Source organism: Metopolophium dirhodum, chromosome 1 (genome assembly GCF_019925205.1).
Source record: "Metopolophium dirhodum isolate CAU chromosome 1, ASM1992520v1, whole genome shotgun sequence".
Lineage (NCBI taxonomy): Eukaryota > Metazoa > Arthropoda > Insecta > Hemiptera > Aphididae > Metopolophium > Metopolophium dirhodum.
In genome coordinates, this window is record NC_083560.1 from 148,535,069 (window position 1) to 148,607,157 (window position 72,089).

Sequence of the window (72,089 nt, forward strand, 5' to 3'; positions counted from 1 at the left end):
GGTATTGGTGTTAAATAAGTAACACGTAGATTACGTATACTAAGATTACCAATTTATTAAATTAGACACTTGTTGTAATAATGTATATAATGCTTTTATAAATTGATATTAATACTAAATATTTCAATTGAACACAAAATAATTAATGTATATATAATTTAGGTAATGAATCTATATAAATACTGACACTGAGAGAGGTTCTGATTAAAACTATATGAGGCTCTGTAATAAACTATAAAAGATGCTCTGACCAGTAACACGGGTGTTACTCCCTGTTTCGACCTTACACGACTGCCGTCCGCCGGGCGAAGCCCACCGCAACGGTCCGTCCAGGCCTATAAGAATGTGCTGACCCAGCCCTTTCGGTCACGTAGACCATCGTGAGAACCGAATCGGTCACACACTCGTCTTACCCCGAGTCAACACATTTATCCCTATATATGTATTACATACATACATATATATACATATTACATACATACATATTTATACATAGTACATACATACATACATACATACATGCATACATACATACATACACGTGCATGCATATACAACAATAATATAATTAATATAGTTAAATAAATTTTTAAAATAAGCTAAAATAAATATTATTTAAATAAAATAATACTTTTTTTTTTTTATTTTTTAATACATTTTGCAATCCTTTAAATAAAGTATTAATATTATATTATTATTAATATAATTAAATAATTCGGAATTAAACTAAAATAAATTTTTAAAACATTTAAATAAAATAAAATATTATTATTGAAACATCATTGCTATAGTTAAATAATTTTTTAAAATAAACTAAAATAAATTTTCAGTCAATTAACTAAAATAAAATAATAAATTATTTTTAAATTCAATCATTTTAAATAAATAAATTAATAATAGTTTTAAATAAAATAAATAAATAAATATTCAGAACTTGAACTAATATTACGTAAATAAATAATAATTTTTAAAAAAAAAATACATCGCGTAATTAAATAAATTAATAGTTATTTTAAATAAAAATAAGTTATTGAAATAAATATAAAATTGAATTAATTATTTTAGAAATTTAAATAAAACTTTTACGATTGATTAATAAATAAATTAAAATTATTTAGGTTGAACAAAAATCCAGATTTTACGTAACAATTAATTGAATTAAACCGTGCTTATTATTTGATATTTTAATTATTGAAAGGCAGTTAAGTCCTTATTGTTGAATATAGCCACAATCTATTATAAAAAAAATATATAAAAAAATTAGGAATTTATTTTGAAACAATATTTTATGAAGGCCGGGAAGTAAGTCCTTACGTTTTGTGAATTATTTTAGGACATTGTTGTCCATATTGGGGGAATTTATTAAGGCTGTGTAGTAAGTCCTTACGTTTTGTGAATTTATTTGAGAATTTTATTAAGGCCGTGTAGTAAGTCCTTACGTTTTGTGAATTATTTTGGAACATTGTTGTCCATATTGGGGGAATTTATTAAGGCTGTGTAGTAAGTCCTTACGTTTTGTGAATTTATTTGAGAATTTTATTAAGGCCGTGTAGTAAGTCCTTACGTTTTGTGAATTATTTTGGAACATTGTTGTCCATATTGGGGGAATTTATTAAGGCTGTGTAGTAAGTCCTTACGTTTTGTAAATTTATTTGAGAATTTTATTAAGGCCGTGTAGTAAGTCCTTACGTTTTGTGAATTATTTTGGAACATAGTTGTCCATATTGGGGGAATTTATTTGAAGGCCGTGAAGTAAGTCCTTATGTTTTTGTGAATTATTACGACAATTATTGAAGTCGTGTTTTATTGAATTTTATAGGCCGTGTAGTAAGTCCTTTCGTTTATGTGAATTTTTACGACAATTGAGGTCGAGTTATATTGAATTTTACGACAATTGGGGTCGAGTTATATTGAATTTTGAATTTTTACGACAGTTGAGGTCGAGTTATATTGATTTTTACGACAATTGGGGTCGAGTTATATTGAATTTTGAATTTTTACGACAATTGAAGTCGAGTTATATTGAATTTTGAATTTTTACGACAATTGGGGTCGAGTTTTATTGAATTTTATAGGCCAAGTTGTAAGTCCTGATATTTGTGAATTTATTTGAAGACAGTGAGTCTATATTTTGAGATTAATTTTATTAAGGCCGGGATAAGTCCTTAAGTGTTGAGTTGATTATAAAATTGAATTAATTTAATTAATACAATTGGTAGGAGTCACTATTTAAGTATAGATGTCCTAGGATTGATTAATTAAGTTAGAAAAAAAAAAAAAAAAAAAAAAAAAAAGAGGGGTTTTTAATAGGGAATATAATAACGGTGTTATTATTTAATTGTCCATTCGTTAGTTATACGAATTTAATATTTTGTTTAGTATTTATTTATCGCTGCTATTAATTGTATATTTAATTATTATAAACGATTTAATTTATTTTACGCTAGTGTGTCACTTATATTTTGATTAAGTTTAAAATTATTATAAATTATTACTAATATTTTAACTAGAATCTTATATTTATTTTATTAGATTATTATGACTATTAATTAATGAGTCAAAAAGAAATTAATGTTAACCTAACTGAAAGCGAAACCGAAAGTGTTCAATTAGTAGATCAGGTTAAAGTTTCCGTAAGCACTGAAGTAACAAGTAATAGTGAATTAAACAAGGGAACTGACAAAGAAAACTTAGATACAACAAATAGCGATAATAAGGATTTATTAATCGACTTAAGTACAGACGAAGGGTATCAATATTCTGTAGACTTCGATAGGGAAAAATATTTAACCGCTATCAGAGAAAAGAATTTGTTGAATACTAGTATAAGACCGATATTAGTTAGTGAAACGGAATTACGAAAAATAGGTACCCGGACTCAGAAAGGGATAGTACATACTCAGTTGGAAGAAACTAAACGAGTTAGGAAACCCAAAATGACTAGCAAAATTCCATTAGACAAAGCCACCCTAATGATCCCCACCTGTACTGGTGAGAGAGATGTATACCAGTTCATTAAGGCATGCGACTTAGCATGTTCCGCCGTAGAAAAAGAAGATCTGCCTATATTAACCAAATACATTAACACTAAATTATTTGATCAGGCATTAACTGCGTGTCGATATAGGGACACTAGTGACTGGGAAGGAATAAAATTAATTTTATTAGACGCATTCGAACCACAACAGTCGACATCATCGTTGCAAGTAGCATTAAATTCCGTCCGAATGAGGAACAACGAAGACGCAGGTGCATATGCACGACGCGTAGAACAACTATTTTACAATTTATGCATAGCTAGTACAAAAAATAAGAGTACAGAGCAGGCAACTACCATTCGTGATCAGTTAAAAGAACAGACGTTAGTAGTATTTATTAAGGGATTGATACCTAATTTAAAGAATATAGTAAAACCTCAAAAACCACCCACCTTAGAATTAGCTATACAGGTTGCTAAGGATGAAGAGATCGAGCTCAAATCTGAATCGGAGGCATACCAGTACTACGGAGGTGATAACCCTCGTAGACAAGCTAATAATTCTAATCACAATAATTTCAATAGGCAGAATAATTATTCTAACAATAATAATCGTAACCGCAACAATAATTATAATCCACCAAACAATAATAATAGTAGACCGAGTACTAATACATTTAATAGGCTACAATACAATCAAAATCCGAATTTTAATAGACCACAGTATAATCGGAATCCGAATTTTAATAGACCCGATATAAATAACGGTAATAGAAACAATCAATACCAGCCTCGGAATAGTAACAATGGTTTTAATAACAATCAAGGTAGTAATTATCGAAGTAATGTCATACAGTGTTACCAGTGTGATGGTAACCACATTGCGCGGAATTGTAATCAAAATTCGCGTCCATCCAACAACAATTTTACGCGACAACCTACTAATTATAATGCACCGGTAAACCTTATGTGTACATGTTGTAAAATTCCTGGACACGACATCACCAAATGTTTTAGAAAGCAGAATAATGATAGGCGTAATAATAATTCGGGAAACTTGCCAAGATCGGACGACAGGAGTGGCGCTCGACCGATAAACTTAATAGCCACAGTAGAGGAGGGTTACCAAACCGATGTCTACACATCAAGTCAGTCATAAACAAAAACCATATTACTTGTCAGTCTGCCAATGTAAAAAAAGAATTCATGGAACTATTAATTGACACTGGAAGCGACGTTAATTTAATTAAATTTAGTACTTTAACTGGAGACACACTAGTGCAGGAAGATAAAAATATATATTTAAAGGGTATTAACGACAAGATCGTGCCAACAGTAGGATTAATAAAAATAACCATAAGTTTTAATGATGCTAATATAGAAACAGAATTTCAAGTAGTACGTGATTCGTTCCCTATACCTAAGGATGGTATTTTGGGACAACAATTTTTAATGGATAATAAGGCAGTAATAGATGTAGCAAACAACACTTTAGTAATAAATAATAAGATAGTTAATAAGATAATTAAGGATAAGTTATGTTTTAAGCTGGAACCAAGAACTGAAACAGTTGTGACCGTGCCAATTGCCGATCCGGCTATGGAAAATAAAGATGTTATAGTTCTTAAACAAGAATTAATTAGGGACGTATACTGTGCCAATGTGGTAGGAACAGTAAGGTCGGGAAAGGTTTTAGTCAGTATATTAAATGTTTCTGAAGTAACTAAAGAAATTAACGAAGGTATTATGAATCGAATATTGTATGATACCGCTACGACCTATAGTATACATGCGGTACATACTGAGATTAATGATGACAATCGAGTCAATAGAATTTTGAATTTAATACGAAGTGACCATATGAGTATTGATGAGAGACAGTCCATATTTGAAATATGTGAACAGTATGCGGAAATATTTCATTTAGAAGGCGATCGATTAACTTTTACAAATGCAGCCGAGCATGTTATAAATTTGAACGTTAACCAACAACCCATTTATCAAAGACCCTATAGGTTGCCACATTCGCAACAAGCCGAGATTAAACAGCAATTAGATAAGATGCAACAGGATGGAATTATAGAACCATCTACCCACATAACATCCTAACCTTGAATGAGCTTTAAATTAATATTGTAATTTGAATGTTCATGCTTAAATAAATGTTAGGTTTTGGTTGAATCGTGATCGTTTTAATATGAAATAAACCTTGCCTGAATATCATTTGAACCAAAAAAAAAGATCGAATCAACACTTAGTCCTCAATGTCGGTTAAGCGTTAAAAAATAAGGGTTTATTAAACCTAGAATCTTGGCTTAAATTTATATTTATACAAGACTTGTTAAACCTTAATATTATTAATTCTTAATCAATATTTGATACTCATTGAACCTCCTTAAATATCTTTTTTATCAATTTTATGTAAATTATTATACATATCAAAATATAGCTTAATTCAACTATAAATTAAATTCCATCCATTTAATCTGTTTGTTTTACCTTTAATTGAATATATAATTCAATAAATATTATTATCTATAATGATAAACAAAAGGTTTGGTAAACAAAAGACAACACGACCAACAAAAAACAAATAATAATACATGGACACATGGTAATAATAAATAATATTATAAATTATAATATATTTTCAAATTATATTATTACTTTGAAGTATTAGTTATACATTTTAGAAATAAAATTGTTGGAATTATAAACAAAACACCCTATATAATGTAGTGTATAAGTAATATATTCACACTGTAGTTCATCAGACGCTGACTATACATTTTTATATACTACAGCATATTATATGTCCTGCGTAGTGTAGCCGGGTATACATAGTTAGTCGTTGATTTATATTACGCCTCGTAACACTATTGTACATCGTATCATTATACTTATTATTATATTATATATATCCGATTATATTATTATTTACCTTTTAACTTCTGTATATCTGTGTACTTCAACAGGTTATGGGCCCAGAGTAAGGTCTTTATAATAAACTCGTGAATAATTAGTAAAATAATAATTGATTAACGAATTGCGTGTTTTTTGTGTACAGACAGTGTACAGCAATAATAATTCGCGAAGTAAGTGCAGTGTAGTGTGCGTGCGTTTCTTAGTGTGCAGATAGTGTACATCTACGTTTTGTTTAAATATGGAAAACGAACAATATAAAATCAACAAACTCAAAGATGCATCAAATTGGGACATGTGGAAATTTCAAATTAAGGTTATCATGAATGCAGCTGAAATATTTGATGTAGTAACAGGAAAATCAAAGAAACCAATTTTAGCAAAAATCGGTAATGAAACTGAAGATGAAGCGAGAAAAAGGCATAGTGTTGATTTTTCAATATGGAAAAGGGCAGATAATAAGGCTCAAAAATGTATCGTCACTTCGCTAGATGAACAACCTCTACAATACATTATGAACTGTGACACAGCAAATGGTATGTGGAACAAATTACTTAGTGTGTACGAACAAATGTCGGACACAAGCATAACAATAGTACAACAAAAATTCTATCGTTATACAATGGATCCTAAGGACAATATAGCCGTTCATATTTCGAAACTAGAAAATCTAAGTAGACAACTAAAACAATTGGGAGAACCTATCTCAGAATCAATGTTGATTACAAAAATTTTGATGACATTACCTGATAGCTATAGGCACTTCTACAGTGCATGGGACTCAATGAATAGTACAAATAGAACGCTAGAACAGTTAACCACTCGATTGATGGTGGAAGAAACACGACAAGTGCAAGGACAGGAGGTCCGTAACGATGGTGCTGAAAGTATTGCTTTGACTGCAAACAAAGGCAAGTATATTAAAAGTCAAAAATACGGGAACAAAAATGATAATACAAAACCAGGAAAATGCAACCACTGTAAAAAACCAGGACACTGGAAAAGGGACTGCAGGATATTCAAAAGGGAACAAGAAGAAAAGAAATCAACTTCCGGTTTGGCGCTTATTGGTGTACAAAGAAAAATTGAAGAAATCGACGACTCAGACAAATGGTATGTGGACTCAGGTGCGAGCGACCACATGACAAATCGGAAAGTGGTTCGTCAATTATAAAAATTTTGATGTGCATTCGCCTGTACGTATTGGAGATGGTAAGCACATTATGGCAGTCGGAAAAGGTAACATAAATATTCATACTTATGTTAACAATAAGTGGATAAAAGGCTACTTAAAAAATGTTTTATATGTACCTGATATAAAAGTAAATTTATTTTCTTGTGGGGCATGCCTTGATAAAGGAATTACAATGGTGACAGACAGTAAAGGTTGTACATTTAAAATGGATAATCGTGTAATTGCAGTCGGTGTTCGTGAGAATAAATTGTTTTCAATGCTAATCAAAACAGATATTTCACAGGAAATTGGACACTGTGCTAACGTTGCAGTTAAGAAATTAACATTAGAACACTGGCACAAAATACTATGTCATCAGAATGTCAAACATGTTCGTGAGTATTTAAAACACAATCAAATACAATTTACAGATATACAAGGACAGTTATTCTGTGAACCATGCATCTATGGCAAACAGCATAAGGAGACGTTCACTCAGAGCGAAACAATAACTATTGAACCAGGGCAAATAATACACAGCGACGTATGTGGACCCATGGAAGAGAATTCATTAGGAGGTAAAAGATATTTCATTATTTTTAAAGATGATTATTCTAAATATACTTATGTTTATTTTATGAAACATAAATCTGAGGTTAAAGAAAAACTTAATTGTTTTCTGAGTATGGTTAAAACTCAAACTAAAAATGTTATTAAAACTATTAGAAGTGACTGTGGATTAGAATATAAGAATTCTGAAGTTCAATCAATTCTAAATATTTTTGGAATAAAGCATGAAACAAGTGTACCTTATACTCCTGAACAAAATGGAAGAGCTGAACGTTCAATGAGGACTATTTGTGAGGCAGCTAGAACAATGATCTATGCCAAGAATTTTCCAAAATCACTGTGGGCAGAAGCAGTCAATACAGTAGTGTTCTCATTCAATTATACTGGTAATTCAGGGAAAGTATGTAAAACTCCATATGAGTTATGGTTTGATAAACTTCCTAAAATAGAAAAGTTTGTAGAATTTGGAATAAATGCATATAGTTTAGTTCCAAAACAACGACGAAAGAAGTGGGATGCAAAAAGTCGAAAAGGATACTTTGTTGGATATTCAGAAACTTCAAAAGGGTATCGTATTTGGTATAAAGAAAATAACGAGGTGTCACTTAGTAGAGACGTTATTTTCAAGGATGAAAGTGTTGTAAATGACCAACGTGTAGAATGTTCTAATAATTTAAATGATAGTAATAACATTGATGTTCTTAGCTTACACAAAGACGGCTCTTTAGAACACAGCAATACATCAGAAGGAGATGAAGTCATGGAAAATAAATTTGGGTCAATAAGTGTAGATGACAATGAAAAACAAGAACATGAACAAGAAAATGGATCAAATGTCAATGTGTACAACTTGCGAGACAGAAGTAATATTAAGAAACCATTACGTTATGATAATTCAGCCTTTTTCGTAGTCGAATCCGATCCAGTGAATTTCAAGGAAGCTGTGGAGTCACAAAATTCAGAAAAATGGATAGAAGCCATGAACAATGAAATGGAATCTCTTGAACAAAACGGAACATGGTCGCTCGTAAGTTTACCTAAGGACAGAACTATTGTAAATTGTGGTTGGGTGTATAAAACAAAATATAATGTTCATGGACATGTTGATCGATACAAGGCTAGGCTAGTAGCAAAAGGGTATAGTCAAATGTTCGGTATTGATTTTAATGAAACCTTTAGTCCTGTAGTAAAGTTCGATTCAATTCGGTCTATATTAGCTATATCAGCAGCAGAACAATTACAACTTCGACAATTCGACGTTCAAACAGCCTTTCTATATGGAGATTTGGACGAAGAAATTTACATGAGACAACCAGAAGGGTTCAACGATGGTACCGAAATGGTGTGCAGACTTCAACGCAGTTTATATGGCCTAAAGCAGTCACCACGATGTTGGAACATAAAGTTCAAAACATTTCTTCTTAACTTTAATCTATTAGAAACAAAAGCAGATCCCTGTGTTTTTGTTAATAGAGAAAATAACAAAGTATTAATCGTCGCTATATTTGTTGATGATGGTCTAGTTGCAGCTACATCGAGTCAAGATGTACATGCATTAATTGAATATTTGAGACAACATTTCAATATTACCGAAGGAGAATTGAATCAATTTTTAGGTACAGAAATTGAGCGAAAATCTGATGGATCAATTGTAATGCACCAAGGGTTGTATTGTAAAAGAGTATTGGAGAAGTTCAATATGACTGAAGCAAAATCAGTTCAAATACCAGCAGACCCTCAACATTCATTAGATGACAAGCAACAAAATACTAATTTAACTAGTAAAGTCCCATATCGTGAAGCAGTCGGAAGCTTATTATATCTCAGTCAGATTACAAGACCGGACATAACTTTTTCAGTAAATCTAGTTAGTAGATACATCGAGGATCCAAAGGAACAACACTGGACAGCAGTGAAACGAATTTTAAAATATTTAAAGGGAACTATTAATTTTGGATTGGTATTTAGTTCTAGACAAAAACTCATGTTAAAAGGATACAGTGATGCTGACTATGCAGGTGACTTGGATACAAGAAGATCAACATCAGGGTCAGTATTTACATTAGGATCTGGAAGTATAGCATGGAGTTCACGTCGTCAACAGTGTGTTAGCCTTAGCACAACTGAATCAGAGTACATAGCTTTAAGTCAAGCAGTACAAGAATTAACTTGGTTAAAATTGTTTTTAGGTGAATTGCTGGACCAGCCAAAAACGGTGCCAACAATGTATGGAGACAATCAAAGTGCGATTAAACTCGTAAAAAATCCAGAGTTTCATAGAAGAACGAAGCACATAGATGTTCGCTACCACTATATAAGAGAAATGTTCAATGAGGGATTGTTTTCATTGGAGTACATATCCAGCAAGGAGCAGATTGCGGACATTATGACAAAACCAACTCCACGAACGCGGTTCAATGAGCTAAGGGAGATGTTAGGAGTTATAAATATTGATGTATAAGGGTATATTGTTTAAGGGAAAGTGTTGGAATTATAAACAAAACACCCTATATAATGTAGTGTATAAGTAATATATTCACACTGTAGTTCATCAGACGCTGACTATACATTTTTATATACTACAGCATATTATATGTCCTGCGTAGTGTAGCCGGGTATACATAGTTAGTCGTTGATTTATATTACGCCTCGTAACACTATTGTACATCGTATCATTATACTTATTATTATATTATATATATCCGATTATATTATTATTTACCTTTTAAATTCTGTATATCTGTGTACTTCAACAAAAATATTATAATTATTTTTTATACAAATAACTAAAAAATCAATGTAAATGATAAAATTAAATCTAGCATCCAGCTAACAAAAAATGTTTGATTATACATATTACATAATATATAATTTATGTAGGTATTATATAAAATATTAAAATGAAAAATAAACAAAATAATAAACTTGTATCATTAACAAAAAAAAAAAAAGAAAATTATATTAAACAAAAGATAATAGTACCAATATAATTATACAATATATTTTGTATCATTTACAAAAAAAAAAATATATATTTAAACAAATGTTAATAGTCCCTATATTATGGATGTATTATACAGGGTGATTCTTTTATCAAACAACACTTATTATTTGAAAAAGTATTGACTTTTTTCAAAATTTTTTTTTTTCAAAATTGTAGATTTACGCTGTTCTAGAATTGAATATTTTTTTTATATTTTTCACCCTTATATTTATTAGGTAAACCACCATCAACTTTTGATTTTCAAATGGTAACCTATACTTAAAATTTCATAATTGAATAAAACTATTTTTTTCATTAATTATTACGTTCAAATTTTCATTTTTCGTTAATCCGTTGATGAGATATTGTTCCTCAAAGTTGGGTGGTTTTGGGAGGTAGTTATTGTGTGTAAATGTGTTATACCTCGTCAGTAGATATTATCTCTACTAGGATTTTTATTTCCCAGGGTTAAAAGATATTACACTTTTCAAATCAGTTCATAAAGTACTTAGAGCCCCTAAATGTATTTTATTATGCCGATTTTTCAGGGAGTCACACAGTTTTACCCCACGAAGGTGATTGCGGCACTGGTCATTGGTCGTAATAATTATTATCAATTATAAAGACCAGAAGTTATAAGTAATAAATTCGATATCGTTCGACCCAAGATATAGCGGTGATTATCTTTGTACCTGATAGCTGGTAATACCTACATACAATAACAGACGATCATATTATTGGGTATACGTATACCTAGCTAATTGGACTGCTTCTGTTTGTAGATTTGATCACGATTTAATCTCTATTCTATGCCGACTACAACACACCATAGAGTAACATACGGAAATACAGAATTATTTTAGTCCATAAGTTGTCCATGGTTTATTACTCTTATAATCTAAGACCGTGATCATTACAACTGTCTATCATAAAGAAAATACAGTGTTACCAGTATGTGTATTTACAAAATAAATAGTAGCAGTAACTTTATGTCACAAATAAAATCCTGTTTTTGTTACTCAATAGACAGTCTGTACTACAGTTGCAACAACTAGATTACTGATAATAAAACTTCTAAAATTATTAAAAATCTGTATTTCAATGATAAATGTATACAATAACAATTAATAATAAATGTACAAATTATAATATAATGGACCATAATATTAACAATAAATTAACTTAATTTTTTTTTTATACATATTTTAATAATATACATATAACTGTGTATAGCTTTGGTAGATTTAACTAATACAAAATAATGTGTTAATTATTATTATACATTTAATATTTATATTTTCTACTGTTTACCATATGGATACTATAAACATGTAAATACCAGAATACCTATGAGGATTTAATATTTTTAATAATAATTTTTTTTTTTTTGAACAAATCAAATATTGTACCTCTTCTTATATAAAATATAATTTAGGCACATGCACATCGAATAAAGAAGTTTGACAAGTACATAACACTAGGGTCTGTGAGAATTTAACATTTTAACTTTTTTTATAGTCCCGAAGAATCAAGATAAAAATTAATTTTACACATAATATAACACTAATTGTACAGTGGTATTAAAATTACAATTTATTACAAATCTGGAAATACAATACCAACATAAATTTAAATAATATTTTCAACAAGTTAACATTATATAATACCTAATAAATATAACTCTGAACTAATTTAATATTAGGTATAAACAACTTTTTTTTATGTTTACAATTTCAATTTAATGCATTTACAATTCCAAATCAAATATTAGTATAATATAAATAATTCGCCATAGGTCACTTCAATAATTGTAATATACTTGGTAGGACTAGGTCTTTTTGACCAATCACATGAATTTAATCAATAGGTAGGTATTTAAATAATAATGATATACATGCAAATACATAAGGCACTAATAAACTTAAATAATTATAAAAAAAATCATATTCTCAATGTCATGAACAGGGTTTGAGACCATTGTCACAGAAGGGTCTTTAGCACGCCAAGCTCTAATTTAGCACCCCTTGTTTTTTTAGATTTAACTATCATTATTATAGTGAAATGCCATCAATTTAATGTTTTTAAAATATGAAATATTATAGCACCCCACATTTTAGAGTGTTCTTTTTAACACATTTTAAATTTTTTAATGTATATTTTCTACTTTAATATGATGCAAGTGATAACCACTAACAAAAACTAGGGAGAGAATAACCATTTTTTAGATTGCTTAATTTTGATTATTTAAATGTTTGATTTGATGATTTTAGGTTCTGTTTAGCCCTGAACCCTGTTCACGACCGAATTTCTCACATTTTATACTGATATTATCGTGAACCATTAAACAATTTTACTTTAATAAGCCCAGGACTATGAAAAATCTATTTCAAAATGATGATACAGTTTAATCAAAATGTTCGTTTTGCAGTTATGCAAAATATGAGTAAAGATAAAACATGTATTCAAAAAATTAAAACAAACTTTTCAATCACCCCAGACTTAGTAAAATTTAAAAATGGTGTTAATAATATTCTTATTTGAATTTAGTACTAATTATTATTTAATGACAACACCAATCATTGACAAAAGTAATTAAGTATTTATCATTATACAATGTAATACTAATATCATTAAAAAAAAGGTGGGCAAGTGGATGTCGCTCTGCTGTACTGTAGGTTACAAGTGGGTCACTGTATAATGTATGGTATTAAATTTGAATTCAATGATATATCATTGTATAAGAAAAACGATTCTGAGTGGAGACGATATGTCAGTCTAGGTATAAGACATATTATACACTTATCTATGGTATTAAAAAAAAAATTGACCTATAATAAATTCCAAATTAATCATATCACAATATCCATTAGGTACATATAACGCGTTATACATCAACAACAAACCGTGATACTATCATCATAATATATCGATGAAAATATTACAAATTAGAAGTTTCAAGTGCCCACGAATAATATTATACAATCACAACAAAATAACTAAAATAGTTATTCTAGGTTTTTATGTAATTTCGTCCAAATATGAACTTAAAATGACTATACAAATAAACTGTGCTTGTGTATTTTTTAGATTTTTTGGTAACCGAATTATCTATTTACATGGAATCTTGTTTTAAATTTTCAATCCTTAGCTATAAAAACTGAACATTTTATAATTTATTAATTACAATGGTTGATAATTTTCGAGATTTTGATAAATTCTGTCCAAATTTGATCTTTAAATGCTTATAAAAAAAAACTGTGCCTATGTATTTTCAATATTTTTCAACTGCTATTGTAAAAATATATCAGGAGTCTTGTATTAAATTTTTACACTTTTTGGCCCAACAGATAAAACTTTATTGATATTTATAGAAAAAAAAACTAAAAAAATTGAAAACTGAAAATGCCCGTAAACAGCTCAAAAAGTGTCAAAATATTTTCAAAATTGTATGGTGTATAGGAAATGCTAATATAAACATTCAGTGAAATTTTCATGTATCAACAGTTATTCGTTTTTGAATTACAAGAAAATAAGGAAATCGGTACATGAGAAATCGAGTGAATATCTAATGTTGTAAAAATATGAATTTAAAACGCTCATAAAAATTTAATTTGACTTTCTTGTAGAAATTTTTTTTTTGATAAAGTTAGACAAACTTATGAGGAATCTTGTATTAGATTTTAAAATCTTAGATTTAAAAAGAAAATTTTTTATGAATTTCTAACTCAAAATAATTTGCAAATTTTCGTGATTTTTCCGTATTTTTTCAAGATTTGAACTTTAAACGTGTATAAAAAAAAACTGTGACTAAGGATTTTTAATTTTTTTCATCTGCCTTTGAAACAATAACCTAGGAGCCTTCTATTAAATTTTCAAGCTTTTTTACCCAACAAATAAAATTTTATTGATATTTATAGAAAAAAAATTTAAAAAAACTGAAAACTGACAATGTCCGTAAACAGTTCAAAAAAAGTCAAATTATTTTCAAAATTGTATTGTGTATAGAAAATGCAAATATAAACAACCAGTGAAAATTTCATGCATCTACGGTCATTTGTTTTAGAGTTACACCAATAACCAAAATCGATTTTGTTAAAAATCGATTTTGCGTAAAAATTCCCGTTTTTCCTTAATTTTTCTTTTGTTTTTCACATCGCTTTTGAAAACTACTGGGAAATTAAAATTTTGACCTCCCCAATGCACCAACGATATTCACTTTCCCATCGAACAAGATACTGAAGTCGAAAATCGAAGCATTATTTCGACTACTTATCGTGTACACAGACACAAAAATAAAAAAATAAAAAAAAAAATAAAAAAAAAAACACACATCATTGTAAAATCAATACATTCATCGTTTCACTCAGAATCTAAAATATATGTATATTAATAATAATACATTTATATTTTTTTAAATACTTTACATTGAGCATTTATACTGTTGTTAAAGTAATAACTGAAAAATAATTATAAATCACATACCTATTTTATTTTTTTTTAAATTCTTTATTTGATTTACACAATCTACATATTATATTGTGTGTATTAAACACAACATACATTATTTTATCTTTTGATTTGTAATGATTGATGTTGTCACCTCATTTAAATTAATTAAAATATCATACAAAGTACAAAACATTAACATTCACAACATTTTTAGTTTCAATACACATCATTTGTAATATGTATGCACTTAGTCCAGCTACATTTTTCCCACTTCTTTGCAATTGTCTTGAATATCTAAAAAATTGAATTTTCAATATAATAATTTAATAATATTACAATTAAAAATATTTATACATACTTTATTTTGTTCTGTAGTCTGTTGAAATACTTAAATCCAATATGTGAAAAATTATTTTTATTTTTCACAGTTACCATTTTAAAATGTAATTAAACATAGCAGTATGAATATAATTTTAACATACAGGATCTTCTGAATTGTGTGTCATGGGTAGCTGATTCCATTATGGCATATTTAAATTAGGTAAAATGACCTATGTGAAACTGATTTTGAATCATCACATATTATGTAGATAAATAATTTTCTATTCACTTTTAGTTTAGGAACTAAAAAGTGGAGATTTTGATATAACATTTGTAGAGTAGGTATAGACTTTCATGAAAAACCCAGTGTCCAGCTGAGTATTGTAATGACTAATTTTAAATAATATGGAAATATTATCGCAATATTTCTGTGTTGTCATATTATGCCACTTCATTGTATAATAACTCATATATTATCCAGTAAGTACCAGTGTTCCTTGGTTAGGTATACATTTGAACAAAAATAGTGTATTATGTATAAATGATTAAACTGAAATCAGAATGTCTAAAGTTAATGACATACTCATTGTATTATTTATTTTAATTTTGGCCACTACCAACTAGTAAAACTTAGTACTTACCAATAAATTGTACAAATGTAATCACCAAGCATCTAATTCAAGTGTAATAAGTAAATTTAGGTACTTATATGATTGATAAAGTATTAAATTATTAAATAAAATACGTAAAATACAATATGTGGTGAATAATTATATTATATTATACAAGAACTAATAGGTATTTCAAAAATAAAATACCTACGACCACGAGTCACGATTAAATTAGTTCCGAGTTATTATCTTAACCATTAATTGTCTACAACTAACGGATTGTTATGTGATTAACGCTAACCCAGTATAAGGTATACTTCCATATCATGTAACCACGGAACCACGATATCAGCGCAGAGCACGATAAACATAGTAGATGATAGTAGGTACTATCTAGTATCTGTTATTACCTAATCGCAAATCCACCATAGATATTATAAGATATATGCGCATATCAGTCTAATCACTAATCAGACAACAATCACGTATCGTTGTGTCCGTTGTCACAAATTGTCGGTACTCCATACTTAATAGGTATTTAATGGGGTCGACGGAATTACACGCGAGTATGCGCAAGTGACACTAATGGTCCAATTACTTAAAATATGACATTATGACAATAAGTTATCAATTATCATTACCTTGGGTTCGAATGATATAGGATTTAAAACTTTTAACTTCTGGTTTTTATAATCGATAAGAATTATTATGACCAGTGACGAAATCACCTTTAGTGGGGCGAACGGCGGACACCCAGCCAAATGGATATTATACAATACATTTAGGGGCACAACTCAACCTTACTGCACCTACTTGAATTGATTTTAAAATGTAATATCTTTAGCCCCGGGGCATACAAATCCTAATAACTGCGGTATCTACTGACGAGGTATAACACATTTACTGTACACACACCCAACTACCTCCCAAAACCACCTAACTTTGAGGAGCAATATCTCATCAACGGATTAACGAAAAATGAAAATTTGAACGTAATAATTAATGAAAAAAATAGTTTTATTCAACTATGAAATTTTAAGTATAGGTTACCATTTGAAAATCAAAAGTTGATAGTGGTTTACCTAATAAATATAAGGGTGAAAAATATAAAAAAAATATTCAATTCTAGAACAGCATAAATCTACAATTTTGAAAAAAAAAAATTTTGAAAAAAGTCAATACTTTTTCAAATAATGAGTGTTGTTTGATAAAAGAATCACCCTGTATAGTAAATTAAAATTGTCTGTTACTTTATAAAATATAAAATAAAATCTTAAAATGTAAAATTAATACATTTGTATTAATTACATAAAAGAAAAAGAAAATTATATTTGAAAAATTAATGATAAGTACCTTTTATCAGTATTATATATTATAGTAGTAAATTGTAAATTTAATTTTTCATTACTTAATAATACATAATATAAAATCTTAAAATGTAAAATAAATATAATTATACATTTGTATTAATTACATAAAAAAAAAAAGAAAATTTTATTGGAACAATTATAATGGTAAGTACCTAATATCAGTATTATATATTGTAATTTTCTGTACTTTAATATGAAAAAATTATTGAACTGTCTTATCTCTAATTTTAAATGGCGTTTGAATTAGCACATATTTTATAACCTGTTCAATTTCGTTGGTTGAATTATCGGATGCAGCAAATTTTTTAATAGTTTTCACAGATTCTAAAAAATAAATAATAAATTTAATAAATTTAGTTTAAATTATAGTATAGTTTATATTATATTATACATTACCAAAAATAATTTTATTCACAAGTAATTTTTCAAACGAGCATTTTTTATTTCCGCGTCCGTTGTATGAAAATTTGCAAAGCAATTCAGGTGTAAACATTAGAGTCATTATTCGTTTTACCATAATTTTAATGGATTTTCCACCAACAGATGATAAACGTTTGACCTAAATCAATAATAGTTTAACTTTTGTATATATAAGTACATACAAATAATGTGCTTAAACAAATTACATACCAACTGATGCCGATAATTTTTATCAATATATAACTCATTTTCAAATTCTTGTAGATTTTCCTGGCTTTTAATAGGCAATTTATCATCTATAAGACAAGTGTCGTATAAGAGTTGAGATTCTCTAGTTTTTGTCAAAGTATTTTCTTCGTCTCTCTGAATAATTATATCTAATTTCTCATGTATTGATTTAATTTCATATTTAATTGTTAGCATATAATTCAATAACCTCGCATATTGATCATCTGTAAAAATACGTTAAAATAATAAATATTCTTCATAGATAAACAGTGTTCAGTGGGCAAATCGGGAATTATTAAGATATCCAATAAAAACAAAAATTATGGAATATGTAAATCAAAATTATCAGTTAAATAATATTATGTATTCGACAATATTATGATTGGAATAATGTTATAGTTGAGGGTACATATTATATACTTATTATTTCTAATAATTACCTTTATGAGGAGTTTTTTGTTTATATTTTGATGTAGGTCCTTCTGTGGATTTAATGGATATACTATTGTTGACTAAAATCAAAATAATTGCATACAGGAAATTAAATTCAATAATCATTCGACAATATAATAACTAATACGGGTACATTCTGTCATTCTAATGCATTAATAATAGTTTCAGGAAAATAATGCATTTAAATATGAATTAAAAGCAATACACACCAGATAATCCAGGTCTTGGAGAAATCTTTATTGGACTGTTTGAAAATAAACTTGTCTTAGCTCCTTAAAAAAAAATAATATAACAAACTACGTAAATATAAGTTTAAAACATTTTCAAAGAAATAAAAAAATTTGTATATGTATAATGTAGTGTTAACTGTCCAAAAACTGTTGTGGAGACAAAGTTTTTTTTTCAGCCATTGAACAAGTGTTATCTGTTTATAGTTAATTAATAATGTTAATACTTTATACTCCAGACTAGAATATTAAATAATAATTAATTAATAATAGAAGATTCTAAGAAAATGTCATCATTTTTTAAATTTGATATGACACTGGAAGCTGCTATCAAAAATAACAAATAAATACTTGCTGCTAGTACATGCCTATTTAGATTTTATGCGTTTTACGTAGTACCGCGGAAACAATTGTAGGTGCTGGATAAAGGTGTACACAAATTAGACAAAAAATGACAACCTTATAATAATTGATAAAGATGACAAAGCTATTTGAATTACACAAGTATTAATTTTGTTTGTTGAATGTATAAAAATTAAAAGGAATAAAATGAATGGATATATTAGTATTATTTTAAACTTTGTTCATCATTTTTTTATTTAATGCATAATTTAAAAATGTTAGGACATATTTTCGAACTTATTATTAGTGCATATTATAATGCATATTTTGCCAATTTTTAGTGCATGAATGCATGCTTATTTATGCATTTTTTAGTGCATGAACTTATGAGCCCTAATTATTACTATTACTAGGTTATGATCACTATTATTATTACTATTATTTCTCACTTATGTTAGAGGTTAAATTTTTATTTTTCTGTTATACTGTGAACTTGAAACGTCATCTTTCTATTTAATGTTATGTTATGTTGCAAGTTATTGAAAGTAATTATATTAAAAGCTGAAAGTGATTATACTGAGAGACAAAGTTATTTCTTACAAACAAATAAAACTATATTTGTGAATACTAAAAATTAAAATTATAATTACCATTAATAATAGAATTGTTTGGCGTACAGGCAGTTAAACTTGAATCACTCCTATTTGGACTTTTATTAATATCATCAAATAGGCTCCTTTTTACACCTTAAATTGTAGATATTTGATTATAAAACATGAAATATAGTCTAATGCAAATTAAACTTTTATTTTACATTACCGTGTGACTGAGATGAAGATGTATATTTGGATGTTTTTAATGGAGACATAATAACACTGCCGTTATCAGACTTGTTTCCTAAAAAAAATAAAAATTACATGATATAAATTAAATTAAGTTATAGTAACAAATTATAATTATAATTTTGAATTTATTAATAGAAATTTTAAATACCACTTATCAGCATTTTTGGAATCGACTTGTTCATAGTTTTTAAAGGTGTGACATTATAAATATGAGTTACTGCTTTAGAGGATGTAGTAATATCATCATTCAATGTAGCTGCAGGGCTCATTTTGTCTATAATATATAAAATATTTAACTTTATCAATGTTATTTATGGATAAAATGTAATTTATTTACCAACCTGGTACAATATTATTATTTTTAGAGACTTTTAATGGCGACCAACCATCAGGTCGACGTTCAAGAACAATATCCTGTCTTAAAAATTTTATGTTTTGGTTGTCGGCTACAATAATATTTTTATTAGGACTAGAATCTGAATAAAACATGAAAAAAAAAATGCTATAATAATACACTACGAATCTAAAAAATATAAAAAACTACTTGCCTGCAGAATGATAACATGGTATTGAATTTTGGTTCATGTCAGATAATGTGTCAGATTGTTCACTATCTATAAACAAAAATACTTGATAAAACTATAATATACGATGGTAGCATTATAAATTAATATCGATAAATAAAGATTAAATACATATTATATTATAGAAATAAAATCGTTAAATATGCTTATTTTTTGAAAATTATACCAACTGTATCTAGACTAAACATACCAGATTGTAAACAAACTCTATTTTGTCTTCTAATTTTTTTCTTTTTTAATTTATCTTCTTCTGTCGAAGAAAGGTCAGATTTATCCTTTGCCATCTCACATTTTTTTTGGGCCTTTGAAAAACTGTCTAAAACATATAAAACAACAATGTTTGTTAAAATAATTTGTAATTCTATGCAATAAAATTATTAAATATTAATTTATGTAAACAAAGACATTGCATTCATCGTTTAGACCCTAATAAAATATTAAATATAAAAATACCTATAAAATATTCATTGAGTTATTATAAACATTATATTTAGAACAAACAGTGTAATTTAAAAACGGCCTTAATTATGAAAGGGTTTTATCAAATAATTATATTAATGAATCAATGTATTAAATAAAGAAATTATAAATTGATATACGTTAAACTAACCAAAAAATTGAAAATAAACTACCCACTTCATTCGCTCAAAATTATTTTTTCAATTTCAATGATTTATCATTAATTCAAATTGAATACATTATAGTTATATCTAATCCTCACTTACTGCACAACAGAGTAACTAACTTACCTACATTTTGTAAATAAAATTGTTAAATTTTAATAAAAATTGGTGATTATAGAAACAATGATTATAGAAAAAAATTGATGTAATAAATTCAGCGTGACAAAACACAATGTACTTAGAAAATAAACTTTTAGATTATGTTTAATATGTCTAACTGAAAGAACGAAATTAAATTTTCAAAATTGCATTTATTTTAATGAGTTAAACAAATATGACATTTAAACAATGAAACAAGACAAGACTATAAAAATGGGTACTTGTTTGTTATCGCCCCTCCAGTACATCGCATAAAATTTATCGCTATTGCTAATCGTTTGTGATCTATTTTAGAAAATGAGTAAACTACATTTTATCATTTTTATGATATAGGATATTAGTTCGTTGCTGGCTTTCGTTTACTATTTAATTTACTTATTACCTACTATAATGAAAAATTCGATTTATACGTTAAAATGAATTTTACTAAATTACTTACAATTGTTTCAAACAGGAATTAGCTTTTTACAACAACATAATATAATCAAAGTTAGTGAAGTGTTTGAAAATGGCCATATAATGTCCATCAAGGGATCGCGATGGCGATGTCAGAAAAGAAGTTGCCGAAAGGAAAAAGGTTTGAGAATTAATAATTGGCTAACTGGTTCTAGACTACCAATACACACAATTGTCCATTTCATATACTACTGGGCCCGAGAAATGTCTTCAGTAACATTTTGTAAACGTGAACTAAATATGGGACAAAATGCTGTGGTTGATTGGAGTAATTATCTACGTGAGGTATGTGTATGGAAGCTTGAAAATAATCAAAATAAAGAAATTGGTGGTCCCGGTCTTTTTGTTGAAATAGATGAAAGTTTATTTGTGCGTAGAAAAAATAATGCTGGGCGTATTCTACCACAGCAATGGATTTTTGGTGGAATATGTCGGGACACTAAAGCGTGTTTTATAATCAGTGTACCAGATTGATCGGAGAAAACATTGTTACCTATAATACAAAAATATATAAGACCAGGCTCAATAATTTTGTCAGATTGTTGGAAAGCTTACAATAATTTGCAGCAAGTGGGATTCAAACATAATACTGTAAACCACACCTACAATTTTGTCGATCCAGACACAGGGGCTCACACCCAACATATTGAGAGGTTGTGGGGTTCTGCTAAATGGGGCAATAAAAAGCGTCGTGGAACTAACAGAAATTTTCTAGAATCATATTTGGCAGAGTTTATGTGGAGAACACGTCTCGGAGAACAAGACGCATTTGAAACTATCCTCAAAGATATTTCCGAATTCTGGCCTCCATTATAACTATACATTTTTTAATTTAAACTTTATACTATACATTTATATATTTAAAACTATTAAAATAAAATAAAATAATATTATACATTGAAATATTTTTTTTTATTTATGGAGGGGCGATAACAAACAAGAGTGGCGGGGCGATAAATTTTATACGGTGTACTGGCGGGGCGATAACAAACAAGTACCTAAAAATGTTAGACACATTATAGCTACTGTAAGTAGAGTAATGTTTTCTATAATTCTATAATATATGGAACAGTAATGTATAAGTATAGATACTTACATAAAATGTTATATTATTACAGCCTGTTTTATTAAAAACAACTTCCTACGTGTAATAATCAAAAATAAAATTTTTCTAAAATAGGAAACGAATATATTTGATTAGTGACGAGGGGAAACATTTTATCATATACAGATACTTATTATATTTAATTTAAAATACAAAATATACTTATAGTTTTCCATAATGCTTACCGATATTACTGCTCAAACAACGTGCTTCAAAAAACGAAAAATCAAGCTTATTTGGTCGTACTTGATTGAATATTGCTTTTTTTATGTCTTTAGTTTTGGACGATCTTGGCCAAGCACAATTCCCTTTTGCATACCAGAATCCAGGAACTACTTCCACAGTGTTGTCCAAAACAAAATGTACAACACACCACACCATTTTATGTATTTGTATTTTCGTAAAGAATAAAACCGTTCAAGAAACGCGTGCGAAGGACGGACGCCGTCGCCGAACACGATTATAATATAGACGTGATAGCGAAGGCGCGAGGTGAGTCGTGAGGCGAAGTGAGTCGTGACCGTTGATCGTTGACGAATGACAAGCTTATTATCGTATTATTATATCGTCGCACTCACACATCGTCGCCGTAGTATTAAAATATTGATAAACTTATGGAATTCCCAATGATTACTATATTTCCATCATTAAATTATTTATTTTAGTCTTAGAATTAGAACGACTTTATTTACATCTCATAAAATACGCTGTAATCGTAATGAACTATGAAATGTTGGTACTTCGGGGATATAACTAAATAATAATAAATATATTAAACAAGCCAGCTTTATCAAGTAAAATCAAAATAATGCTGACAATATGGTTTTTCGACATACCTAGTGTTGATCACCAGACTTAACATTTTGAATATAGCTCACTTGATTTAAAAGGTTGGCAACCCCTTCCGATGAGAATAATACATTGAGTAATTTTACTTTATGGAATAATATAATCATAGAACAATCGACCATATAATATGTGCTAATAGACCATTTCAACACACGCTAATATAGTACATAGTCGTAAAAAAATAGTTTCGAGTAGTTTTGACATGGTTACATTTATTTAATAAATCCCTACGCGGCTTCCATAATATAAACTCAAATGAGTCAAATTTGTATACGACTAGTCAAAGACATGCGTATACAAATTTTTTGATGTTACCTACAATAAAATATGCATTGTTTTTATTTATATTAAACTATTCTTTTATACTTATACCTTACTAATTATTTCTATAAATTATAATATAGTATTGATAATACTGTATTAGATATTTTATTTTATCCATAATATACATATATGTATGATACACCTACCTACCAGTATAATTAAATCAAGAATTGGATTTATTATGGTACCTACACTTTTAATACCTACATTTATTAATTATTATGGTATATTTTTAATACAAGTGAATGATTTCTTATCTCATGACTCATAGCAATGTTTTATGAGTTTATGACCAATGGCAGTATAATATAGACTAACCTATAAAATAAGCTATACTTACAATATTACAATAATATCAAAGAATAGACTAAATTGACTATATTATTATGAAATATCTTGTTGTCTGTAGAATGAAGATTATTGTAAATTACCTATGTCACTTGATGGACACATAAATTACCTAGCTATAATATTATGTTATTATATGTGTATAAACTGAGGTACACATTACTTTTATTAAAACTCAATTAATGTTTGCTGTTTAACAGGGCAATAATATTACTCCCAGAGTGATAACGACATAACGTGATTACTTTAGTTTTCGTCATAAAACGTATTACAATTTTTAAAAAGCTGAGATTCGAATAGATTGTACCTAATCAGAAAGTTTATTATTTACAAGTCACAAATTAGTTAATGAGCATTATTATAATACAATTAAAATTATAAAATATAATAATAAATCATGATAAATATTAAATTATTATTCGTGTTCGGAGTAATTACCACAATGACGTAGGTATATACCGTATACGTATCCATACACTTGCATAAATATCAGGGCCTGCTATACGGATTACGGATATAATCAATGGCGTATTCAGAATTTTTTTAGGGTGGGGCACACACGCGACTGTCTGAAATTTAGAAAAATAGCCAAAAATTAAAATAATATATATAAAACACTGCAATAAAAAGCAAATACCTACGGCCAATGAGGAGGGGGGCATGTCCCCTGTGCCCCTCCTGGATACGCCACTGGATATAATATATGAAAGGGATATATTATATTCTTGCGATGAAGCATTTTTAAAAACAATTTTTTAATTGTTATTTTAATTGTTGTATTACACAAGTGCGTATATTGTTTTATAACATAGAGACCAGTGCAGTGTGCATCATTCATAATCATTTATTTTTTGGCAACGCGTCGTCGCCCGTCGGCCACGACGTTCTTATCTTATTTCCGTGGTAGCTGACCTTTATAAGATCATAATATCATAGACATATAAATTAAATTATATGTCTATGGATCATATACTAGTAATTAGTATAATATAATCTAAACTCTAAAGGTCTATCCTAACCTGGAAGTTCGTACAATAAAGAGTTGTAAATTAGCGACGATTATACAATGGTGTGTTGTTTCAATAAAGTTAATTTTTATAATGTATAATATTCCGACTAGTTAATGCGGAAATTAAATAGCTTATGTTGCTTTATGAGAGCATGTTAAAACGTACCGAAAACCATACGGAGCGCGACATGTAATGAGTTCACATCAGGGACAACCAAAAATTTTTTTTGCGCTTTTTTAATTGTTTTTATGATAACTGATACAACAGTTAGTAACTTAGTAATTACCTGTGACCTACTTGAGGTGGTGTTGTATAGCAAGTCGAGGGATATATCCGATTAGCGGAGCGGAGCGACGGCGCCGAGGAGTGCATATCGACGAATGCCGCTTGCACAGCATCACTGACCACTGACGCATATCATGCGCATAAATCAGCCGGGTATCTAATATATACACGGATGGTTCCGTGAACGCTTTAACTACACGGGCACCCGGGTATCTTGACAGAGCGTATAATATATTATATTATTATAAAGGGCTCTGAAGTCTGAGTGATAATTGATTTATCAATGTATCATGCACGAATAAAAATATACCTACTAGATACGCATTACTCAATGAATAAATTATATTATTTAATTATTTATAGTAAAAAGCGACGCCCCCATGGCCCCATATGATATATATATATAAAATATACATAATTTAACGCTATTTATTTATACCGCAATAATAATGTGGACGAAATTGTATTAAGCATTCAATAAATACTTGAACGGATACATTAACAATGTAATTCTAATTTAATGTGTGAATAGTGTTAACCTTCTAACCTATTATTGATGTTTATAGATATAGGCTTAATAAGCATTATTTATGATACTCTATTTAAATGTTAGTCATAGTAGGTTTATTCAGCATTTGATATAAATTAACTTATAAATATTTAAAATCTAACCTAAATCAAATGTTTATATAGCACTAAGAACTTACTTTAATATAAAGGTTTAAAAATAAACACTTTTTCTAGTATTATTGAATCTTATTTTTTGAAACTTTAAAATTCAACTCAACTTCAACATTTATAGAATATTTAACATTGGAAAATGTTATGTGGGTAGTTCACCTTGGAATGCCCCTCTATTACTTGTTAAGAAAAAATTAGATGCCAGTGGGAAAGAAAAGTTTCGTATCGTGATAGACTTTAGAGCTTTAAATCAAGTAACTTTAAATGAATTTCATCCCTTACCTAATATCACGGAAATACTCGATCATTTAGGACAATGCCAATTGTTTAGCGTAATTGACCTTGCTTCAGGTTTTTACCAAATTCCGTTATCAGAATCTTCACGAGAGCTTACAGCTTTTTCAGCTAACAATGCACACTACCACTTTAAACGAATGGCGATGGGGATGAAGACTAGCCCCTCCACATTCCAGAGACTTATGGATAATGTAATGTCAGGAATTATTGGGATAAAATGTTTAGTATATCTTGACGACATAATAATCTATGGGAAAAACTTGGATGATCACAATAATAAGTTAATAGATGTGTTTGAACGTTTGCGTGAGCACAACTTAAAGATACAGCCAGATAAATGTGAGTTTGTAAAACGAGAGTGTATATACTTAGGGCATGTTATATCTGAAACAGGAATAAGACCAGATACGAAGAAAATCCAAGCTGTTCTGGACTTCCCAGAACCTAAGAATGTAAAGCAAATTAAATCTTTTCTAGGATTATCTGGTTATTATAGGAAGTTTATTGAAAATTATAGTTCGATAGCTAGGCCTATTACTAATTTGTTAAAGAAGGATGTAAAGTTTAATTGGAGTGAAGAATGTGATAGAGCTTTCGGAAAGTTAAAACATGCATTATGCACTGAACCCGTATTACAATACCCAGATTTTACAAAGGAGTTTATCTTAACAACAGATGCTAGTGGGAAGGCATTAGGAGCCATATTATCACAGGGAGAAATAGGAAAAGATTAGCCCATTGCATATGCTTCAAGGACCTTAAGTCCAAGCGAATTCAACTATTCCACAACAGAGTTAGAATGTTTAGCTATAGTCTATGGAATTAAGCAATTTAGACCTTATCTTTATGGAAGGAAATTTACTATTTTGAGCGATCACAGACCATTAGCGTGGTTATTTAATTTAAAGGACCCCTTATCAAAGTTAGCTAGATGGCGAATACAATTAGAACAATACGATTACGTCATTAAATACAAACCTGGAATTCAGAATGCTAATGTAGATGCTTTGACACGAATGTATACTATACAGGATATTAAGGAAGAAAGCTATAACAATTTCCTTGTAAAATTCGAAAGCACATTGATAACCAATGGTAACGTTAAGGAGGTACATGGAGAATTGTTGGAGTCACCTCCTGAGTATCAAAGTTACTGAAATAGAAAAGTATTATAACTTCAGGTCAGGAACAAACTACGAAATAAAACAGAAATTTGGGGATACCGTTATCTTGAAATCCAACAAACAAGTAGGAGAAGTAACAAAGGTTAAACATGAAGATAGGTATATAATATTCTTAATAACCAAGAGTAAGTCTAGGCAGAACACTACGTATGAAAATCTATATACAACTTTATTGAATTTAAAACATTTTAGTGAAAAACATTCTTTAACAAAACTCATAATGAATCAATTAGGTCGAAATGATGGATTAGAATGGGACAAGGTTAGAGCTATGATTAGATATATATTTCGAAACACGGGAATAGAAATTTTAGTTTGTTCAAAAATGGAATATACAGAGCAAGAGAAACTGGTTATATTTAAACAATTTTACGATTCAAATTTTACAAATAGAAAAATTAAGCAACCCATGGTAATAACCACCACAAGTTCAAAGCCATTTGAAAAGATATTTTTGGATATAGTAGGACCATTAGTCACTACCGCATCTGGAAATACTTATATTTTAACAATGCAAGATGATTTAACTAAATATTCATTGGGAGTACCATTACCAAACCACACAGCCAATACTGTAGCTGAAGCCTTTGTAGTACATTTCGTTTGTATTCATGGAATACCAGAGACCATATTTACTGACCAAGGGACAGATTTTCTAAGTAAAACATTCGCAGAAGTATGCAAACTTTTAAAGATTAACAAGATAAACACCAGCCCTTATCACCCGCAAACTAATGGGGGGTTGGAAAGATCACATAGAACATTAGCTGAGTATCTTAGGCAAGGATTTAAATACTTGGGATCAACTGTTAACTTATGCCTTATTCGTTTATAATTCGACTGAACATTCAGCCACAAATTATCAGCCATATACATTACTGTATGGGAAAGAACTAAATATCCCGGTAAATTTGAAAAGTAACCCTGAACCTAGATATAACTACGATGATTATCTGCATGACCTGAAACAGAAAATGCAGGAATCTCATAAAATAGCAAGGGAAAGGTTAATAAAGAAAAAGATTAAATCAAAAGCAAATTATGATAAAAACGCTCATAGCGAAGAGTTGCATGTAAAAGATTCAATACTGTTACGAGATAATACCCAAAAGAATAAGTTAACACCATTATGGAAGGGACCATATGAAATATTAGAGGTGTTAGATACTGAGAATATTGTTATTCAAAGGGGGAGAAGGAAGGTCACGGTACATAGAAATGATGTGAAGAAATATCATGAAAGTTCCAGTTAGAGAATTAAATAAGATAACTAAGATAGATATAGTTGTAAATTATTGAGTGAATAACGTAGGTGATAAGAAAATATTTCCAAATTAAAGGAATACACTAAGAACATAGCACAATTTTTATATGATATGACAGAAAATAGGGGATGGTTAGATGAGTATTGTTGTGACACATTGATAGATTTCATAGAATTTATACCTGAACCAGGCGATTTGCTGGAATATAAAAGATTAGAAGCTAACGAAATGATTGCTTTATAGATTAATTGGTTTACTGGAGATTCATGGTCAATCAGGGATTCCGGAAGAAGCAAAGAGGGAAACTAAATTATTGTATAATGAAACTACACCACTAGGAGGGCTCATGGTACAAAGTATAACAAGTATGTAGGATAATGTGAAAGGGTTACCCGAAATCTATGAACACAGATGTAATTTACGATTTATACGTATAAAATGTAATGGAGTGATTGACAGCGATAAGGTATACCGACAAGGACAGATTGCATTATCTGTGTATATGGGAAAACATTGTTCAATAAATTTGCTGGGACCAGAAGGAATAGAATTCGAAGGGATAGGTTCTACACAATTCGGTTTGACAGGAGATCAAGTATTATTCGAACAAAGATTGCTTATAGAACCCATACCTCTTCAAGAATTTCAAAATAAGGATAACACAACTAGTGCAACAGATGTAGAAAGAAAAGCTGAGAAAAGATCCTTACCTGATATGTTAGAAACAACCACCAAGTTAAATACCACAGAATATCCAATAACATTATCAACAACCCACCTAGATGCAGATGTAATCACTAATAATTCAGTTAATACAATCGTACTTGAGGAAACCACCAAGGCCAGTAATCTAAGGGAAACCACCGAAACCAGTGAATCAATAGGAACCAATACTAAAACAAATAATCAAAAAGGAAAGGAATTAGAATTAAAATATATATATGTAACATGTGTCATAATGGGAATAGTTATAATTGCCATAATTATACTAATGATTATTATAAGTCAACATTACAAATTGGTGGGAAGAAGCCGACTCAATTACTTAAACTCAGTAAGCTTTAAATCTTATACACATGACGATATAGAGTTAACAGAAACTAAAATGTAATCAAAAAAGTAAGGTAGATAATCAATAACGTAATATTGTATAATTAATAAGGTAATAAGATAAGTATATTAAATAATATAATATAAAAGGAATTAAATAAGTTATTAATAAATTAATTTTAATGTAACGTATAATGAGAGATACGAAGTTCCAATAGTCATTTATTTAAAAGAATTTTAGTTAGTATTATTGAACCATATTTATGATATTAAACACTTGTCTGTGAACAGAATCGGAAACAGACCTGTTGGAATGGCAACTATGGTAACAAAATATACAGACCCACCACAAATCACGGGAAGGGAGAACAAGAAAGAATTAATTGCCATGAGAAATTTAGCATTACGAGTGTTGAATACTGAAGATCATTCAAAGATAACAAAGAGCCTTTGGGAAGCCTTCATGGTTTGATGTATGACGAGGATAATGAACAAAAAAACGAGATTGATTAGAAATTGCTAGTTCAATTGTTGATGTGTTAGAATTTAAGTTTGAAACATATTTACTTGACCTTTAGTAAACTGTAACAATGTGACAACTTAGATTGTAAATTAACATTGGAAAGCTAATAAACGTGGTAATAAAGTAATTATGATGATTATGATCAATTTTGTTCTTGTATAGGTTGTTCTGCATTCCCATCATCCAAGGACAACTACCGTATTATAATGAAGAATTTAAAAATGAAACAGCTATATTTTTCGAAAATCAAGGTGAATTAAGAATTATAGGAGCTCAATGGGAACTAGTAACATACATACCGTTAGAGAATTATGATAACAGATATGACGCTTTATTAAATGAAATTAATAATATGACAAACCATTGTAAGGATATATTATCTGAATATGAAATATGTTCGAGGTTCGCACATGTATTAAAAACAATGTTTATGAAAATAGCTTCACAAAGAGAACAAATGTATGAATCTATAGGTAGATATATAAATACCGATGATAAGGAAACGGTAATTAGAAAAAGAAGAGGGTTAATAAATATTGTAGGAACTGCGATGAAAACTTTATTCGGGGTGTGTGATGATGATTGCACCAAAGAAACAAATAAAAATATCGAAAAAATGGAAACTAGTAATGTAAACATGTTGCATATTTTAAAGAGTCAAACTACAGTAGTAAAATCAGTTGTACAAGGAATAGGGAACACAACCACAGAAATGAATATGTCGAGTTAGGAGAAAAACAGGGGGAAATATACAAAAAATTAAATGAAGCAGCAAATCATACTCATACGTTAGAAACCTTGATACTTAGCAATAGAATACACAGCATATTCACTGCATTAATTACACAATTTTCTTATGAAACCACCACTATAAGTGCTATAATTACAGAAGCTAGAACAGGAATTTTACATCCAAGTCTAGTAACTCCAAGAGAATTAGGTAGGAAATTGACCCAGATTAAATTAAATTTACCAGTAAATTTGAATTTACCCATGGGGACTAAAGCAAATGAAATATATGAGTTAAGTAAAATAACTAAGATGGCCGTGTATTACAGTGGAAATCAGATAGTGTTTTTAATTAAAATACCATTGATAACAGAACTAAAACTAACATTATTCAAAATCATACCAATTCCACATAGATTCGACTATAAACATAGTGTAGTATTAAAGCCAGAATTTCAGTATGTAGGAATAACTAAGAATAGAAGACAATTTACAACTTTCACAGAAACACAATTGTTAAGCTGTATAGCTACCGAAATTTTTAATATATGCCCAGAATTTCAACCTATTCAACATGAATCCGTTAGACAACCATGCGAAATTTCATTATTTAAGAATCCTGATGTGTTACCAAGCAACTGCGAAGCAGGAATCATAGTGATAGCAAAGAACATTTATCATAAGTTAAAGTATGCAAATACATGGATTTACACCACTAACAATGATACATTAACCATAACATGTCAAGGGGAACAAGAGCCACATATAGTAAAATTAAGGAATCAGGGTTTAGTCAACTTAAATCAAGAATGTAGGGCTTATGCTAGTGATATAGTTTTAAACCCCACGCGGGAAGTAAAATCCAAATATTATGTGAACTTTATACCTAAACTAGGGATAGGTAGTTTGAATCTTAATATTCCAAAACTGAACACATTAGCAATTCCAAAATATACCCAAGGTCATGATTTACTAAGGCTAGATAACGTTCACGAATTAGCTCATTCCCTGAATGAAATACAAACAATGGTCGAAAAAGAAGAAGATAGGCAGGGCGGAAAGGCCGACCAAGCTAAACATTATTTGACATATGTTTTAATAGGATTACTATCATTTTCTTTAATATTAATTTTATTGATATACGTAATGTACCTATACACTAGGACTCTAAAAAGAAAAAATAATACTATGGTGGTCAGAACAATTAAAAAACCACTTGGTAAAGGTAAATTCTGTAAACAAACAATTTATGAACCAATGAGGAAAAATATATCATACAACGAGCATGGACCTATAGTAAACCGTAAGTTGTATGAGAGTAAAGAGGAATTACAAGAAACCTCATTTTCAAATAATAATGACAGGAATATAGGTATCAATAATACGAATGCTAGTAATTTACCAGCAATAATAAGTAATTAAAAAAAAAAATATATGTATTAATTAATATAAAATAAATATAATGTAGATATTATAGTATAAGTAAGGAACTAATTATTATATTTGTATATAGAGGAAATACCCACAAGTTCGTTATAATGGATTTCGAATTTACTAACATTCATAGAACGAGTAAGGTCCTTATATCTGGAGCGATATAAGGACGACCGTTGTATCTGCCAGAAAACGGAGAAGTAAGACCGATGAAGGATCGAGAGGTACTAGTAGCACAAAAGGCATTAGCACGGATTTTTAAGGCAAAAACCGAACTAAGGGACATTTGTTTAGACCAACTGAATCAGAGTCTTAAGGCACCAGTAAATAGTTTGAATGCGACCTATATAAAAAACTATATACTGCGTGACAATAAGATTAATGTGATAGTGGTGTTTGGAGGTAGTTCCGACAGAGAAATTTTAAAGAGATTAGGAATTAATTTTCCATTATTAGATATGCGATGTTACGATAAAAATTTAAACCGACAATTTTATTTACAATTAGAGGACGTATCGAACAAAAGAATAATTTTTGAAATAGAAGTAGGGTATTATGACAAATCGGGAAGGATATTAAATCTTACCGAGTCACACAATTTAATATGTAAAAAGAAACACAAAATAACTTATGCACATGATCCACGCACAGACGTCATATACACAAAATGTATATTTGACTATGCTATCAGGAACTACAGATACGAAAATTTGATTAAACATTTCACGTAGGAAAACACTAAACTTTACAAATAATAAGCATTTATAATTATAGGAACCACTAATCTAAAATGGATAGGAATGAACAACTATTGCAGGAAATAAACATAAATGTAGCAATACAAACGCACACTAATTCAGAACTCGGAGAATGGTATAATTTTACAGAATGTTTTGATTATCATATAGTTTCAGCCAATAATTCAATATTAGTACCTTACGAAAGTAGAGAAATTCTAGACATAATTAAATGTGTAAAACGTTTCATGACAGATATGGTTGTGGAAAGAGATTTGGCAAATCCAATTTGTTTGGATTTGGCCAGATATATTAATATTGTACCTAGTGCAAAAGATTTACTATTTTACGAAAGATAATTAATAATATAATATAATCCAATATAAACAAAATATATACTGGTCCCATATATACCAATGGAGATTTTAAATACTAACTATTATTTTATTGTAATCAAATATATATATGTATACTAACATAATTTATTATATTGTAATTGTATAATCATTGTACTATTATTTTAATCATCATTTATTCATTTTATCAATTATAAAAAATTATTCTAATCAAATTACTAATAACAATTTTTATTGTATTTAAATAATATATTATGTTAACTAACAAAAATATAAATCTAATCAATTGTAATACTCTATTCGAGTAATAAAAAAAAAATATGTAACTAAATAATTATTATCATGTAAATTGTCATAATAAGACAATAATTAACCATTTTATCTATATACTATTGAATTATGTAACTATGTATAATGTAAACAAATTGTAAACATTATCTATGTAAATTGTATAATCTATGTAAAATTTAAAATTTAAAGCTTTTTGTAGTTCTACAAATTGTAGCCCTACAAAAACCTTTGAAAGGGCGGTGAGGTGTAGCGAGCTGTGACATTTTAACTATTTATCTAAAGATAAAACCTAAAAGGGCGGTAGATCAAAGTAATCGTATATAGTAAGAACCGCGTAATAATTACGTTAATAATAAAACTAGCATATGCGCTGCCGTATTACCTAAAATATAACACTAATTTAGGCGGTGTAAATGCGTATACATAATCCTATATTATATCGTATATTATATCGTATATTATAGTACGCGCCGCGTAACATTAATAGTAATAGTAATAGCGTATGCGCTGCGTGTGTAGTAGTACAAACGAATAACGAGCGCGCGACCATGAACGGCACGCGTCAATCTATATATGACTACTTATATAAATAACTCGCATAAAATGTCCATATAAAATCGTGAGTATTATGGAATAAAGCACCGCGCGTGTACAATAATAGCATATATATATGTTCAACTTCCTGCCGGGCGTGAGCGCGTGCCGAGGACACAGATGACCATATACGGTTATCCAGAAATAAGTAGGGACAGGGACAGACCCATCGAGGAGAGCTCAGGGACAAGCGTTCATCAGACGAACAACCAACGAGCTTAGGAGCAGTCATCAGAACTATTGTCACATCTCGCTAGTTTCATCCGTATATTTGGACTTAGAGTAATTTTTACATAATCTATCACAGTTGAAAAAGTTAAATAAAATCAAACATATTATACTAAACACTCGAGATTTACATTTATTCCATCATCTTTCAATCCTATTGACTGGGGAACGTTACAATGAAATAATTAAGAATCCATGTATTTTAGCTTTTAAAAAATGGCAATGTATTGAAGTAAGAAATCTTACTGGAAAAAAGATAAGATTCGATTTAACAAATAACTATCGAAATAATAAACATCCATTGTTTGGTGTTGTTTTTTTCAAACAAAAAGATTAGACAATCAAGAAAGTAATGCTTGTTTTTTTGATGATTGTGATGTTGTAAATTATTCTTTTGAAGTAAATGGAAAAAAATATCCTAATGAATTGCAAAATCTTGATTTTAATGATAAAAAATGTTGTCAATCATATGAAGATCATATGAGTAATAAAAAAACCTATTATAAATCACATGAAGAAAATCCATTAATGTATTTAGATAAACAAATGTTTAGAAAGAGACCATTTTTTGTTGTTAACATGAGTAGACACCAAAGTCAAATTGCGATCTCCAACTGTACAGTAATTTTAAACGTAGATTTCAGTAAAAATTTACCTGATAACACAATTTGTTATATTTGTTTAATTTCTAGTTCAGTGTATACGTTTGATATTGAAAGAGGAATAGTTGATGAAATTTTATAAAAAATTGTTCCTTACTTTAATTTTTTCAAGATATTTTATCTTGAAAAAAACTTTTTATATTTATTTTTTGATTAGATCAAGAACACCAATAAATTCTTCATCAAAATTAACAATATTACCTTTCAAATCTAAAATATAAATTTTTATAATTTTAAACCGATTTTTACTCACTGGTCTATATATTATCATTTTATGAGGTTTAATCAAAGCACTATTAGAATTATATTGAAATAAAAATAAAACTTCATCATAATGTGATAGCTCATCAATATCATGTGTAATAGATTCTTCAATTATATTACAATGTACTTCTAGTATTTTGTTGTTATTATTTAATGATTAATTTTCTCCATAATGTGTATGTATTGTATCAATCACTCCTAAACTTAAATTTAAATCTTTATCAAATGAAAAATAATCTTTTGTTGTTATTTTAATGTAATCAGCATTATTTTCAAACTTCATAATCGAATTGAATAAACTATTTAAATGTTCAATTTCCTTTTAATTCTGTTTTACTATTTTCATTAGAAATAATGCCATTTATTTCTTTTAAGAAACCTTGAGTGTAAAATGTTGGAGTTTTTACTCCTATTACCTTATAAACAATATCTGGTGGTGTATACTCAACACCTAATTCTATTTCTTTCCCTTTAGGCCATGTTTTATTAATAGGGATCAGACGTTTTATAAAATTAAAGCCTAAACAATTTGATAAATATTCATCAAAGCACAGACCAATTGAAGCAGTTATTTTTAATAAATTTTTATTTATTTCAATATTTATTTCAGGAAAATTTTCCACAAATTTAGTTCCGATTGAATTAAATAAATTTTCAATTTCGCCTATTGAATAAATACCTATAAATATTGTACCTAGTGGGATTTGACCATTTCGACCTAATCTAAATTCACATTCTTTTTCAATATTTATATAATCTTCACCATCAATAGGATAGTACATTTTTTTCTCACTTGTCATTGAAAAATCTATATTACCATTAAAACCTAAATATTTTTTTAATTTTTCATCTAATTTATAATAACAAGGAGATTTAATTGTAATTCTATTAGTTTCATCAGAAAATGATATAATAAGTGGTTCTATTTCTTTGTTCAATTGTTCAATACTATATCTACCTGTTTTTATTTGTATTATATTCTGTTTAATTGTTATACAACAGTTTGATTCAATATTAATAAAATTGTTGCCTTTCAAAACTATTGAATAGAGACCTAAAAAATAATCACCATATCATTGTGAATAGGTTTGTTTAAATGAATACAACCCTTTTTAACTTTTATAAATACCATTTATAAAAGTAAATTTATTTTTTTATTTAAAATCAAAATCATGTCTTGTTTTCCCATTCTTTAAAATTTTTTCACAATTATAAATAAGATTCAATCTTGTTTCCGAACTTGTATTATACCATGTTATTTTGTTTTCTGTAAATTCATTTTTATATCTATCTGGTAAATTTAACATATATTCATCGTTTAATACAACATTTAATTTTTTTCCAAACTTTGTATTAATCATTATGAACTTATTTACTTTGTATGGTTTTCCTTGTTCCAAATCATTAAATTTTATAAATGTATATCCATTGTTCATTTTATTTAAAGCATCTTCAAAGTTTTCCATTTCCATTTCTTATTTATATTAGAAAATATTAATTTTTTTTATTTTCAATAATTTTTTAAAAAAAATGTCTATTTCAAAAATTTCAAAAATTCCAAAAAATGCTCGATCGCGTTTTGGGCCCCGAAATATTACAGTTCGTGGCAATATACGTGGACGACCTACATATAACTTCTACCAGTTTTGATGAACATTTGAAACACTTAGAAGCTATATTTCAAAAATTTGCAACATATAATGTGAAAGTCAACATAAAAAAGTCACATTTCCTGAGAAAAAAATTAATTTTTCTAGGTCATGTGATATCAGAAAAGGGAGTCACTATGGATCCAGAAAAAGTACGGACCATACAAAACTTTCAGCCTCCGCAGAACAAAAAACAAGTTCAATCGTTTCTCGGATTCATTAATTTCTATAGGAAATACATCAGAGACCTGTCCAAGAACACAACAGTCCTCAGTGCTTTGACCAAAAAGGGTGTCTCGTGGAAATGGGACGTCCCACAGCAACAAGCATTTGATGAAATAAAACTACAATTTCTTGAAGACATCATCATACAATATCCTGATTTTTCAAGAGAGTTCTACATCAGTACGGATGCATCCAGCACACACCTGGGAGCCGAACTATTTCAAATAACAGAAGATGCGCAACACCAAACTTTAAGTTTCATCAGCCGCACCCTCAATACAGCAGAAAGAAATTATGGGACCACAGAATTGGAACTACTGGCCATATTTTCGCCTGCAAAAAGTTTAGAAATTATATATTAGGGCATAAGACAAATTTACTTACGGACCACCAAGCCCTCACCTTTCTCAACAGTTGTCAATTGCTCAATTAAAGGTTGACCAGGTGGACACTTAAATTACAAGAATACCACTTGAACATTCAACACATTCCGGGAAGGGAGAACGTGGGAGCTGACACACTCACCAGGTATCCCCAATCACCAAGTGAACAGCTGGGCAAAGACCAAGTTCAGATCACCATCAACAAATTAACTATAATGGACTACAGTGATGAACTAATGAGTCAATTCGACCATCTCCAAGAACTCCAACGAGGGGACAGCAGATTACAAAAGATTTTTCAACAAATAGCTAGTGGAAAAAATCTAAATTTTTTCATATTTAAAGATTTATTATTCACAAAAAATGAACATGGACGATACATGGTCATGATTCCAAGTGTCATGCACCAAGCTATCGTGAAAGAAACTCACGAGAGATGTGGTCACATGTGTACATCTAAAGTTTACCAGATGTTAAAAACACATTACAAGCTGATCAACATGTACCGCACCATCAAAAAAATAGTCAAAGCCTGTGACATTTGTCAAAAAGCCAAATGTGACAACCAGACAGCCAGGGGACCGATGCGCAGCATCTTACCCGAGAAACCTCTGCAAGTGGTATCCCTCGACCTCATGGGACCTCTGCCTAGGGGACAGAGAGGCGCTCGATACATACTGGCGATACTAGATGTCTTTTCTAAGTATATACGATTGTACCCTATCAAAAAAGCGACAGCGGAAACAATCCTACAAAAAATTACTAATCTATATTCCAAACGTTGGACATATAGAACAATTGTTGACTGACAACGGTACTCAATTTCATAGCAAAAAATGGATCAAGCAAACAAAAGCATTAGGCATACATGTTCGACGTACAACGACTTATCACCCGGAGGGCAACCCCGTTGAACGAGCGAACAGAGAGATAGGCCGCATGCTCCGTACATACTGTCATGCCAAACACACTAACTGGGTAAAGTGGATCCCGAACATTGAGTATTGGATCAACCATTCACACCACCAATCAACAGGATACACACCATATCAAGTTATGTACGGGCCAGAACCCGATACACACATCACCACCAAAATACAATTTCCCGACTATGACAATGCTATCAATGATGAACCAGTCGTTGAAGTCGTACAAAAAAGGTTAAGATCTAAAGCAGAATCACGAAATAAAAACAAAGATCAACTCAAGAAATTCAGACAATACAGAGTAGGACAACAAGTCCTAGTAAAAGAATATAAGTTGTCATCGGCCGATGATAATGAAATACATAAATTTTTTCTGTTATACAAAGGACCCTACACCATCATAGCAGTCGACGAAAACAATACAGTACTATTGGAAAACCAATATGACCGAACCGTCAGGTGCAACATGAGCAACATCAAGCCATACCACACTATGGTTCCAACAGAGGATTCATCCTTGTGTTTTCCTCCAGATCCTGGCATTGCCAGCGATCCATCCTTTTCTCCTCCAAAACAAATAAACTAATTTCATTTATATAACCATGATTTCTTCCAATCCATAGGATGTCTAACCTACCAACAGAACAACTTGAAGAAATCATGGACGTGGATCAGTTCCTTGCGGAACGGGTTCTCGAACTTTATGGGGAAGAAACCATAGAATTGGATCAAGAATACCAAGAAACCATAGCCTTAAATCGGATCCAGACCACATCCCAACCACCCGTAAGTAAAAAAGAACAGCTGAAAGCAGCAGCAAAATATAAACGCGAAGCAGCAGCCAAACTCACGAAGTATACAATCGAGCCCACCTTCAACATACCAAGCACGATCAGAGCCGTACCTATAAACCATGATGAACAGGGGACTGCAGATCCAGAACCAACTCCATCATCATCAAACAACGAAGAACCAGTCACACCTCAAAACGCAACGACCGTTCTACCAACTATAATGAGCAACAATGACAAACGCAAGGCTCAGTACAAGGAGAACAGAAAGATGGCCAGGCAGAAAAAACGCCAGCAATATCAAGCCGCCCATCCGTCAACTAAGTAAAAAAAAAAAACTTCAAAAATAATATACTTCAAAATTCAATATCAATGTCTCGTCACTATTAATTTTTATTCCTAATTTTTTGGACACAATATCAAAATTTAAATCAAAAATCAGCAAAAAAGAAAAAATAACAAATAAAAAAGGGGACTATGTAACGAGACAGAACACCTAATAGTCAACATTCGCTAAATAGCCGTTATAACACAGCGCGCATAGTGAATAAACCACGAAATAATTGCATTGAACGCCGTGCGCCGCAGCGCAGCCGTCGTCCAATAATGATACTACATCTGATCGCGCACCAGAGTCAACGCTAAAAAGACGCGACAGATGGCGTCGATCTACATGGCCTTCCGTCAAGCACATAAAAACGCTAATTATACTTAATTCGAGGTATAATTAGCGAAACTAAGTGTCAATAATATAAAAAAGATTAGTACATAAGCCATCAATCACGTAATAACCGTCGCTACCCGTGAAAAACCGACAAAAATACATAAAACACGTAACGAAAACCCGGCATCATTATTCACGGCGGCCACCGAGATAGTCGGTAAATACGCCCCGTGAATAACGGTGTTAGCCTTCTCTCGCTGCTCCCTTTACATTCTACTTCGGCCTAGGACATGGGAATACTAGGTCTATCTAGACGAAGTAGAATCCTCTCCGCGCTTTAATTCTCCCGTTAAATATCTGTACTGGCCTAGAACATGGTGAACACCAGGTCAATCTAGACAGTACAGATATCGCCGCCGCCGCTGTTACGCCGCCGCCGCTATTACACCGCTGCCGCGATTCTGTTTGCCGTTAAATTTTGTATTGACCTAGGACATGGTTCAATCCAGGTCGATCTATAGTCTATACCAAATAAGAGCGCACCGGGCGGCGCACAAAAACCGGTCATATCACGCGCATGTCAGAGAGCGCTACCGTCGTGCGTTCCAGCGCCACCAGGGTCAACCGCTTATACAGAGTGTGTTATATTGTCACACCATTTTAACGGTCTTTAGCGGTAACACGTATTTTTGTTTTTTGTGCGCATTCGCTGTTTATTGAATTTTTCTTGTTGTTGTTTAAAAAAAAAAACAAAAAAAAGGTCTATTATTTTACTATGTAATACGCGGTAGCGCAATGTAATACGCGGTAGCGCAATGTAATACGCGGTAGCGCAATGTAATACGCGATAGCGCATTGTTACTACAATTTCCTGTATGTACGGCGGCGTCGCCGACGGCGGCAACATCGTCAACGACTCCGATCATAGCCGACTAAGGCGACCAATCACATAGCTAATAGACCCGTCCAGGGGGGTCCGAACGTCGCTCCGCGATTCATTTGTATGCGCCAGCGCGGTGCGCTCTTATTTGGTACAGACTTTAGACGGCATATATATATAACTTGTCCCCAAAAAGTGTATAGCCAATATAATTTATGTTAATAGTGAGCGAAGAGCCCTATTCATAATTATCGTGTACCAAATACACACTCCCCTTAATAATATTGAAATGCATCGTGTCGCGAACATATCATAACGTTACCCGACCGATCGCCCGTATACCTACATTATTTAATTATCGAGAGCGCCAGGCAAAGCCGCCGTCCGATAATCGAAATAACTTATGATAAAATAAAACCCGTACTTATACGTATACGCCGTCGTCGCCGCGGACACATACACACGCACTATCGTCGTCGCGTACGGAAATACATCGTAAACACAGCTGCCGTCTATCCATGCACGACAGTGTGTACCTCGACTATTTGTTGCATGCCGCCTAAGAGCCGAAGCAGTACCAGTCCAAGTAGCCGTCAAATTATCAATCAGCATCATATTACCTGACAGTCAATATCAATATCAAAAAAGGGAAACCGTGAGTCGATTCAACCACCATTGCATAAATTGTTTTCCTTGTTACACGTATTTTTAAATGTTAAATCACAATAAGTGATAATTTATGTTAAAAAGAAAATACTGTCATTTTAATAAACATTACATTGAATATGTATTTTCAATAAAGTTGATATTTTATGTGAACAAAAAATCTAGCGTTGCGTTCATCATTTAATATTTTAATATTACAAATTAAAGAAAATGATAACAATAATAAAATGGATGTATTAAATAAAAAAATATATCATGCTAAAACTTGTGATAAATGTAATTTAACAGTTAAATACAGCAGTTGGTCTACTCATTTAAAATCTTATAATCATCAACAAAATGATATAGATCAAACAGTTTTACCTTTTAGATTTAATAAAACATACAAGGGTATACCAATTAATCAATATAGACTAAAAATTTTTAATTATTTGAAATTAATGCGAAATAATATAAAAAAAGTATAAAAAAAAATAAATGTTATGTGAAATTTTGTGCTTTTGAATACTATGAAAATTCTGAGAATGTTAATTATAATAATGGAAATATTTTCATTATTAGTCAAGGAGATGTTTATTTTGGAAATGGAAAGCCTTATGTTTCTAAACTATTACATTCACCAACTTGGTTAGAACTTTGTAAAATAGCTAATGAGCAAATTATTACAACAGGTGATTATACTCACCATTTTCTAGATGATATTAAGTTTATTCAAGATTTAGAAAATATTAAAATATGTGAATTTAGTATGGGATCTTAATATGATTTAAATGTTATTTTTAATAAAAATTATTTTTATTCAAAAATGAATGTAAAAAAAAAAAAAAATGATATTCTATATAATAAATGGAACATATAAATAAAATTGAATCTTTTGTTAAAAGAAATGTTAACAATAATAAAATGGATAACAAAACTTGTGATAAGTGTAACTTAACAGTTAGTTACAAAAATTGGTCTAGACATTTGAAATCTATTCGTCATCAAAACAATGATCCAGATCAAACAATTATGCCTCGAATTAGACGAACATACAGAGGTACAACAACAACAAATGTAAGAACAAGACAAGAGAGAATATCAAAAACAGATAAAACTTGTGATATTTGTAAGCTAACAGTTAAATACAACAGTTGGTCTAAACATTTACAGTCTATTCGTCATCAAAATAATGGTATAAGACCAAGAATATCAAGAGAGATAATACCTAAAGCACATAGAGTTTTTAATTTTAATAAAAAAATGTTTGAAAAAAACAACACGATTCGACCTATTTTAAAAAATGAAGAAACAGCATTTCAAAATAGATTAAAAACTTATATTATTAAAAATAATATGGGTATTAAAGATATACAAACATTTTTAAATCGTTTAGATAATCCAGTAATAGGACGACTTAAACAAGAATTAAAAAAAACAAATTTAAAAGTAAATATTTGGTTGTATGCTATATATAAGAGAGGTACTAATAAAGAAAATATGGAATATGAGGAAAAAAGTTTTAAAACACTAATTAAAATTTTAACAAAAAATTCTAACTTAAATGATTTTTATACAAATACAAAAATTAAAATTGTAAAAGAAGAAGAAGATTTTATAATGAAAAAATCTCAATGGAGACTTCATCAAATTTTAAGTTTGAGAATAAATATAAATAAATATGTTCCTTTTAAGGGTTCTTCATATATTCCATTACCTAAACATATTAAAAATAAACATGCTATTATAAATGTTTTCTTTGGGCAATACTCTCTGCTTTACACCCTGTTGAAGAACATGGAGAAAGAGTAACTAAATATAAAAAATGGGAACATGAATTTGATAAAGAATTTAAAGATATTGAATTTCCAATAAAAATCACAGACGTTCCGAAATTTGTTAAAAGAACAAAAGATATTTCTATTAATATTTTTTGTTTAGATAACAAAGTAAGTAAGTAATTGTACCTTTAGAAATAAATGAAATCGAAGAAACTAATCATATAGAAATAAATGAAATCGAAAAAACTAATCATATAGATTTATCATATTTGACAGTGGATGATAAGGATAATAAAGGACATTATTGTTGGATTTAAGATTTATGGAAACTAGTAGGTAAACAACAAACTAAAAATACTAAAAAAAGATTTTTGTGTAAAATGTGTTTAATTAGTTATGGTACAGAAAATATGTTAAATGACCATAAACATTATTGTACTAATAATAAAGCAGCTAAAATAATTCTACCAGAATCCTATAATAAAACTTTAGAATTTGAAAATTATAATCATTCATTAAGAGTCCCTTTTATGATTTATGCTGACATTGAATGTACACTTCAACCAATATATACTTGTCAACCAAATGATACAGAGTCTTTTACAAAATGTTATCAGAAACATATACCTAATAATTTTTGTTATTATATTAAATATAGTAATGGTGATTATAAACCACCTGTAGAATATTCTGGTGCAATCGTAGCTAAAGAATTTTATGAATGTATGAAAAATGAAGAAATACTTATTTCTGAAATATATGATAAAATAGTTCCTATGAAATCATTGAATACAGAACATTTAAATAATTATTATAATAAATCTAATAAATGTCATATTTGTGAAAGATATTTATCAGATTTACCTCCAATGTTAGGGAAAAAATTTAAAATAATTAAAGACACTATTAAATATTATAAAAATACTGATGATGTTAAAAATTTAAATTGTATGAAGATAAACTTAAAATGATTAAAGACGCTATTGAATATTATAAATTATTAAATATTATAAAATATTGTAAATTTAACAAATTTATTTTGAAACAAAAAAGTAAAATAAAAAATCTTATAGAACAAGTTCTTCGTCCTCAAACGGTTAAATTGTATGAAGACAAACTTAAAATAATTAAAGAAACTATTGATTATTATAAAAATACTGATGATGTTAAAAAATTGAAATTGCATGAAGATAAACTTAAAAACGAAATAGAAAATAAAAATAAAAATATGAGAAAAGTTCGGGATCATGACCACTTAACTGGAGAATATAGAGGAGCAGCACATTCTATATGTAATCTTAATTACCAAAATTCTCGTTTTATTCCAATTGTTTTTCATAATCTTTCAGGTTATGATGCCCATCTATTTATAAAAGAATTTAGGAACGATAATGAAAGAATAAAAGTAATCGCAGATAATGAGGAAAAATATATTTCTTTTTCAAAAGTGATATCACGTGTAGTAACTAGGAATGGTAAAAACATAAAATTATCTACAGAATTAAGATTTATAGATTCATTCAAATTTTTACCTAGTTCTTTAGAAAAGTGAACAAATAGTTTAAGAAATGATTCAAAATTAAATTTAAAAAATAAATTTAAAGAACTTAGTAAATATTTTCTTGAAGAACATTTAGATTTAGTTACTAGAAAGTTAGCTTATCCCTATGAGTATATGGATTGTGAAGAAAAACTCAATGAAACATGTTTACCTCCTATTGAAAAATTTTATAGTTCTCTCACTGATAAAAATATAACTAAAAAGGAATATGAAAACTCACAAAAAATTTGGAAAGTTTTTAATATACAAAATATGCATGAATTCACTAGTTTATATAATACCATCGATGTTTTATTGTTAACAGATATAATAGAAAATTTTAGAGACATTTCTTTAAAAAATTATAAATTAGATCCTATGTGGTATTACACAACACCAGGATTTGCGTGGAATAGTATGTTAAGAATGACAAAAGTAAAATTAGATTTATTAACAGATGTCGATCAATTGTTGATGTTTGAAAATGGAATAAGTGGTGGTTTATCTCAATGTAGTCAAAGGTATTCAAAAGCAAACAATAAATACATGGGAGATATATTTAAAAAAAAAGAGGAATCAATATTTTTAGAATACTTGGATGCAAATAATCTTTATGGGTTGGCAATGAGTAAATATTTACCTACTGGAGATTTCAAATTGGTTGTTAATCTGAATGATTTTAATGTAATGAATATTTCTGATGAATCATGTAAAGGTCATATTTTAGAAGTCGATTTAACTTACCCTAAAGAACTTCATGATCTACATTCAGATTTCCCTTTAGCACCAGAAAGACGTTTTGATGACAAAAAACTCCCAAAATTATTAACAACTTTGTATGACAAGAAAAAATATATAATACATTATGAAACACTAAAATTATATATTAATTTAGGTTTAAAAATAGAGAAAATTCACAGAGTGTTAAAATTTAGTCAATCTCCTTGGTTAAAAGTGTATATTTATTTTAATACTAATCTCAGATCAGAAGCTAAGAATGAGTTTGAAAAAGAATATTTCAAATTAATGAACAACAATGTTTATGGACGTACTATGATGAATGTTCGAAATCATGTTGATATAAGATTATGTTCTAATGCAGTCCAACTAGAAAAATTAATTGCAAAACCAAATTTTGATCGAAGAACAATTTTTACAGAAAATTTAGCTGCAGTACATATGAAAAGATGAGAAATAACTTTTAAACAACCAATATATTTAGGAATGTGTATTTTAGATTTATCTAAAATGTTAATGTATGAATTTTATTATAATATTATAAAGAAAAAATATGGAAATAGAGTTAGATTGTTATATACAGATACAGATTCACTTATATTAGAAATAAAAACTAATGATTTTTATCAAGATATGAAAACTATGTTAGATCTTTTTGACACTTCAGATTATCCAAAAGATAATATTTATGGTTTACCTTTAGTTAACAAAAAAGTCTTAGGCAAGTTCAAAGATGAATTGAATGGAAAAATTATGACTGAATTTATAGGTTTAAGATCCAAATTATATTCACATCGAATTTTAGATACTGAAAAAGAAATTAAAAAAGCTAAAGGTGTTAAAAAAAATGTTGTAGAAAATAAAATATGTTTTAATGATTTTGAAAATTGTTTACTAACAAAAAAATCAAAATATATTAAACAAAATTATATTATTTTTAGAACTAAGAAACATGATATTTTTACTGTAGAACAAAACAAAAAAGCTGTAAGTGTTTATGATGATAAAAGATTTATTTTGGAAAATTGTATTAATACATTAGCTTGGGGACATTATAAAATAAATATAGATAGAAATGATTTTGTAAACCTTCTCAATACACTAATTAGAAATCAAAATCAAAAAGATTAGAAAAATATTTGATATTTAACGCTTGCGGAATTTTCGGCCACAACCTAGCCGGAAGTTTTTAATACATTTTTTTTCATTTAGATTTTTATTTTAAATAGAACAATTCTATTAAAAAATATTTTTAAGAAATATTGCATTTGGAATTTAATTAATTAATTTAATAAGTTTTGCGGAAAATATTTTTAATATTTTTGCATTTCATAAGTTTTGTGAAAAAATATTTTTATTATTATTGCATTTCAATTTTCTTATCTTTTTGCACATTGCTTTCTTTGTGATCTTTTATTGATATAATATGAAAATTGAAAACTGTCCCAGGACATACATTTATATACTACTTCTTGTTGTTACGTTTAAAATACCAAATAATAGAATTTTCGAATTTTTTTTGTATAGATAATATTTGCGTATTTGTATCTTTCATATTTTGGTAGAATCAGAAATTACTTAACGTACCTACTTTTTACTTAAGTGTTAGTAAATTAATTTAATAAAAAGAAAAATTCCCAGACGGGTGAGAATACGCAAACTCCTGGACTTCAAAAAGTTATAACTTTTAAATTAAGTCCGGCCGCAAAATTCTGATTAAAAAATATTCATAATCACTTGGGAGCTAAACTGCAATTATGCCACAAAATAGTAGTTATAGGTACCTTACATTTTAAGAAATAACTATTTTTTTTTTGTGGGGGGGGGAGGGGCAAAATATGGTGCCCGACAACGGGAAAAGGACAAACCTAAAAAAATTGAAGACGACTCGCCGGCGTTTTTCAAGGGGTTAAATATAGGCAATATACAATACATTCCGGTTCCGGAAAAATACGGATTTTGGTTTTTGGATTCCGGTGATATACGGTCCGTGTAAATACGTCCCGGAATTATACGTTCCGTGAATATACTGTTTTCGAATTTTAGATTCCGGGCATATACGGTCCGGATGAATACGGTTTTTGATTCCGGATATATACGGTCCGGATGAATACGTTCCGGGCATATACGTTCCGGAAGAATACGGCTTTTACATTTTTGATTCTGGTGAGGGAGGCCGTATTAATCCGGAAAATAAATGGGCGGAACGTATAAATTCCGGACCGTATAAATCCGGAACGTATATCGCCGGAATCCAAAAGTGAAAAACCGTATTTGGCCGGAACGTATACCTCCGGAATTAAAAAAAATACTAAACCGTATTTTCCCGGAACGTATTTATCCGGACTGTATAATTCCGGAACGTATATTGCCGGAATCCAAAAGTTAAAAACCGTATTTGGCCGGAACGTATACCTCCGGAATTAAAAAAATCTAATAAACCGTATTTAACCGGAACGTATTTATCCGGACCGTATATTTACGGAAAGTATTGTAAATTGCCTATTTGAAACCCCTGAAAAAGAAAGTTGAGAACTTTATTGCTAGATCTTTATTGCCAGTGTTCATTTTTATTTATTACAAAGATAATATGTGATCATAATTTGGTCATATTATATTATAATAAATTTTGTATAAATAAAAATAAATAATACCCATAATACAATATATTTTTTATTATTCTATTAGTGGTCAATGGAGCGATGAATATGAATTTACTTTACAAAAATGTCAGTTTTTTATTTAAATCTGTTTGTAATTAAAATTATTTCTCTGTAACTTAGGTTAGGTATCTACCAAAAAGTTAGACAGTCTTCACTCAGAACAATTTCTTGTCGTGTGCTTTAAATTTAACACATCCATTACAGTAAAGCTGTTAAATACTTGACGAATTTTTATAATCATTGGATATTTAAAAAAACAACTTTTTTTAAAACATTTAGTACCTTCACAGAGTTGAATTAAATAATAATTAAAACGTATGTCGTATGATCACTCCAGGATGAACGCGTAATTTGTTTTTAAGAAAGTAAACTTTCGAACATTGTGGACCATTCAGTACGCTTCAGAACTATATAATTTGGAGCTTAAAAATAAGATGCAGATACATTAACAAATTACCATATTACATACCATATTATGAGAGCTCGATGGATATTTTTTCAAATAGTTTAAACAGGCAATCTGTTTAATTCATTAATTTATGAAGTTCCTGTTTAATTGGCACATGCAGTTAATTTTTCCAACAATATATATTATTTATTTATTAAATCATCATAACCATTAACCATTACATTGATATAATATAATATATAATATATTATATGATGTTATAATAAAATAGGATGATGTAGTCAAAAAATGCATAGTATCATAAGTACCTACAACAATTGTATATTTATATTATTATTTATTAATAACCAAAAGGGTTTTATATTCATTTTAATTGTATCTTAAATAGGTATAAATAAATTCTTATTGATAGGTATTGCATTAAATAAAAACAATCCAGTTTAGTTATTTTGATGGTTCAAAAAATAGTAGAAAATTGTAATATATTTTAAAATATTAAACATGTATAATAGCTAACTATGTATTATTAGCTTGGGACTTTAAATTTTTAAAGCCTTAATGGCTAATACTTAGGTACATATTATTATTATTATAACGTCTTATCATGTTAATATTCGTATAATAACAATTAATACATTATATTTTAATTTTCCACTATTCCTAAATACCTAATTAACAGGACAACAACGCGCGTTTTTTAACGAAACGTATAGTTCCGGAAAGTATATGCCCGATAATAACTGATCGAAAATACTGATTGCAACACAGACATGTCATATTATTATTGTGTACTGCAACTTGAATAAAAATATGAAAAAAATAATATTATAGGTGATAAACTATTCTTAATTGAAGGGGTCAATGGACAAAGGTGTTAACTAACATTTTTCCAAAAATGCATTTTATTGCACGAATAAAGGTGTTATAATGTTATAAACATTTTATAACAATTTGATAAGGTTTTATTTAGTGGTTACCATGACGAAATAATACTTCGTCATGGATGCTAGTGATAACTGAACAACGATCAAAAATTCAAAAATTCAAATCAACGACGAACTTTTTATATTCACTATTATTTCTAAATAAATGAATGCGTATTACTAGTTACTATGTTGCTATCAATTTTAAAAGTTTTTTTTTTTTGCGTGATTTCTAACTTTGCTTTTGATTAGATATACGTGAGTATTGTCTCATTCTCATGGTAATATAATAAGTAATTATAAATAAAAAAATGTCATTTTTGTGATCAGCACATGGAAATGCTAGAAGATGTTGGCTGTTTTCCAAGAAAAAATCAACAGTTTCTTGAAATACTTCATAGCTATCACAACATTTTTCAATTAATTTGTATGTCATATTGTGTAGTTTTGTTTGATGAACAATTAAATATTTTAAAACTAATAGAAAAGTTTAATTTAAGAAAATTCTTTGAAAAGTGACTTCTTCCATTCGACATAATGGGCATCTTGTTGGTGCTGGAAGGGATGTAATGCAATTGTTGCAAACCCATGCATGACCACAAGGAATAACAATATGCTGTTGAATATTTGCTGCTCTTGCATTCAAACATACTATGCACGTTGACACTTGTGGAGCTATTGGCAGTTGTGGTTCCTGAATTGGCTGTACAACAGCAGCAGCTTCCACTTCTGGCTCAGAATTTGGATCTACCTCATTGATCCAATTTATATGTCGAGATATATATCTTGATGTGGTATACGAAGTCAATTGCATGAACTGCCACATACTTATGATCCCAGCATCGTATTGGCTTGTGGCATTTTTAAGTCTTTTGGATTGTAATAAATATTTTGCCTTCAGACTCCTAGTAGGTTGAAGATTATTTTCAAGCTGCCTCATTATAACATGGTAATTATTAAATAAATTACTCAAATTACCTATAAGAAAAATGTTATAAGTAAATTTCAGAAACATAAATTATCAGAAGATGCATACTTATTTGTTTGGTAATACATTAGATAATATAAATTATATTATAAAATATTTATCACAATCCATACATATATATAATTAGTATTTTCAGTTTACAAACGTTAAAAATAACTTTTAAAACAAGTAGTATTTAATTAATCATATTGATTTGTTTACTTAAAAATATCCATAGATTGGGATGAGTCACTGAAAATTTTAATCTTAATTTATTGTGGAAACTTTCAATATTATTGTTTGTACGCCTAGGAAGTCCATGAACTGAAATTATCTGAGTTCCCACACGGCGCAACCAATACCTATAGTTAACACAGGTATAAATATATAATAAATAAGTATTATTTATGGTATTCAAATATTCAACTGTACAATACAAACATTACAAACCAAGTATTTACTTAATAAGCTACTATAAGTAATTAGGTTTAGGGTATAGTGTACAGATATTCACCTTTAAATGAATCTAAATATAAGTTATAAAAGTCACTGTGATAGTAAAATACAAAATATACATAACAGTTTCAAGTTACTACTAAAAATTTCTTTTGAATTATTAAAAAAAAAAAAAAAAATACAGTTGATATACTTTGTTTAAATATCGAATTTCGTTAAAATTTGAACTTCAAATGTGTATAAAAAAAATGTATTTTCCTATACATATTTATTAGATTTTTGAATTTCAATCAGAACTACTTATTACTGTACTTTTTAACCAAAAACTAAATTTATACTACCTAAACAAAAAAAAAAATGCTAATAAAAAAAAAATTTTAATATCTACAAATAGCAAAAAAAACCTTTTAAATATTTATAAAAAAATACTATGCATTTTTACTTTTAACGACCTAATTCCCAAAGTACCAATTAGATCCAATTTTCTTCTAGAAAACACCTTTAAATACTGAGTTAAAGTAGAACATCAAAATATTTTACTGCTCCAAAAAATTATGACAAAGAAAAAAAACATAAAACCATTGTACATTAATAGTTTTACAACAATCCAATATGTATTGATTTTTAAATATTAACAACTAATTACCTCTCATAATAGTCAAATAAATTATGCATCGCTACTCCATGGTTGATTGCATACATTTTAATTAATTGAAATGCTCTTTCTATATCCTGATATGGAAGCAGTGGAAGGCCAAATAAAAGGTTTAAGCTTTGCAGTGCAAATTGATTAGTATTTACAAGCCTATAGTATCCTTTACTTTTCATATTTTTAAAAACTGCCTAAAAAGATTTAAATATAAATAACTTAAGTATACTAATCATTAAGCAAAATTATAATAAAAATAAAAATTTGTATTTTTTAGGTAGGTACTTGATTATGGTGGAACCAACAACCAGATGTTCGAGCTTCAGGGAAATATGATTGTAGAACATCTCTAAGTGTAGATTCATAATCACTTATGATAATCCTTGGAGAAATGTTTGCTAAAAGATTATCTTTAACATATCGAAATACACTGTCATATGAATTCCTAGACTTTGATTCCATTAGTGCGAATATAATTGGTATTGACTATAGATAAATAAATAAATGAATGAACATCAATATAATAAAAACAATTGTAAGTTAAATTTTTGTTTTAGGTATAATATACTTACATAATTTTGTATCATAGCATGTACGCTCAATAATTGATAGCCCATGTTTACTGGAACCACTTTAAAAGTAGCGTCTACATGAAGCTCCTCAATTCCAGTACCACAAAAACTTTGTGACAAAACTGGACATGCAAATATCAGGCTAGTTTTACCATCAAGGTCACGAATACAGCTCCTAAATATCGTAATGTCACAACAATTGAATCTTTGAAGATGCCCATTATCAAATAAGGATGCTAGTTCCTGAAGGTTCCCAGGCAATCTAGGCATTACTGACCTACGGGCCAAACGCATTAAAGATTCAGCTGTAGGCTATGGATATAAGCTAGCTGCTATTGGATGCCTAAATCAATAAATAAGTATAAGCAATTATAATTAATTTTTCAATAATAAAACTTCTAAAATTTACCTTAAGCACTCTTCGTCGTAAATTTCTTTTAATAAAATATTTTCAGCAGCAGCTCTTCTTTTTAGTACTGCTTTTAAAGCATCTATTAACTGAGGGGTATCATCTTCACGCTCATGATTAGAGTGAGACCTCATCACTATAATTGTTCCGTCGGCCATCTTTTTCATGGTTCCAGGACTAAAGTGCATGGTACTTTTGCTACATTTGTAATAACTATTGAATAACAATATACAATATTTATGAACTACAAGAATTCATATAAGCTATATTTTCTAATAATTAAAAATTTAAAGCAAAAAAAAAATTTGTAAAATATAATATAGTATTAGGTACCTATTATGTATTTCAAAATAATAAAAAGGATCGAGAGTTAAAAAATAAAAGTATTAACAGTCAATCCACACACATTTAAGCACACCAAAGGATAATTTAATTTAAAATATCAATTTTATAATATCATATTATACACAATATATTTTGTTATATTTAAAATTATTTAATTATATAATAATTAGATTTTAGATTCTAAGCGGAACAATGAATGTATTGATTTTACAATGGAGTGATATTTATTTAATTTTTTTGTGTTTGTTTGGATAATCTGTAGTAGAAAAATAGATTCGATTAGGGGCGGCGCTTACGTTATTCATGAAAAAGTGCGGCATTTTTAAAGGAAATTTATATTAAATTCAGAATCACGCTAGCCGTCGTCGTCGCATCGGCCGGTTCCCCCACTCAATTTCGTGTATGCAGCTCGAGGCCTAGGTGGGAGCAAATGACGACGAGTGTCTGCGGTCGGCGGGTCATAACCATCTATATTGTATAAATCACAACAAAAACCCTTCGTAAACTTCGTGCAAAAATGACTAAGTAAAAAAAAAATATTAGATCATTAAGCACTATAAAGATGTGATATCAATTAATGCTAAGTATATTGAATTTAAGTAAACGTATTTTGTTTCAATAATTTATTTACTTGGCGAGGAATTATTTCTGAAAAAAAAATTTTGATTAATATAAATATTAATAATAATATTATTAAAATAATCATAAATATCTAACGCAGCAATGCTATTATAAGGTGATAAACTCTACAAATTTGAAATTAAAAATCACCTTACAATAAAAATTACCACAATCTCGTTGCTCTAAAAACATTTTATAATTAGTTGCATTGCTTTCAGTTCTAGTAACATATAATAATAAAAATGTAATATTAAAAATAATTTACCGCCCAAAGCACTAGCTTAAAGTGTTTACTGGGAAATACGGCACTGGCCATTTAATTATTTTGTTCATCACACTTTGTTAATTCCTCGCCAAGTAAATAAATTATTGAAACAAAATACGTTTACTTAAATTCAATATACTTAGCATTAATTCATTATATCACATCTTTATAGTGCTTAATGATCTAATATTTTTTTTCTTAGCCATTTTTACAAGAAGTTTACGAAGGGTTTTTTTTTTTGATTTATACAATATAGATTCACTCTAGTGTAAAACTTTCAAAGTTGGAAAACGAAGCATTATTTCAACTACCTACTTATCGTGTACACGGAAACAAATTTTATAAAAAAAACACATCCGCTCAGAATCTAATATAAAATAATATATAATGTATACATAAAATTATTTATAAAAAAATGTAATAGTTATAATGTGTATTAGCTTAATGAACTATGGTTAAAAAAAAATCGGTATATATTATATATATAGTATATTTTTATTATAATATGATGTGTGATTAGGTACTTACGTGATTCCATTTTTTTTACCATTATTGTCATATCGGTATCCATCATGGTTCATTGTAAAAGTGTGTATATATTTGAGCAGATATAATAAATATAATATTATAAATTTTGAATATTATAATTTATAATATTTAAAATTTTAAACTACCAACATTAATCCTCCTTGAAGTCTTGATGAAGAATGACAAATTTCAAAACTCAAAAATAAGAAATATAATAAATAACTATATACCCGTATTGATATATATAAATTAATTATATATATAAGAGGTATAAGTAAATATTATAACTGATTTAAAATTGTTATAAAAACAAAACAAAAGAGTCTAGACATTATGCTTACTTACCTTTATAGACCTACAATTGTACGGGTTACGTGGAATTAAATATTATATTATTATTTCCAAGGATCCGCTATTTCAAATTAATAAATGATACCCATTCTAGGTAACTGTTACATTAAATGTGTCTAGACTAATTAATAATAATAAATAAAATAAAATAATATAACTTAACACAAATTATTAGTTTTAATTTTTACCTTGTCTAAAGGTACCTAATACGTTTTGCCTTGCGCTATCACGATCTTGTCTTCTTGGTTTATTTCGACAACACTACGTTGCGATCGACTAATTTATAATTTATGCTACATATTTGCATTGTTCTAAATTATAGTTTTTAATAAAAATAAACGACCATGGTACCTACAGTATAAAAGTTTTTTTTTTACCAATGTAACTGGTATCGTCAAGTATTAAATAGAACCTAAAAATAATTATCTGTTTTAATTTGTTTAATTTTTAAACACATTTACTTTACTATATGTACTTCTTGTTATTTTTTTAGTTGACATAATATATGTATTTTAACTAAATAAAATAAATTTAAGAATGAAGATCATAAAACATTTATATAATAATATATAACAAAAAGTTACGTTACTTTGGGATCTTAGGGTGTTATTAGACCTGAAACAAGACAATTTTTTTTCTTATAGGCAATAAGTACTTGCATCTCATTTTTAGTTCAAATTCATCTCAAATTTAATTCTAAGTGCTCTTTTAACAAAATCGCGTTTTGGGAAAACAATATTTTTTGAAATTTTTCGCCGTTAACTTACAAGCGAAGGCTGTAAACTAGAATATTGTTCCAACGTTAACACGTCCTGAGCAGGTCTGTGTACCTACATACAATGGTATATCATGATTCATGCATGATGTATGTATGATTATATGTACATTCATAAAAAAACTGGAGTTTGTAGGGTACACGCCATGTGCCATTACATTTTGCAGAAAACATTGCATTATACAATTTCATTGTGTGTATAAAATATAATATTATAGGTAAAAGTTATAATAGTCACCAAAAATAATGTTTTTGAGTTATAATGAAATAAAAAATATCATTAATATTCATTTAAACATCTAATTTTCTCCAAGTTTCAACTTAAAATAACTATAAAAAAATCTGTGCTTATATATTTTTTTAGATTTTTTAGTTACAATATTACCCACTTATGAGATATCTCGTTTTAAATTTCCAAGCATTAAAAATTAAACATCTTATACATTTTGAACCGAAAAATGATTTGCAAATGTTCGTGATATTGAGATTGACTAATTTTGTAGAAATCTGAACTTAAAATCTTCATTGTTTATCTTCATAACAACTATTATGAAGAACCTTGTATTAATTGTTCAAGATTTTAGATTTCATTGATCAATAATAAGAAAAAAAAGTTTTCAACATTTAAATTGCCTATTATGAACATTTTATCATGTAGGTAGTAGGTATAGACAGCCTCTCCCGGCCCGTTATCAGTTTGGTACCGAAAATGGTTGAAAAATACCGAGTTTATTTTTTAAATCAAATATTTTGTAGTTTTGTACATTGCCAGGGCGATTTTTTTCAACCTTAAAAAGTTAAAAGTTGAAAAGTTATCTAAGATCAACAATGAATGAAGTAATGTATTTTAGGAAATATTTTTATAAAAGTTATAAGTTATAACATAACTATATCAAATTCTCTGAGCGGAGCTATGAAGCTAGTGGTTTTACAATGATGTTTATTTATTTTATTTTTTTTATCCTGTATACAAAATTTCTACTAGAAGGAGTGCTTTGATTTCAATATGTAGTATCTTATCTTTTAGCAAATTGGATCAAGGCGGTACTTTAGGGACGTCATTTTTTGATTTTCTCAATAGTTATTTAATGACACGGAAAAACCACCGACAAATTACAAAAAACCCCTAAAATTGGGATTTTAATTTCTAACGCTTTGTTTATCACCATAAAAACGAATAAAAAAATAAATATATTTCAATATAAAATATCCAGACTGACAAATCATCTCCGCTCAGAATCGTTTTTCTTATACAATGATAATATTATATCATTGAATTCAAGTTGTATGTGTTCTTTATTAATATTTACCTATTTGATTAGCATTACTTATAAAAGTGTCTAAACCATATACAATTTTACAATACTAGTTATATTATTATATAGTATTTTTGAAAATATAAGTTGCTTTAGTTCGATCAAAATTAAACCGATTTTAAAATTGTGTTTTATCCATATTTAAATCTACATAACAGATTTTAAACGTTTTCAAAATATATTTTTTTTAGACATTGGGAAAAGGAGGCTATTATTCATACGATACACATACAAAAAAAAACTGTACTAGAATATCTATATATTATCGAATTAGAGTAACTGACTTTCCAATTATTAAATATACCGTAGATGTATAATAATTGTATACCTAACTATTTTTATTTTTATTTTGTATCTATTTAAACATAAAAAGTACCAATATATTTTTTACCAAAACCATTGTCAAACCATTTATTTATTTATTTATTTATTTATCTCATAATTATAACACCATGTTCATAAGTTTGGACTTTGGATTCTAGTATTGTTATAGTTATGAATTAATTTTATTCGCACTTACACGAAAAGTAAAACTACATATTATGTAAAAAACATTTTTTAATTTTTTTTTTTTTTTGTGTAAAGGGGCCTATTGAAAATTATTGTCGTGGGAGTCCAATATTAGCCAGCCGACACTGGGTACAGACGATTATAAATTATAATATTTTATTTTAATTATTTGGTGACAATTTTAAGTACCTATCTATGTTCAGTTGGTTTTCTTGTTGTGTTAATGCACATATTATATCATATAAAAATGTTGTTAAAATTAAAAGTTTCTACGGTGGAGCGGTTATTCATTTTTGAGTACGACAGAAAAATGATTTTGTCGATAACTGGTTTTGTGTAGAAACTACCTTTTTTTCTTAATTTTTTTTCGTTTTCATGGCGCTTTGAAACTACTGGGAATTTTTTACTTTTGAGTTTTGAGCCAACAAAGTAATGACTAGATTCACTTTCCTATTAGAAAAAATGCTGAAGTATACAATCACATAATTTTTGCTGTCCTAATAGGTGATGGTAGACACAAAATAAAAATAAAATATAAAAGCACAAATCGTTGTAAAATCAATACATTGGGCCGCGGTGTGTGTGACGGTAAATGGACATTTCCCTCCCCCCCCCCGACTGTTTTCGGTTTAGTAGGACATCCCCCCCTATATTTTTGATGCGGACATTTTTCTCCAATTTTTTTTAATTAATTATTGACTAATAATATTGAATTTAACAATATAATATTATTTATTATTTAATATGAAATTTTTTTTTTAAATAAAATATAAAATATATAAAATAGTTTTTATTTTCATAAATGTAATAGATTATAAATGTATATGTTTGATTAACTGAACTACTTACTTGAAACAATAAAAATTTAAAAAATAATAAGTAATTTATTAATTAATAATTTATTATATTTATGAAAATATTTGAAATTAGGCATAAATATATTTATACTAAATAATAATATTATATTTTTAAATAGTAAACTTTTAAAAAAAGGGGGGAATGTCCTACTACACCGAAACAGTACCGGGGGGGGGGGGGGGGGGAGAATGTCCGCGATTCGTGTGTGACATGGTGTGAGTTTAATTATTATGTACGTCGAAAGCAATCGGAGTATACGACAATACTTAATTACGTAATTACAAATATGTTTACAAAACAAGTTTTAAACAACTTGTTTTAAACATGTTTAAAACATAAATTCAAAACATTTATTTTGAATATTTCGTTAATTATTTAAAACGAATAAAACGTAATATGTTTAAAACAGTGTAACTCCAAGTAATATTGAGTTTTTTTTGTTTTGAACCGTTTAAAAATATATACTGTTTGAACTGCTTGAAACTCAAACAATTTTTTTTGTTTAAAAACCATTTTGAACAGAAAAAAACAGTTCAAAACAAACAATTTTTTTAACATAAAAATACACCAACTGATTATTAATTGTAATCTGGTGTTATGCAAGGGGTTTAATATGGGCAATTTACAACACTTTCCGGACAAATACGTTCCGGGCAAATACGGTCCGGATGAATACGGTTTTTACCTTTTAAGAGTCCGGGCAAATACGTTCCGGTCATATACGTTCCGGAAGAATACGGTTTATACTTTTTGGATTCCGTCGAAATACGGTCCGGATAAATACGTTCCGGAATTATACGGTCCGGACATATACTTTCCGGAACTATACGTTCCGTTAAAATACGGTTTATATTTTTTGGATTCCGTCGAAATACGGTCCGGATAAATACATTCCGGAATTATACGGTCCGGACATATACTTTCCGGATTATTATAGCCCCCCGTTATAATTATTTATCCTTTATTTTACTATTATAATATTATAGGTAATATACACAAATGTTATAATGTTCAATGCATATTGATTCGTCTTCTTTGTATTTTACAAATGGAAACTATGGCTTTACATATTACTCAAACATAGTACATAGATACAGCTCTAGTGCGTTCATAGCGTATCTCTTAAACAACTGAAGTATTAAACAAGGGTGCACGTATAAAATTACGCTTACTGATAATATGTTTCTAAAAAACCACCCTTCCATCGTCTGCTGAAGTTCTACTGATCTGTATCGTGCAGTCACCGAATGTGTAAACATTGCTGTGGTGCACAAAAGATATAAAAGCCATGACTCATTAAGCTAGTTTCCACCATGGACAAGGTTAATCCTAGTTGAAAAGAAGGCTGAACAACTAATGTAAATATCTTGATAAATCAAAAGTTTGAATCTAAAAAAGTTTTTTTTATGTAAATATAATATCTATATTTATTTTTTAACAGGTACGTATAAAAATTTATACTCGCATTTATAAACTATAACTTCAATTGATTTACTTTCTCTAGTTAGATTAATTTATGCAACTTAAAGTATATTTATAATGGCCTTTTTTTCGGGAATCAAGCTATTTTTGACATAATGTCCCAATTATTATTCATAGCCAAATTCAAACTCAGGGCACGCATTACCTAAATCTTTTATTGTTGTACACTCTTTACGTGAACCACGAAAACTCCTTAATCCTTAAGCCACAAAATGTATCTGTTATTTTAGTAATTTCACTTCATTTTCGTAAGATTTTATATTTATATTTATTTTTCAGTGAAAAAAAATAACTAATATTATGTATTAACAAACGATATTGTGTAACTCAGTTTCGCAATTTACAAATATGTTCGGTTTTACAATATTAACTTAATATGTTTTGAACATACTGATTGTCCTTCATTAATAACACATATAGACATCTTGGACTGAATCTGCAATGTTCAATCCACGGGTCATCAAGCCTTTCCCAATTATAAAGAATAAGACCACAACAAAAGCATTCCACGATATCATCCACTCCTGAATATTTTAAGCCACATTCGGACAACGTATACTCATTTTGAGAAGTATTTGACGGGAATAATTTGAATGTTTTAAATCTTGATGAAAACGAAGAAAATGTTGGATGAACCATAGTCGGATTACTTCGTATACAATAAACTAATGATTCAAAATCATTTGGGCATTTTTGAAAATTCATTTTTGAAGAAATTAAATAACTTATACAATGCAATAAAACTTTGAGAAAATAAAGAAAAATGAGACACGACTTGAGTGACCGGCGGATCATTAGTAACTGAATATGAAAAAAAAAAAAACAGATTAAGTTATATTGTATTATTATAATATACTACAATCAGTTATTACAAAATCTAATTATTTCAAAATGCAAACGCACTTATATACGAAATTTAAGTTAATGAAAAAAAAAAAAAAAAACAGAAAAAAAAAACGAAAAATTTAGACTCGTGTCCTAGTTGACTATGACACTGGATGTAGCATTAACATACTTACTTATCCTAAATTCAAATTTATCAAACTCTAAATCCAACGCCTTAGTCCACTAGGCCATGAGTCTACAAGTTAATTAATTTATATTTGTACATATAAGTTGAAATAATGAAAAATAAAAAACGAAAAAAAAGTAAATATATTTGGAGAAAAAATAATAATAAAAGAACACATAATAATAATTATTGATGTGTAATTGAGTAAAATATCTTTTTTTAGTAAAAATTTTCCCGGGGTCGTCACTAACATCGCAAGGTGAAGAGTTGTGGATGAACGTTTTTATATTCCCCTGTAACTAATAAAAGCTTGTATAGAAAGACCCCACAAAACTGATTGCTCAAGGGCAAAAGTCGTGGATAAACGATTTTAAATCTCCCTGTAACTGTAAAAACTTGGATATAACATACTTATACTACCTGTTTTTAATTAGTGGTTCAAGATGTATTTAATTTAAAGCACACAGTTTTAAATCATGGACTTTATTAAATTATATAAGGTAAAACAATACTTTATTATAAAACATGTTTCTTACAAAATAAGAAAGACTGTATCATAATTTAATAGCTAACGAAAACTCTCTTAATAACATATCCAAAAAATACTAAACAAAAAGATACAAGCAAAACATTGGTCGTTTAAAAATACCTTTTGGGTGTTTTAATTACCATACCTCTTTTAGTTCTTTTTATACCATCATTACAAATTTCATTTTCCTTTTCAGTACCATTTTCAATATTTTCATTTTCAGTCTCATTATCATATTCATTATCTCCAAATTTTCCAAAATCTTCATACTCATTTAGTGTTCTCTTTTTTAACCACTGTACATTTCTTCTCACCGTATTTCCACTCTTTATTTTTACCAGATAGCTTCTTGGCTCCTGTAATTTTTTAAATATTTTGCCCTCACTCCAGGTTTTATTAAATTTATCTTGTACATAGACTAACTGTCCCTCAACAAATGTTTCAACTCCTTTCCTTCCTGCCTTGTCATAAAAATACTTTTGTTTTTCTTTATTTTGTATTATTTTGTCACTACACAACACTACTTTGGGTTTGAATTTACTTTTATCAACTAACAAAGTGTTCCTTAGTTATCTGCTTTGTAGAAGTTGAGCAGGGCTATATTTTAACCTAGAGATGGGAGTATTTCTGTATGCTAATAAATAATAATCAACATCCATACCTGTATGGTAACTTTTTTTTAACATATCTTTGGCAAAACTCCTCGTTCAGCTAGACCATTACTCTGAGCATAATGTGGGCTTGATGTTATTATTTGAAAATTCCATATATTTGAAAATTCTTTGAACTTAAAACTACCAAATGGCATATATTCAGCAATTAGTTGTCCAGGGGTACCCAATCTACCAAACAATTGCTTAAGGACTTCTATGACTGCGTCACTTGTTTTATTATATAATTTTAATATTTCAATCCACCTTGAATAATAATCAACAACGACTAAATAGCTTTTTCCCCTAAACTCTGCTATATCAATTGCAATTTTATAAAATGGAATGTCTGGAATTGTATAATATAGCATTGGTTCCTTAACTTTAGATCTACTAAATTTCAAACACACAGCACAAGAAAGTATATATTTTTCAATTTGTGTATCTATACCAGGAAAATAAAATAATTGTCTAGCTCTTGCCTTAGTTTTTGTGATCCCTAGGTGAGTTTCATGTAATTTATGAATTATGTATTTTCTTAATGTTTTTGGAATTAAAAGCCTAGATTGATAATATAATAATCCTTCACTACTTATTATTTCATTTTTAAACTTCCAATAATGTTTGATCTCTCCATCCTCATTAATTGTCTTAGGCCAACCAGATTTACAATAAACAAGTACCCTTTCCAGTACCTCATCATCTTGGGTTTTCTGTATAAACTCTTGTTCTTTTGAATTGTTATATGTTAACTCAATATCACACACTGTATGAATGACATCAGTTAGGCTTTCCTCACCAGTATTATTCCTTTTAGTAAAATGTCTGCTTAGAAGGTCAGCAACATACATATAACGACCTGGTAAATATTGTAACTCTATTTCGTATATTAGAAGCTTAAGTCTAAGTCTTTTTAAACGGTTATTCGGAATTTTATGAATATTTTTTTTCATAATAGATACAAGAGGCTGGTGATTAGTAAATATTTTAATTTTTTGACCAAAAATTAATGAATGGAACTTTGCACAGGCAAATGATATTGCCAACATTTCCTTTTCTATCTGAGCATACGCAACCTCTGTTTCACTCAAGCTTCTGGATGCGAAATGAATAGGACTTTTCATCTGTGAAATACAACAACCAATTGCTTTTTCAGATGCATCGCATTGAATTTCCAAATCAGATTTAGTATCAAAATTTTTTAATGTAGGTATTTTACAAAGAAATTCTTTGAGTTTAATAAAAGTCAATTGACATTGTTTATTCCAATTCCACGGAGCATTCTTTTTTAATAATTCCCTAAAGGGGGTGACAACTTCTGACAAGTTTGGTAAAAATTATCTTAGGTAATTTATCATACCAAGAAATGACTAAAGATCTTTTTTATTTTTAGGTTCATTCAATTCCTGAATTACCCTAATTCTATCAGGATCAGGAGTAACACCAAACTCATTGAATATGAAACCTAAAAATTTGACCTTACTAACACAGTATTGAAATTTTTTAATATTGAATTTAACGTTAAACTTGCGGGCATTTTTTGTTACCTTTTCTAATATTAAATCATGCTCAGACTTACTATCAGAACAATACAATATATCATCAAAGTAAATCTGAACACCTGCGATTTCCCCAAAGTATTTCACCATTAATTTTTGGAATATTTCAGGAGGCACAGATAAACCAAATGGTAATCGTTTAAACTGATATGAGCCAAAATGACTACTAAAAGTACAAATATTACTTGAGACCTCATCCAACTCACAATGATAAAAACCCTCTTTCAAATCTAACAGACCATAGAATTTTTTATTAGCAAGCGCAGGCCTTATTTCTTCAAGCGTAGGTATTTGGTACATTTCTCTTATTACGTTAGCGTTAATGTCCTTTGGATCTAAACATATTCTTAAAGTGCCATTAGGTTTTTCAACCACTACTAGGTTACTCTGCCATTCACTCGGTTCACTGCAAGTTTCTATCAGCTCTAGTTTAACCATTAAATTTAGTTGCTCCCTTAATTTATCAAATATTTTGATTGGCACTCTCCTAGGTGGGTTACACACCGGATTTGGGTTATTCTTTAATTTAATTTTAATCCAGTCTGGAAATTTTCCAATACCTTCAAATATGTCCTTATTCTTTTGTATGAACTTTTCCTATTCACTTTGTTTATTTAAAATATTTAATTCATTAACCTCAGATAATTTATAATTTAATGTCACACATGACTCAAAACTCAAGAGTGGTAACCCGTCATACTCAACTACTTCAAATATTCTTTTTATTTTCTTACCCTTATGCTCTAATTCAAATAAGGTATTTCCTTTTGATTTTGTGGTATAACCACCAAATGATTTAATTATTACATTGCTTTTATTTAGATTTAAACCATTAAATTGTTTAAATGATTCATAAGACATTACATTTAGCTCAGCACCAGTATCCAACTTAATTTTTTGTTCAACACCATTAATTTTAATATTATCAATCCAAGATTTTTTAATTTCTCTATATGCGAGCTCTGTATTCATAACCTTTACCTCCAATGCCTCTATTGAAAATTCCATTTCTACATTATCAACTTGATTTTCTGTTTTACTTTTTCCTAATCTACATTTGCTTTTAAAATGATTTAATAAACCATAATTATTACAATTTTTTTTATAAGCAGGGCATTCCCTAACTTTATGCGATCTACCACATCGATTACAATCTATTACAATTTATATAACTTACACCCTTTACGTTTGACTTATTAAAATTATTTTTACTTGATACCTTATCTGAGCTGCTAGACTGATTTGAATGAGTTTTGTTTTGCCATCTTTTGCCATTGCCATTCTGTGTTGTCCTCTACTCGAAATGTCTTCCTTTTGTATTTTGTTGTTTCTTCTGACCATCTTCGACGTTGTAGACTAATTTGACTTCATTCTGTACTAGTTTTCTGTTGGTTTCCATTTGTTCTTTTGCCTTACAATGGTGTACTACCTTTTCTAGAGACAGGTCATCGCGGAGTAATTGTGCTTGCAAGTCTCGATCAGCAATACCAAGAATGAGTTGCGATTTTAATAGTTTATCCTCGCCTTCTCCAAGCTCACAAGACTGTGCCTGATCTCTTAGATCTGAATAAAACTTATCAAAATATTCGCCTTCTAATTGCTTTCTGGTAAAGAATCTATATAACTCCATTGTTTGATTTCTTCTAGGGGTACAGTATTCCTCCAAAACCTTCATTACTTCAATGACAGTCTTTTCTTTAGGCTTCAAGGTGTTATAAATGTTTAATGCTTCAGGGCCCAATAAGTTTAATATAATAGCTACCTGTGTCGCCGATTTTTTCGAATGTGCTTCAGTTGCGTCAAAGTAAATCTGAACATTTTGCCGGAACGTGCGGAAGTTTTCGGCTAGATTGCCGGACATTACTAGTGGATTTGGCTTATTAAATTCCATTTTGAATTATTATTTATTTTAATTAGCCACACTCATCAACACCGACCGCATGCAAATGTTTCAGACTTCATCCATTTGAATCCAACAACTACAAGATTAAGGACTGCGCCATGTTTTAATTAGTGGTTCAAGATGTATTTAATTTAAAGCACACAGTTTAAATCATGGACTTTATTTGATTATATAAGGTCAAACAATACTTTATTATAAAACATGTTTCTTACAAAATAACAAAGACTGTATCATAATTTATAACGACTGTGTCGGCATTACGACAACTACAACTGAATACATGAACGGGAAAAACATGAGTGTGAGGTTAGGTACAATTGTACCACCTTGAACAAAATAATAATAATAATAATACATTATATCACACTACCTACTGAATTGTTTGTAATGTGCTAACTGAATGTTCATATTTATTCATAGCAGGTTCACACCTAATTAATAATTATTCTATTAGTAAGTAGGTACTACATTTGAGTTTTTACCTATTGACGCAACTACCTATAGACCTAAATTATAAATTTTTGTAACAGAACTTCAACATTATTATTCATTTGTATTTTGTACATTAACAACTCTTATGTTATTACACTAACGAAGTAAATAATCGACTTATTATTATAATATAATAATTTATAAGTTAAAATAAAATACCTAAATTTTATATGGATTAGTAAGATTAATTATACATTATGCGTAAAATACTTTGTACTATTTTCCTTTTTTTATTGTGCTGTACTCATTTAACACTGATTCTGTTTTCATGTTAATGTCAAGTTGCAGTCATCCTTCTCAATATCTAAAATAAACAATTAATTTAACCGTTGCTATGACAGTGTGACACACATTCAACCAATTTTTAATGTGTTGCATACTTAAAAAACATAATTATGTCAATTATTTTTACTTTTTTAGATTAGAGATGGTACTTACCAGAGCTGAAAGAGAAAATACAACGTGGATAAAAGTGACTTATCAATGTTTTTTGAGGAGGACCGGTCACTGAAATGATGGCTATGTTCAAGAACAAATTGGACCTTATCCTTGAGTAAGTTGTAACTTGTAAATTCTAAATACTGTACATATTTTAGTTAGTTTAAATTACATTTTCTGGTTGTTCACTTATAAAAATTTTGTACTTATCATTGTTGGAAGTCTGTTATTGTTCATTGTTTTATTATTAAATAATGTAATTTTTTTTTTTTTTTATTGATATCAAAAAAATAACGCTGACACCAAAGGCCATTAGTTACAAATAAGGATTGTTACATTAATTAAATACTAAATAATAGACATTTTTTTTTTACATAAGATTGAACAATTTGGTTTGTTTCATAAACTTTATTAAATCAGGTTTTTTTCTTGATTGGGTCCGAGTGAAGAGTCTAGGTTGTAGGATATCTTATGTGTAGCCCGTTCTTGGTTGAACATTAAACAGTCTGCTGTTATGATCTAGCAATTGGGTTAACTGCTTAGTTAATAAAGTTGCAGGTAGCAAGACCGATTGTAGAGGATTTCTTCAGGTAGAGTTGATAAATAATTTAGACACGTTGAAAGTTAGTTGTTTCTTGAAAATGCTCTAAGTACAATTTGACAAGTTTGTTGCGTTGTCATTCATGAAGGTGCTCGCCTGTCCTGTGGTGCTACACGTCTGATCTACAGGCCGTTTCGGGTCTGGTTTTATAGGGCCTCCTGCTCTCCTACTTCCCCCCTAGTCTATCGACTTATCTGCGGATTTCACAGGACGTTGTTCAATTAATCATTGATACATTTCCACGTCTGGTTATTCTGAGAATCGTATACTGTTATCGTGTTTGCAATATATGTTATACGCCATCCGTTACATTCTAGATACTATGCACTACATACATATATATATATATACATATACATATGCATATTCCATAACAATATTTAATTGTTATATTCATGCATTTATAATTTAAGGTGAGATTGTAATACCTATTCCAATGAGATAACAAGATAACATTTAATTTATCGTCATTAGCGCTTAGAACAAGTTTGTTCATTGTGTAGTAAACCGACGACAGTTTACTATTATTTTTATTATTCAACTATTTGTCACTTCACTATAAATTAAACCTCGTACCACGCCTGGTTGTTGTTGCAAGTCTCCAGATTCTGAGAATCACAAATAATCCGGTACCTATCCAACTCAAGGATTTGGCAACAACATTCACACCTGCGGCGGTACTCGTTACTCCTTCGCCGGTGCTCTTCCGATCCACCTCCTAAGTCGATACCGTGTACCTAATCGTTAAGGGAGACTTGGTATATATACGAGTCTCCATCCATAGCAGAATTAGAATTAGTCTCATAGCCTACATGTAGTACTTACCTGGTCGTAGAGTCCGCGCACTCTACACCGCCGCCAGACTAAGTACATTTCCAGTAATCTTACGTAGATTTAATTAGTTCTCGGGCAGTAACTTAACGTGCTGTCCACAAATTTTTATAACATTTATTGTAACAAATTACTTTATCTTATTAAATAAACTATTATAACTAATTGTTGAAACCTGTGACTTGAACCTCTGTCAATACAAATCCTACCACATACAGCAACGTCGTCACAACTCAAAAATATAAGCGTTAGTGAGGGATCACTACACGTCTTTTGGTGTCAGGTGTGGGGTCACCTGAAGGAAGAATTCTAGTATCCAACCTAGAATCGAGTACATCAGCGGACCTCGAGTTCAACCACGTTGCTGACAATAGGAGGACCGAGCCAAGCCATCAACTACATTCAACATTTTCGACTGCAATCAACAGTTCAACTACATTCAACATTTGCAACTGCAATCAACAGTTCAACTACATTCAACATTTTCGACTGCAATCAACAGTTCAACTGCATTCAACGTTTCACCTTCACTCAACTAGCCAAGCAGAGCATCAGCGACGAGTCAGCAGAACCGTCAGCACGCAACCATTTAGGACCGGACAAAAGAGCAATGAATTTCGCACTGTAAGTTGTTATTTAAGCAATTATATAGTATATGTCTGAGAGTCCAAATAGGTGTTGGTCAGTAGTTAGATATAACCCGCAAACTTTACACACGACAATTATGAGCGTAACATTAGGAATTGACTCCGCCTTGCGCGGCATACGCAACTTTAGCGGGGGCACTGAGGCACATTTAGCCTCATACATAATCGAATGTGACTATGTAATGAACAATATTCACGAAAATCTTAAAACGGTAGTTTTTAAAAATATAGTAGCTAAATTAAAGGGGACCGCTTTCCAGTCTGCCCGATACCGAAATTTTGCAGACTGGGCCGAACTTAAAGCCCACCTTCGAGCTGTTTTTGGAACACCGCATTCCATTAGTTATTTACAATCGCAAATGAGCAATATTAAACAACGTTCCGACGAAGACATACGTAGCTTCGCCGGGCGTACGGAAAAATGTTTTCATGAATTAGTAGGAGCACTAACTGTAGGACTAGAGCCAGCATCAGCCACAGCAGTAGCTGCATCTTATAAAACGGGAGCGCTTACCGCATTTGTTAACGGGACGCGACCCGAAATCAGAGCATTATTAAAAGCACGCGACGTATCCTCTTTCGAAAGAGCCGTTTCTATAGCAACCGAAGAAGAACAGGATTTACAACACATTAATCGCCGTTTTAACACTAACAAAAATTACGGGAAAAATAACGCGAATAAAAAGAATATTAAATGCAATAAATGCAGTAAGATGGGCCACTATGCAAACGAGTGCCGTAGTAATACAGGTACTTCATACAGCGCGAATTTTAGGAATCCCATCAACAGTCGCGACGATAAAACCAGTATAGTAAAACACGAGTATCAAGGGCAGGTCAGGTTCTGCGCGTACTGTAAGAAAACAAATCACAATATAAAGGATTGTAGGAAACGCATTTACAATGAAAGTAAAAAAACCACTAGTAAGGAAACCGAAAGTCCCAGCACTAGCCGTACCGTAAACGAAATCAACCAAAATCATGTAAGGGTTGTAGCCAATTTCGAAGAGGAACACATAATGTGTGGATCAAATAATTTCCAACCTCATAATATTAAATTATTAGTCGACTCCGGCGCGGAGATGAATCTCATTAAAATAACCGCGCTAGAAGGACAAGTTGTCATAGACGAATCCGAAAAACGTACGATAAAAGGCATTAACGAAATTCCGATATTTACCGTAGGCACTATGGTAACCACTATGCAAATTAACAACGTCGATGTGCTCATCAAATTCGACGTCGTTTTTGGCGATTTTCCAATAAACGAGTCGGGCATCATCGGTCGTAACTTCTTAAAACAAAACAAGGTTATCATGGACTATAGCCAAAATCTATTAACAATACCAGAAGAAACTGGTTTTAAAGAAATTATATTACCGCCGCGTAGCAATTGCGTACTTCTCATAAAAAACGACGAAAACATAGGTCACGAGAATATAACTATAAAAAAACAAGACGTGAACGAAAACGTAATAATCGCGAACAGTATCAGTCCGGTTAACAAAAATAACATTATTAGTAATATAATAAATATTTCAGAAGAACCTTTCGTGATAGACGAGCTTACCACACAACATATCGAGTGGGAGCCATATAATGAAACCGTATTAACAGCATCTTTTATAGATGACAAACAAACCGATCGTATAACACAGATGAAACGCGAAATTAAAATCGACGATTTGAATAAAGAAGAACGGGAAAACATTTTAGAACTCTGTTGTAATTACGCGGACCTGTTTTATTTACCAGGTGACTATCTTAGCGCCACGGAAATCGTAACTCACACAATAAACACACCGCGTTGCACAAAACCAATTAAAATACGCCCGTATCGTTTACCTTGGGCATACCAAGAAGAAATCGAAAAACAAATTAAAGAAATGAAACATAACAATATTATACATGATTCTAAATCACCTTTCAATTTTCCACTCGTGGTAGTGAAAAAGAAAAATTTAGATCCGACAGGGAAACCCAAACTACGAGTGTGCGTAGATTTCAGAAAACTTAACGAAGTAACCGAGAATGAAGCTTATGGCCTCCCAAACTTACTAGAGATATTAGAATCCCTAGGATCATCCAAATACTTCAGTACTTTGGATTTGGCGGCAGGTTATCATCAGCTGCATATAGACCCTGCCGATACACATAAAACAGCTTTTTCTACAAAATCCGGTCACTACGAATTTTTACGCATGCCTTTCAGACTGAGCTCAGCTCCAGCCACTTTTACGCGCGCAATGAAATCTGTACTCATGGGACTTGAAGAAATGTGCACTGCATACCTAGATGATATTGTAGTACACGGATCTAGTCTAATGGACCACCAGAAAAAATTAGAACAAGTATTCAATAGGCTGCGCGTACACAAACTTAAATTACAACCTAATAAATGTTCTTTCTTACGGAAAGAAGTATTGTATTTAGGGCACGTAATAAACGAAACCGGAGTTTCCCCGGACCCGAACAAATTGAAATGCATTCGGGAATATCCTAAACTGAAAAATGCAAAGGATATTAAGTCATTTTTAGGACTATTAAATTACTATAGACGTTTCGTCGATAATTTTGCAAAAATAGCAAAGCCATTAACTTATTTACTTAAAAAAGACGTACCATTCGTTTGGACCGATAATTGCGAACATAGTTTTGAAGAACTCAAAAAAGCTTTAATGAACCCACCGTTACTAGTCTATCCCGACTGGGAAGCGGGAAAATTCAATTTAATGACAGACGCAAGTCAGTATGCAATAGGAGCCGTTTTATCTCAGGGGGAAGTCCCTAAAGACCAACCTATCACGTACTCCAGTAGAACATTAAATAAAGCAGAGTGTAACTATAGCGTTATTCAAAAGGAATTATTAGCCATCGTCTGGGCCGTGAAATATTTCAGACCATTTTTATACGGTCGTCATTTCAACATTATAACCGACCATCGACCTTTAACATATTTATTCGGCATTAAAGACGCGTCATCGCAGTTAATGCGCTGGCGATTACAACTGGCCGATTACGATTATGACATTACGTACCGGGCCGGTCCCGAGCACTCGAACGCCGACTGTTTATCACGAATTCGAATGATACAAACCGGTCCGGCCAACGCAATTAACGGGTTCAATGACAAAAACAAAAAATCACATGTTAAAACCAAACAACCTATGTTAATT

At 29.6% G+C, this 72,089-nt stretch overlaps 2 protein-coding genes across 3 annotated transcripts; both read right to left on the bottom strand.

Moving 5' to 3' along the window:
* Positions 1–17,579: 17,579 nt before the first annotated feature.
* Positions 17,580–23,260, bottom strand: LOC132933331 (uncharacterized). The gene is made up of 12 exons (XM_060999632.1): positions 23,005–23,260; positions 20,667–20,792; positions 20,441–20,506; positions 20,279–20,368; positions 20,041–20,166; positions 19,867–19,944; positions 19,698–19,793; positions 18,688–18,750; positions 18,466–18,537; positions 18,008–18,249; positions 17,774–17,936; positions 17,580–17,701 (listed from the first exon to the last, which is right to left on the bottom strand). Exons 1-12 carry the CDS (start codon positions 23,198–23,200, stop codon positions 17,580–17,582), a joined length of 1,440 nt encoding a protein of 479 aa, XP_060855615.1. The 5' UTR covers positions 23,201–23,260.
* A 26,342-nt stretch (positions 23,261–49,602) lies between these two features.
* Positions 49,603–54,021, bottom strand: LOC132935345 (uncharacterized). 2 transcript variants are annotated; one of them, XM_061001870.1, is made up of 7 exons: positions 53,842–54,021; positions 53,201–53,413; positions 52,792–53,134; positions 52,505–52,705; positions 52,217–52,413; positions 51,337–51,476; positions 49,603–51,125 (listed from the first exon to the last, which is right to left on the bottom strand). In XM_061001870.1, exons 3-7 carry the CDS (start codon positions 53,083–53,085, stop codon positions 50,638–50,640), a joined length of 1,320 nt encoding a protein of 439 aa, XP_060857853.1. In that variant the 5' UTR covers positions 53,086–53,134; positions 53,201–53,413; positions 53,842–54,021; the 3' UTR covers positions 49,603–50,637. The 2 variants fall into 2 exon arrangements, with proteins under 2 accessions (XP_060857853.1, XP_060857852.1); XM_061001869.1 differs by having other exon boundaries at positions 53,534–54,021.
* Between the last annotated feature and the right edge of the window lie 18,068 nt (positions 54,022–72,089).

Coding starts and splice junctions, on each gene's coding strand:
- LOC132933331 (XM_060999632.1), bottom strand. CDS start 23,200: ATGGTGTGGTGTGTTGTACATTTTGTTTTGGACAACACTGTGGAAGTA. Junction 18,751..19,697: donor AAACAATTCTATTATTAATG/GTAATTATAATT, acceptor TTTTTTTTTAAG/GAGCTAAGACAAGTTTATTT. Junction 18,250..18,465: donor ACAAAAAACTCCTCATAAAG/GTAATTATTAGA, acceptor GTATTTTTACAG/ATGATCAATATGCGAGGTTA.
- LOC132935345 (XM_061001870.1), bottom strand. CDS start 53,085: ATGCGTTTGGCCCGTAGGTCAGTAATGCCTAGATTGCCTGGGAACCTT. Junction 52,414..52,504: donor GTTGGTTCCACCATAATCAA/GTACCTACCTAA, acceptor AAATCTTTTTAG/GCAGTTTTTAAAAATATGAA. Junction 51,126..51,336: donor CAATCTATGGATATTTTTAA/GTAAACAAATCA, acceptor TTTTTCTTATAG/GTAATTTGAGTAATTTATTT.